A 53,803-nucleotide genomic window follows, 5' to 3' on the forward strand; every position below is an offset into this window, starting at 1 on the left:
AGCAGGGTTTGTAAAGAGGTCAGATTGAATGAGTGTCCTCGGTGAACACAAGTGAGACACAGGTACAGAGAGGCTTTGGGATGGATTAAATTAAATTTTATACAATTGAACAGTCAGGAACATTACAGCAGTGAAAAATTGGAGTGATCAAGAGAGTGGAATTAAGCAGCAAATAAATCTTCAACATTGATGCAGCTAAAGGGATGCTGGGTAAAGATACTGTAGTTAGTGCTTATTTTCATTCCAGGCACACCAGCCAGGAGCTCTTCCTTCCTGTATCTATCCTCTTGAGCTCTTGAAGATTTTTGTCATTTTGAAGTGTTTCATGTTTAGATACTCCAGAGAAGACACCTTCAAGCTCTTCAAATCTCTCCTGCCAGGGCAATGCTTGCTGTTAGAATTCAATTCACTGGGGCATGTTACTGGCTGCTTCATGGACTGGAACTGGCAATTGAGACTGTAAGGTTACTGTATAAAATACTTCAATGGTATTGCCAGTCGTGAGTGGATTTAGGAAAATGACCTTGAATTACGGGCATTGAGTGCCAGAGCACTTCCTGTTGTGGGGCATCCTGTTTAGATACAATCTATTGATAACTATTAGAACTGACTAGCACTGGCTCTGTCAAAGTGGTCAGAGCATTATGGCTGTCATCGAAGCTGGTAACAAACTTCCCATGGTGTAAAAAATCGTAAATGATAGAGTAGGCACGAGGTCTGATGACACTGTTGGAGTATTGATGTTGTTGTTAATCACATTAACTTGACAGGAGTTGACTAAATTCATATTGTCTCTTTCTGAATCTCAGGATGTCTCTCTGGGCAATGAGTCTCCACAAACAGCATGAGCAGGGGTCATTTATTTTGATTTAAATTGCTGTATATAGCACTGCTGCTTCAAGCACAGGTACAAGGTTGGAGTCCAGCCTTGGTCAACAGCCTGTGTAGAGTCTGCACATTCTCCCCAGATAGTGTGGGTCCACTCCAGGTGCTCTGGTTTCCGCCCACAGTCCAAAGATTTGTGGGTTAGGTGGATCAGTCATGGTAAATTGTCCACAGTGTCCAGGATTGTGCAGACTTGGTGGATCAGCCATGGCAAATGCAGTGTTACAGGGGTGGAGTGCTCCAGATGGGATGCTGTTTGGATAGTTGGTGGGATTTGATGGGCCAATGCTCTCCTTCCACACTGTCGGGGTTCTATTCTATGATTGTGGATAAAGTCGACACAACAGGGTGTCCTTGGAGAAGGAGCATGTAATGCATCTCAATTTTCCCAATGTCTTTAGATAGAGGTGGGTACCGCAGTGATACAGTGCTTTATCTCCATCGCTGCCCCCTCACCCCCAACTCTACTTTGATTTGGTCTCTTCCCACTTTGTCATTTGTAATGGTTTGCTTTGCCTGTAAGGGGCGTTGTTTATAAATATTCAATTGGTTACATGGGTGGTTTACTGCTGGTGATTATATGGGAACCAAAATGGTGTAATGGAGGGTGTTGATGTTGATGGTGGGAAGGTTGCCTCAGCTGTGTGAGATAACACATCTGGGTCAGAGAAATGGGGAATAAAGAACACTTCACAGCTCACATAACCAGAACTGAAAAGCAGTTAAATCAAACCAAAGGTTCAGACAGGGAGGGAGTATTTCCCTGGAGCTTGAGTAACTGGAAAGTGATGGTGTCCAGGAATAGACAGGATTTGTTTTACAGGGCGTTGAAATTTTAAAAACTGTTACATTCAGATAGTTTCATTTCTTTTCTTTTAGTTTTATTTATTGTGGAATAAATAGCTACAATATTTTAAAAGCAAATTTACAAACCTTGTGTTAAAGATAAATGTTAAATAAAATCCATCAAACCATCCCTCACTGAAAACTGTTGTGGAAGTGCAATCTCCTGGAGAATCCCTGCCCACTCCTTCCTACCCGGGCTCCATGGCTATATACATACCTGGGAGATAGCAGCAGGAGGAGACCATTCAGCCTTTCAATCCTGCTCCACCATTCAATGGGAAACAGCAGACCATCCAGCTCAGTCTCCTGTTCCTGCTGTGTTCCAATCCCCTTTCATGACTTTACCTTGAAGAACTATATCTAAGTCCTCCTTTGTTTCACTGCCTTTTGTTCCAGTGACGTTGCGGTGTTACTGTGTGGGTGTAGGCAGGGGTAATGTGATGGTGTTGCCTCCTGGAGGATGCACTCAGCATCCCTCATCATCCTGCAGTAACATCAACTGGGGTTCAGCAACTAGAGATAGAAACCATTTCCAGGATATGGGCATCACTGGCTCAGCCAGCATTTATTCCCCATCTCTAGTTACCCTTGAGAAGATGGTAGTGAGCTGCTGTCTTGAACCATTCACAGTCCATTTGGCGCAGAGAGACAGACAATGCTGGGAAGGAGAGTGTTGCTGGATTTTGGCCGAGTTATTCTCCATCTTTGGTTCTTCAAATGCTGGGTAACTTAATCACAATCTGCACATGAGTTTGAGATTTCAGTCTGTGAATCTTCACCATTGAGCACCCTGTATAAACAAATATGTACAGATTAGAAATTCAGGGCAGACAATTCTAGTTTCTCTATAATATCTTTTTTTCCCCTTTCTTCCGCAAAAGCTGTAACGCTCCAGCCCACTTACTCTCTCCCCCCATTCTGACTCTGCTGTCCCTAATGTACACCCTCCCCATTCTCATGGAGTTACTGATAAACAGATCCATGCCACCACTTCCCATCCCTGGTTAGACTCTGCACCCTTTCTGGTTCACTTCCTTTCCCTTCAGTTGCTGCAAGTCAATAATGTAACAGCAGAATGAAACAAAAGGAAACAGAAATCGTGGTAGCAGATGCTGGACAGAAGAGGGTCCTTCAGTCTGGAGAATGGGTCAGATTCTTCTGTTTCCCATTGGTCGATTCCCAGCATTATGACAAGTTGGGGATGGAACTTGGGCCCATGTGGGTGTGGTGACACTTTGAACCCCAACCTGTCAATACTACAAGCGGATTTGTTCCTCCTCCAGCCAATCACAATGTCAAATGCTTTCCGCTAATTACCCCAAAGCACACGCTCCAAAATCTTCCCATATTCTGTACATGTGCAGTTCTGGCTTCCCCTCACACGCGTAGTCCCTGCCTCAGGGATTGTGGGAGTTGTAGCCCCCATGAAGCCACTGGAGACATGTTTCTGGATAGTGAATGAAAAGTGTGGGCTGGAGGTTGGATCCCCATTCATACACACAGGACACATGGGCTGTCACTGGATTTTACTGAGACATCCGCTTCCACAACCTGATTTCTGACGTAAGGAACATAGATTGCGGGGTGGGGTGGTTAATAAGGGGTAGCAGATTTTAAGCAGATGTAGCTGAGTGGTTAGCACTGCTGCCTCACAGCGTCAGGGACCCGGTTTTATTTCAGCCAGATGCGACTGTCTGGAGTTTACACATTCTCACCATGTCTGTGTGGGTTTCCTAGGGTGCTCGAGCTTCCTCCCACAGTCCAAAGATGTGCAGGTTAGGTGGATTGCCTATGCTAAATTGCCCACTGTGTCCATGTGCGTGCCAGTTAGGCCATTAGCCATGGGAAATGCAGGGTTACAGGGACAGGGTGGGTCTGAATGGGATGCTCATCATAGGCTGGTGTGGATTTGATGGATGAATACCCTGTTTCTGCACTGTAGGGACTCTATTCTATTCTCATGAAGAAGAATGTACCTATCTCAATGTGTTGTGAATCTGTGGAATTCCCTATTCAAAATGCGGTGGATGTCAGGACAATGAGCAGATTTAATGAAGAGTTGCAGATGTTGAATTTGCAAGGAGATGAAGGGTGAGAGAGAGCAGGCGGGAAAACCCAGCTGAGACAGAGGTGAGCTCAATCATCACCGTATTAAATGGTGGGCTGGTTCGAAGGGCTGCATTGCCTCTCCTGTGCCCAGTGCTCATCTTCTTACGGTAATAACTGGAAAGCTGCATCCAAAACTCACCACCTTCACCAAAGGAGATTTTGGAAAAAGCAGGATAGTCAGGTGGATTAGCGTTCCAAACTAGATAGTGAGGAAGCGTGTAGGAGATAATGATTTTGCAATTTTAAACTGAGGGAGACAGTGATTTATGGTTTTAGACTGTGTCGTACATTCACACCGTCCAGAATACTCTGTTGTGAATATCTATCCTATACTTTACTACATATCTAAGGTCTTTGACAATGAAACGCAAAGTACCCAGGAAACTTCGCCTCACCTCGTAATCTGATAAAAGACTTCTGATAAATCTGGTTGAACTTAGAACACAGCTGGAAAGCTGGAAGATTAAATCCAATCCCAAGATCGAGTGCTTAAACAAAGGAGACTACAATAGGGTGAGACAGGAGCTGGCTAATGTAGACTGGAAGCAAAGACTTTACCATGGGAAAGTTGACGGACAGTGGGGGAATACCAAAGCAATTTTCGAAGTGCTCAGAAAAAGTATATATCAGGGACAAGGAAGGACTGTAGGAAAAGGAGTAATCTGCCATGAGTGGCTCAGGAATAAGGGAGTCTATCAAATTGAAATAGAAGGCAAACAAATTGGCAACGACCACGAAGAAACTAGGAGAAGAGAAAAAAACTTTAACAATCAACAGAAAGCTAGATGGGACTGGGGGAGAAAAGTGACGAGTAGCTATCCTCAGTGCCAGAATAGCAGTTTACACTGCTAAAGGGGAACCTATTGTGTGGGGAACATATGGCCTCTGTAATTGTAACAGTGACCATAGAGATAATCCTGATCAAGTTAAAATCACAGCACACTCCAAAAGCTTGTACTTCCAAATAAACCTGTTGGATTATAACCTGGTGATGTGTGATTTATAACTTTGTCTACCCCATCCCAACACCAGCTCCTCCATATCAGAATCCTGATAGGCAACCCCACTGAAACTGAAGTGCCTGTCAGATACTTGAGGGAGCCACAGGGGTGTGGGGGGAGGGGTGTATGTTTTAACCACAAATGCTAAACTGAACTAGACTTTCTAACTGACCGTTGCCATGGAGAAAATACTGAGAGACAGTCTCTATTCAAAGTCCCAAACCACAAAGGTATAAGAATGGGAGACGTACACCGGACAGATGGGGAGTTACCTGATGCGGCCTGGAGGTGTTTTGCATGTACACTATCCAAGTAACTGCCATGTCTCATCAATAAAGACTCAAAGAAGACCTCGCAGGGTTCTGAACCTAGTTATTGCTATCCAGCAGGGTTCAGGAATATGAGTACACAGCAGTCAGTCTTCACAGTGGAGGATACGAAGAATATGCCAGTAATTGATAAGGAGACTGAGGAAGGGGAGGACCTAGAAATAACCATTATCATGAAAGTGTTAGAGCTGGGCAAGCTAATGGAGCTAAATGTACACAAGTCTCATTACCCTGATGGAATACATCCCAGGATACCAACAGTGTTAGTGGGGAAATAGCATCCTGCAGCAGAGACAGGCCCTTTGGCCCAAACTGGCCCATGCTGACCAGAATGTCCATCCACACTAACCCCATTTCCCTGCACTTGGCTCATCTGCTTCTGACCCTTTCCTATCCATGTATTTGTCCAAATGTCTTTTACCTGTTGTGAGAGTGTACCCACCACAACCACTTCCACTGGCAGCTCATTCCATATACATACCACCCTCTGTGTAAAACAGTTGCCCCTCAGCTTCCCTTTTATTCTTTCCCCTCCAACCTTCAACTGATGCCCTCCAGTCCTTGATTCCCTGGGAAAAACACAGTGCATTCACCTTATCCATGCCCCTCATGTTCTTATACACTTCTAGAACAGTCCCCCTTCAGTTTCCTCTGCTCTAAACAAAAAAATCCTAGCTTGTCCAACCTCTCCCTATAACTCAAACCCCTGACAACATCCTTGTAAATTGTTCTGCACTTTTTTACACTTTAATAACTGAAACCTACACTGCATTCAGCACATTTCCAGTGTTTCCCCACGGCGCTGGAATCAACGTGAGAATGCCAATGGATTACAATCCTTTTCAACAATCCCGTTTTCATAGTGTTTCCCATGGTGCAGGTATCCTTGTGTCTTTCTGGTTGTATGGTTAATTAAAGACTTGTCCTTCTGCAAAGCAAAGCTGTGGCTTAATTGTTCCTGGGAAACATGCCATGTTTTTTCAGATTTTCAAAAACAAAATGAAGTCATTCTCCCCAGTCACCACGCTAACATGGACTTGGCTGTGTCTCAGTATTTTTCCAGTCACATTGAGATTTGGAATATTTGCCCACGGACAGAATACACACCTTTCCTTCCACATGAAAAGGCCAATGAATATTCAGACCGGCACGGATCAAGTAACTATCAGATCTGAACATGAAGTTCAATTTGAATTTCTCATCTGCAAATCCACCCTTTCAGTACCCTACATCTGAGAAAACAACTCACCACATTAATACAGGATGGATCTTTATAAGACAATTATAGTAATAAATTGTAGTTTCTTGTCACCAAAGTTTTAACTCTCAGTCTAACAATTTCTTTCTTCTGTGAACTGAAATCCACACCAACCTCCCCACTCCTTCCCTCCACACCCAGTTCTCTCACACTCTCTCCTCTCTTTGAATTCAGTTTCCTAGCTCTTGTCTGCGGACTAAGAACCAAATCAATGAGTCTGGATCTGAGTCCGGGGGGGTAGGCGGGGGTGTTGTTCGGGAACCCTCGGACGGCAACCATCCTGCATACCCTGCATACACCTGTTTCCTGCACACTCTGGCCAAAACCCGTCTTACTAAAATGAACCGAATTACAGCTCTAATTGCAGGCCCATCCTTGTCCCTTTCCATAAAAACCCTGAATCTTCACAAAAGAGTTCTGATAACTTTCTACAAAATGCTGCCCCACTGATAGCCTGATCACATGGCAGGGGGGCCAGGAAAGGGGCCATTCCCCTGGGTCCTGCTCCCAGAGGGAGGAAGCTGCCAATGACAGATTAATCCCATACACCCACAGCCTCCCTCCCTGGCACTGACCCGTACTGTGCATACTCCCACAATTGGCCAGCACTGTGCCCGTACACTGGCCTCCCCTCCTACAGCACGTGCTCCCGATCATACAGGAGTCCGGGAGATTGACAGCAGCTGCTGCCCAATATATCAGAATCCCTCCAGTATGGAAACTGGCCCTTCAGCCAAACAAGTCCGTACCGACCCTCCAAACAGTAATTTACACAGACCCATTCCCCTACCCTATATTTACCCCTGACTAATGTAACTAATACGAGGGGCAATTTAGAATGGCCAATTCACCTGTCCTGCCCATCTTTGGATTGGGGAGGAAACTGGAGCACCCGAGGAAACCCGCTCAGACATGGGGAGAATGCATAAACTCTGGGTTTGGCCGGAATCGAAACCGGGTACCTGGTGCTGTGAGGCAGCAGTGCTAACCACTGAGTCGTCTCCATAGATGGGAAGGGGTGGGGCTGGAGAACTGGGGTAATGAGATTGTAAACAATGAATGAATGTGGAGGACACTGGGGATGGACAGGTCAGTGAGGGACAGGATCAATGCAGCAGCAGGAGGGGATCCTGGACAAACTGTGCAATGGGAGAGTCTGACAGGAGAGAAACTACAGGAAGGTTCTGTTTGGAGGCTGAGGCAGGGACAGCTGGGAGACAGTATGGCCTGGTGGCTTGGGCAGGTTTTCTGATCATCCTCTTCAAAGATGCTGTTCCTCAACTCTGAGCTCAATCCTCCTGGTCTAGAGGTAAGGACACTGCCACCATTTCCTCGTGGGCAAAACCTGTGTTGGCGATATTAACAAGACTCAACACAGTCACTAACAAAATGCTGGTGTACTTGAACTTCATCCCGAATATTAACACCTATAACTGGGTAACGCAGACCCCGATGTACAGAGTTAAATCCTGGATATTAATAACAGTTTTGTGCATGGGAAATCATGTCTCATAAATCTGACTCAGTTTTTTTGAAGAAGTAACAAAGAAGATTGCTGAGGTCAGAGCATGGACTTCAGTAAGGCGTTTGACAAGGTTCCTCACGGGAGACTGGTCAGCAAGGTTAGATCGTATGGAGGACAGAACTGGCCCGAAGGTAGAAGGCAGAGGGTGCTTTACAGGCTGGAGGCCTATGACCAGTGGAGTGTCACAAGGATCGGTGCTGGATCCACTATGTTTTATCATTTATATCCATGATTTGGATGTGAACATAAGAGGTGTTGTAAATAAGTTTGCGGATGACACCAAAATGGGAGGTGTGGTAGACAGGGAAAAAGATTACCTCAGAGTACAAGAGGATCTGGATCAGCTGGGTGATGGGCTGAGGGGTTCAGTTTAGAAAAATGCGAGCTGCTGCATTTTGGAAAAGCAACCTTTAGCAGGACTTACAGTTAATAGTAAGTTCCTGGAGAGTGCTGCTCAACAAAGAGTGCTTGGAGCGCAGGTTCATAGTTCCTTGAAAGTAGAGTAGCAAGTAGATAGATTAGTGAAGGTGGCAGTTGGTCTGCTTGCCTTTATTGGTCAGAGCATTGAGTACAAGGGTTGGAAGGTCTTATTGCGGCTGTACAGGGCATTGATTCAGCAACTTTTGTAATATTCCTTGCAATTCTGGTCTCCTTCCGATCAGATGGATGTTCGCAAACTTGAAAGGGGTCAGAAAAGAATTATAGGATGCTGCCAGGGCTGGATAGGCTGTTTTCCCTGGAGCATCAGAGGCTGAACGGTGAGCGGAAAGAGATTTTTAAAATCAGGCCGGGCATAGATAGGGTAAATAGAGAAGATATTTTCCCTGCGGTGGGGGGAATACAGAACTAGGGGACTGGGAGGGGGTGGGTGGAGGGAGAGAGAGGGTGGGTGCATCGAGAGTGGTGGGACAGAAATGGTTGAGGATAGAAAGTGAGATTAGAGAGGAGGGGAACAGACGGGGGAACAGAGGGGGTGACTGACGGTTGGGGGGGGGCGACCGACAGAGAGGGGGAACGGACCGAGGGGGGTGCAACCGACGTGGGGGCGGGGGAAGATGGGTGTGCGACTGACGGGGGAGCGACTGACAGAGAGGGGGAAAGACTGAGGGCGCAACAGACCGACAGATAGGGGGACAGAACGATTGCGGGGGGGCGACAGGGGTGGTGGTGACCAACAAAGGGCTGACTGATAGAGAGGGGGGAACAGACAGAGTGGGAGGAGACAGGGGAACAGAGAGGGGGAAGATGAAGAGTTATTTTATAGATCTACAACTCAACCCTGTTCCTGTTTTCTCCTCCTCAGCTTAATTCCGTCTGAAGGTCACAGAACAACTGCATAGTTTCTGGAAAGTGAGTTTCAGGGAGATCAGGTGCTGAGCGTGGCATTTGGAACATGCTGATCAATAAATGGACTCTAGTTCGATTCCATTGTCTGTGTGGTGTTTGCACATTCTCCCTGTGTCTCTGCGTGGGCTTCCTCTGGGTGCTCTTAATTCCCTCCCACAAATCCAAAATCATGCAGGTTAGCTGGATTAGCTTTGGGGAATGGTAGGTCACAGAGTTAGGGTGGAATGCTGTTCCGATGGTTGGTATGGTCTCTTGGGCCAAAAGTCCTGCTTCCACACTGTAGGGATTCTGTCACTGAGTATAGGGGTTAGGAGGTCACGTTGTGGCTGAGTAGGGCATTGGTGAGGCCAGTGTTAGAATACTGCATTCAATTGTAGTCTCACTGATTTCAGAAAGATGTTACCAGAATAGGACTCAACCTCTTAATAGCAGGTTCTTACAGTGTGGGTTGATAGTTCCTTGGAAGTGTGGTTGAGGTAGACAGGTCAGTGAAGGTGGTGTTTGGTATGCTAGCTGTTATTGGGCAGTGCATTGAGTATAGGAGTTGGGAGATCAGGTTTCGGTTGCACAGTTTATTGGCTTGGCCACTTTTGAAATGCCCAGACTGCTTTCAATTCCAGTTTCCCTGCTAGAGGAAAGATGTTGGGAAATTTGCAAGAGTTCAGAAAAGTTTTACGAGGGTGTTGCCAGTATTGGAACATTTGAATCATAGGGAGAGGCTGAATAGGCTGAGGCTATTTCCCTGCAGCACTGGACACTTTAGGTGGCTTTATCGAACTTTATAAAATTATGAGGAGCAATGATAGGGTGACTAGTCATGGTTTCTTTTTTCCCCCAGAGTAGGGGAGTCCAAACGAATAATGTGATTTTTTTTCCCAAAGGTGGAAATGACAAATTCTAGAGGAGAGGGTGAAAGTTTAAAGGATATGAAAACCGAAACAACTGCAGATGCTGTAAACCAGGAAGAGAATCAGAAGTTTCTGGAAAAGCTCAGCAGGTCTAGCAGCATCTGTGAAAAGAAATTAGAGTTAATGTATGTGAGGAAGGGTGCCAGGACCAGACACTTTAACTGATTTGTCTTCCCAGATGCTGCACGACCTGCTCAGCGTTTCCAACAAATCTGTGCAAGTTTAAAGGGAGTTGTGTTAGACAAGTGTCTTGTACAGAAGTTGATAAGTGACTAGAATGTATTCTCCTGGGAGATGGGGAAGGCAGAAACAATCACAATTTAACAGGCATTCGGACAGACACATAAGCAGGCATAGGTTATCAGGGATATGGATCATGTACAGGCAGACGGAATTAGTTTAGAATGGCATCATGATCTGCACAGACACGGTGGGCTGATTATTCTGGTGCTGTAACTGTTATGTTTTCCGGGGGGTAGAATGTTTTTTGAAGTAACAAAAATGATTGATGAGAGCAGACTGGTCGACATGATCAACGTGGACTTTAGTAAGGCATTCGGCAAGCTTTCTCATGGGAGACTGGTTAGCAAGGTTAGATCTCATGGAATAAAGCAGAAACCAGCTATCTGAGTACAGAACTGGCTCAAAGGTAGAAGACAGAGTGGTGGTGGAGGGATGTTTTTCAGACTGGAGGCCTGTGGAGTGTCACAGGGATTGGTGTGTATCCACTATTTTTCATCATTTATATCAATGATTTGGATGTAAACACAGGAGGTATTAGTAATTTTGCAGATGACGCCAAAATTGGAGGTTTAGTGGACAGTGAAAAAGATGACCAAGGCTGCAATGTTTCCTGCAGGTGTCACCATTTCAGATGCTGCCCGACCTGCTGGGGATCTCCAGCACTTCTTGGGTTTGTTGCAGATTCCCACCATTTTGCTGAAGCACTTGGAGACAGAGAGCTGTACAGCTCCAGATTTTGTTGACTGATTCCTGGGATGGCAGGACTGATGGATGAAGAGGGACTCAATCCTCGTTTAATCCTCCTTTCCTTTGGTTTTCGGACCCGCTGACGACATCACTAATAATCTACCTCCCACTCCCTGTCCTGAACCTGACCCATCTAACCTGACACTTCAGCTCCCATCCCCCTGCCAGACTAGTTAATACCTCACCAATGGAACTGGCAATAGCCTCCCCAGGAGATTTGACCCAGCTCTGCCCAGGGGTAACCGGTCAGGCTGGTACAGGTCCCACCTAACCCAGAAACGGTCCCAATGCCTAAAGAACCTAAACCCTTCCCTGGTACACCATTTCTCCAGGCACACATCCAGGTGATCTACCCTCTTATTCCTGCTCTCACTAGCACATGGCACTGGGAGCAAGTCTGACATCATTACATTTCAGGAGCTGCATTATAATGTGTCCCTGCTCTCCCAATATCCAGCTTTCAAGCACTCATCCCTTTGTTTCATGCTGTCGTTGGTATCTGTGTGTTCTACAACCACGGGCTGTTTACCCTCCAGCTCCAGAATGTCCTGTAGCTGCACCATGATATCGCGGATCCTATCACCAGGGAGATAACATACCATCCTGGATTCATGGCTGTGGCCATAGAAGTGCCTGTCTGTAACCCTGACTATTGAATCCCCTGCCACTCTCTTTCTTCCCGTTCTGGGCAGCAGAGCTATCTACTGTGTCATGAACCTGGTTGTTGCTGATTTCCCCTGAGACTGACACACACACACACGAATCCCAAGCGGGATACAGTATCTGTTTGGGAAGGGAATAACCACTGGGAACTCCTGCACTCCCTTCCTGAGCCTTTTACTTGATCTGATGGTCCCCCATTCCTTTTCTGCCTGTGTAACCCTCACCTGCAGTGTGACTAACTCACTGAACATACTGTCCATAACATTCTCAGTATTGCAGATGCTCCACAGTGAGTCCACTCACAGCTCCAGGTCTGAAAAGCAGTTTCCCAGTAGCTGCTGATGGGCACATTTCCTGCACACACAGCCTGTCAGGGACACTGGAAACATCCCTAATTTTCCCACATTGTACAAGAGGAGCACACCATGGGTCTGAGGTCTACTGTCACACAGGCTCTCTAGATTCAGCTAGTTATTCTCATTTAGAGAATTTAAAAGAGCGAGCAATCTTCCTACCCTTCAAACATATCCATCATAATCAAAATCCCGTATTCTTTACTTAAGCTGATATGTTATACCTTAAAAACTGTTACAAAATCTCCACAGGTATCACTTACAAACTGGCTGTTCCCTTTGGAACCATGTGAATTTCTGAATGGGCTGAAACAAAAATGAGTTTCAGCTTCACCTTCTCCCTGTCCCACCTCGCTCTGTTTACACCCAACTCCAAAATACTCTGAGCCAAGCAGCAATCTCAGTGCAGCCCTGTCATTGTCATTGTCTGCTCACCCCTACACTGCCCTCAGCCTCCTGTACTGTTCCAATGCATCTAAATGGGAGCTCAGGGACAGCACCTCATCTTTCAATTCAATCCTTTGTAGCCCCAGAGTCAACATGGACCTCAGCAGTTTCTGGATGAATAGACAGTTGTTAGAATCTGGAACATTCCACCTAAAAAGGTACTGGAATTTGAATTCATAAGGAGTTGCAGGGAATTGAAAATAACGAGTTTACAGGTTAACATCATGAAGTGGGTGATTGGGACTAAATCTGACACTCCCTACAAAGAGACGAAGTGCAATCTGGACAAATCTGTGCTCCCTCTCAGACCAAAACAGACTCTGAACTTCCAGTTGCCTGCCATTTTAACACACGAGCCTGTTCCCGGGCCAACATCTGTCTCATTCTTAATGCAGTGTTCCAGGGAAGCTTGATGCAGAACACTCCAGAACATACCAAATGGCCCTGTATTTCAAGGACAGCAATTTCCCCTCCCATGTGGTCAACAATACCCTTCAGTGTATCTCCACCACTTCCTGCACCTCTGCTCTTGAACCCCACCCCTCCAACCGCAGCAAGGATAGAATCCGCAAGTCCTCACTGTTCAGCCAGATACAACACATCATCCTCTGTAGGTGGTGGAAATGGCAATCAGACCCCACCAACTGAGATATCTTTCCCTCCACATCCCTTTCAGCATTCCTCAGAGACCATTCCCTGTGACTTCCGCATTAGATCCATGCTCCCCACCAACCCATCCTCCACTCCCAACACCTTTGCCTGCCATTGCAAGAGGTGTAAATCCTGTGCTCACACCTTCCCCTCACCTCCATCCAAGACACCAGAGGTCCCTTCCACATCCAGCAGAGATTTTCCTGTACATTGAATAACCTCATCTATTGTGTTCATTGCTCTCTACAACGGGGAGACAGGACGCCAACTTGCAGAATGTTTCAGGGAACCTTTCTGGGAGACGTGCACCAACCAACCCCACTGTCCTGTGGCCAACCATTTCAACTCCCCCTCCCACTCTGCCAAGGACATGCATGTCCTGGGCCACCTCCACCACAAAATCCTAGCTACATGACTCCTGGAGGAAGAATACCTCATCTTCTATCTTGGGACCCTTTAACCACAGAATCAACATATTCTCATTTCCCCTCCCCCCACCTTATCCCAGATCCAGCCCTCCAACTCAGCACCACCCTCTTGAACAGTCCCACCTGTCCATCTTCCTTCCCAATTACCCACTCCACCCTCTCACCATTACCCTCCACCTGCATCTTCCTATCGCCTTCCCAACTACCTTCCTGCCAGCCCCACACACACATCCTATTATCTGTCAGCCCTCTTCCCCACCCTCACATTCCTGCTGAAGGGCTTAGGCCCAATATGTCAATTCTCCTGCTCCTTGGATACTGTCTGACCGGCTGTACTTCTCCTGCGCCAAACTTTAACGTAAGCTGGAAGAACAACACCTCATTTTGTACTTGGGGACCCTTCAGCCCTCTGGCCTTAAAACTGAATTCATTAATTTTCGGTTCTAAGTCCCACACCCCACACACACCAGGCCTTGTTATTACATAGTCTGCCATTACACATTACCTATGGTTAGTCACTAACAGTCTCCATTAACATCTATTATGATCATTATTCATTCCTTTGTCCAATTGCTCCTATATCTCTCTTTGGACTATATCACCACCTATCATTTACTCCTTAACCCCTACCTTCTGCATATAAACTGACATTTTTTCTCAGTAACATCAGTTCTGAGGAAGGGTCAGCAGATCCAAAATGTTAACTCTGATTTCTCTTCACAGATGCTGCCAGACCTGCTGAGCTTTTGCAGTACCTTCTGGCTGTTGTTTCTGATTTAAGCATCCACAGTTCTTTTGGTTTTCATTTACTGGGAGTTTCTAATTCAGGTCTAGCAGCCTACATCATGAGTTTATAAACCCTCCCAGTCCACACTAACTCCATTTCTCTCCCACTCCCTTCACACTCACTGGGTCTCTTCCCAACCCCTGCCCAGTGACACTGCACGTGCACAGCTCATGGTCACATGCTGGCCTGTTGGCAACACCCCTCATTCACTCCCATTGGCTGGAGGATTACACCTAGTCTCCTATTGTTCTGAAGCTGCCGTCAATCAGCCAGGCCCCTTTGTGACATGAGTGGTGGGATCCTCCCAGGAGTGTGGGAGGCTGAGGGGTGACCTCAGAGGGTTCTAAAATCATGGGGGGAATTTATGGGATAAATAGACAAGGTCTTTTCCCTGGGGTGGGGGAGTCCAGAACTAGAGAGCATAGGTTTAAGTTGAGAAGAGAAAGACATAAAAGTGACCGGAGAGACTACTTTTTTCATGTAGAGATGGTGCGTGTATGGAAGCTACTGTCAGGGGAAGTGGTGGCAGCTAGTACAGTTACACCATTTAAAAGGCATCTGGATGTGTATGAATAGGAAGGGTGTAGAGGGATTTGAGTCAACTGCTGCCATATCATACAAATTAGGATAGGATATCTGGTTGGCACAGAGGAGTTTGACTGAAGGTTCTGTTTCCGTGCTGTATATGTCTGTGGCTCTGCCCTGGGATGAGCTTCATCATTCACAGTGAATGGGGCAGTATCACAGAGCACAGGGGTTGGGGGCTATTCAGCCCATTGCGGCTATACTCTCTCCCTCTGGACATGCTGCCAATCTGCCCTTCCTCCCCTCCCATTTACCCGTAGCACTCCAAATTTATCCTCAAATAGTTAAATTCCAGAGATGTACAGCACAGAAACAGAACATTCGATTTAACTCGTCCAAGCCACCCATTTATCCCAAATTAATCTTGTCCCATTTGCCAGCACTTTGCCCACATCCTTCTAAATTTTCTTAATCTCGTACCCAGTCAGATGCCTTTCAAATGTTGTAATTGTACCAGCCTCCACACTTCCTCTGGCAGCTCATTCCACGTTCAGCTTGAAAACATTGCCCCTTAGATCCCTTTAAAATCTTTTCCCTCACACCTTAGGCTTGTGCCCTCTAGTTTTGTACTCACTTAACTTTGGGAAAAGACCCTGGTTGTTCACCCTATCCATGTCCTTTACGATTTTATGTACCTCAAAAGTCATCTCTCAGCGTCCGATGCTCCAGGGAAAACAGCCCCAGCCTATTCAGCTTTTCCCTATAGCTCAAATCCTCAACCCTAGCAACACCTTTGCACATCTTTTCAGAATCCTTTCAAGTTTTGTAATATCACTACTACAGCAGGGAGACCAGGACCGAAAGCAGAATTCCAGATGTGGCTGAATCAATGTCCTGTAGAGCTGCAAAACAATGTCCCAACTCCAATACTCAATGCATTGACTAATAAAGGCAAGTACACCAAACGCCTCCTTCACTACCCTGCCTATCCATGATTCCACTTTCAAAGAACTATGAACCTGCACCTCAAGGTCTCTTTGTTCAGCAACACTCCCCAGGACCTTCCCATTAAATGTGTAAGTCCAGCCCTGATTTGTTTTCCAAAATGCAGCACCTCACATTTATCTGAATTCACTCCATCTGCCACTCCCCAGCCCATTTGATTGAAGTCCCATTGTCCTCTGAGGTAACCTTCTTCCTGATCCAATTTGGTGCCTATGTAAAGTCACTAACCATAGCTCCTATTTTCACATAGAAATCATTGATATAAATGATGAAAAGCAGTGAACCCTGCACCGATCCTTACACCATATTGCTCATCACAGGCTTCCAGTCCGAAAGGCAACCCTTCACCACTACCCTCTGTCTCCAACCTTACAGCCAATTTTATATCCAAATAGCTAGTTCTTCCACCTTGAATGTCTTTCTGAAGTCCAAGTTAGTGATTTTCATAAACAAAGGAATGCTAAGTATCCCTAATCATTTTTTACCTTTCCAATTACATCTAAATCCTATCCCTGAGAAGCCCTTCCAACAACTTGCTCACCAGTGTATTGTTCCCTGACCTTTCCTCATCACCTTTCTCAAATAATGGCGCCAGTCTTCCAGCACCTCAGTGATACAAATATCTCAGCGAGGGGCCCAACTATCACTTCCCTAGCTTCCCACAAGTTCTGGGATTCACCTGATCATGTATCAGGCATCTATCAATCTTGACGCATTACACAAGTTCCAGTGCCTCCTAACTAATATGGACACTTGTCAAGTTATCCCTATTTATTTCTCCAAACTCTCTCACTTCCATATCCTCCTTCAGTAAAAGCGGACATGAAATACGCAGATAGTATCTCTCCTGCCTCCTGCAGATCCATAGACAGCTTTGTTGATCTTTGAGGGTCCCTATTCTCTGCCTAGTTACTCTTTTGTCCTTAGTGTATTTCTAGAATCTCTTTGGATTTTCCCCAAACCCATTTCACAAAGCTCTCTCGTCCCCTTTTTGCCCTCTTAGTTTCCCTCGAGTATACTCCTCCTGCACCTATACCTCCACGTATTCACACAAACCCAGCTGTCTGTACCTGCCATATCCCTCCTTCATTTTCTTGACCAGAGCCAGAATTCCTTTTGACAGGCAGCATTCCTTACACCTCCCAGCCTCGGCCTTAACAGGAACATACTGTCTATATACTCATTGTCGCAGGCCTATGGGGGCAATGGCAGATGAAGACAGAGAAACAATCAATCATTCTCAGTAAAGAGGCAGTGCTGGGAAAGATACCAGCCGAAAGGTAGATGGGTCTCCTGGCCGTGATGGAATGCATCCCCGGGGACTGTAAGAGATGGCAGTGGGTAAATAGCAAATACACTCGTGATAATTCACTAAAATTTGCTGGACTCTGGGACGGTTCTAACAGATTGGAAAGCTGCAAATTTGATGCAAATATTTTAAAATGGACGTTATAGCATAACTTCTGTAGTGGGGAAAATGTCTGATCTCTCAAGAAAGAAATAGTGAGCTATGTGGATAGAAATTGTCTCATCGAGCAGACACAGCATGGATTCATGAAAAATGGACGACACTAAGATGAGTGGTAGAGCAATGTGCGCAGAGGCCACTGTCAGTCTGCACAGGGATACAGAGAGGTTAATTGAGTGGGTAAGGGTCTGGCAGATGGAGGACAATGTTGGGATATGTGAGGTCATCCATTTTGGTCGGACTAACAGCAAACTGGATGATGAAATGGTGAAAACATGCAGCAGGCTGCTGTGCAGAGGGAGCTGGGTGTCCTTGTGCATGAATCACAGGAAGCTGGTTTGCAGGTACAGCAGGTAATTAAGGCAGTGAAGGGAATATTGTCCTTCATTGCTAGAGGGATGGTTATGCTGCAGCTGTACAGGGGGCTGGGGAGGCCACACCTGGAGTACTGTGTACAGGTTTTCGTCCCCTACTTCAGGAAGGATGTAATGGCGCTGGAGGGGGTGCAGAGCAGGGTCACTAGTTTGAGTCTGGAGTTGAAAGGGTTGCCTTCTGAGCAGAGATTGACAAAACTGGCATGATCCTCATTGGAATTTAGAATAATGGGAGATTGTATAGGAAAAATATAAAATTATGAAAGGAGTAGATAAGATAGAAGCAGGGAGGTCATTTCCACTGTGGACTGGACAAACTATGGTGCATAGCGACAAAATAAGGGGGTATCAGATTTAGGACTGAGTTCAGGAGAAACTTCTTCAGCTAAAGGGTTGTGAATCTGTGGAATTCCCAGCTGATTGAAACAGTTGAGACTTTCATCTTGAATGTCTTTAGGTCAAAATGTAGATTTACGAACAAGAAAGGAATTAAAGGTTATGGGAGAGAGCAGTAAAGTGGAGCTGAGATCAGCCCTGATCTTATTGAATGGCAGAGCAGGCTGGAGGGGCCAGATGGCCTCCTCCTGCTCCTATTCCTTATGTTACGTTCCCACTTTTCAGCCGTCCCTTTACCTGGGAATAGCAAAGAAGTATTGAAAGATTTTATCTTGTTCAATCACAATGCACCTTTATTCAATTTAGAACAGCAACTTTTAGATCTGGTCTATTCTTTTTTGGAACTATTTTAAAACTATTATAATTATCAGAGAATCCAGACAGTGGGGAAGCAGGTCATTCAGCCCATCACATCCGCACTGACCCTCAGAGACTCCCACCCTACCCATGCAATGCTGCCTTTCCCATGGATAATCCACCCAACCTGCACATCCCTGAACACTGTGGGTAATTCAGCCTGGATAATCCACCCAAACTGCACATCCCTGAACACTGTGGGTAATTCAGCCTGGATAATCCACCCAACCTGCACATCCCTGAACACTGTGGGTAATTCAGCCTGGATAATCCACCCAACCTGCACATCCCTGAACACTGTGGGTAATTCAGCCTGGATAATCCACCCAACCTGCACATCCCTGAACACTGTGGGTAATTCAGCCTGGATAATCCACCCAACCTGCACATCCCTGAACACTGTGGGTAATTCAGCCTGGATAATCCACCCAACCTGCACATCCCTGAACACTGTGGGTAATTCAGCCTGGATAATCCACCCAACCTGCACATCCCTGAACACTGTGGGTAATTCAGCCTGGATAATCCACCCAACCTGCACATCCCTGAACACTGTGGGTAATTCAGCCTGGATAATCCACCCAACCTGCACATCCCTGAACACTGTGGGTAATTCAGCCTGGATAATCCACCTAACCTGCACATCCCTGAACACTGTGTAATTCAGCCTGGATAATCCACCAACCTGCACATCCCTGAACACTGTGGGTAATTCAGCCTGGATAATCCACCTAACCTGCACATCTTTACATAGTGGGAGGAAACCAGAGCAATCAGATGAAACACACGCAGATATTAACAATAAGGTGATCAATCCTTTCTTATTTCCCAGTTCCGTCCAAATAATTTCACTGAACTTACTCCCATGAATATCGTCCCCAAGCACAACTCTAATGCTATCCCTAACCAAAAACACCACTCGTCCTCCTCTCTTGTCCCCCTTTCTATCCTTCCTATAGCATCTATACCCTGGAACATACAGCTGCCAGTCACATCCATCCCTGAGTCATATTTCTATAATACCGATGATATCCCAGTCCCATGTTCAAACCATAACCTGAGCTCATCTGCCTTCCCTGTCAGGCCTCTTGCATTGAAGTAAATGCAGTGTAACTGCTCGGTTCTACCGCGTTCTGCCTTGACTGTTTGATTTCTGAACTGTACCAGCCTCAGACTTACCTCCTTTCTCACTATCTCTTTAGGTTTACCCCCACTCCCTCACTGGTTTAATGCCTCCCGAGTAGCACTAGCAAATCTCCCTGCCTGGATATTAGTCACCTTCCAATTCAGGGACAATCCATCCTTCTTATTCAAGTCACTTCTACTCCAGAGGAGAATTCAATGACCAAAAGATGTGAATCCTTCTGCCCTACACCAGATCTTTAGCCAATCATTCATCTCCTCCATCCTGCTATTCCTACTCTCACTAGCATGTAGCATTGGGAGTAATTCAGATATTACGACCGAGTATCTACTTTTTTATATTCCAGGCTAATTTGCTATATTCTCTCATCAGGACCTATCTTTTTCTCTTCCTGTGTCATTGGTACCAATGTCCAATGACCTCCCACTGGTTATTCTACCCTTTAAAGAATATTCTGCCACCAATCTTTTCTGAACCTTTCAAGTTCCACAACATCCTTCTGATAGGTGGAGAACAGAATTGCACTCAATATTGTAAGAGTGGCCAAACCAATGTCCTGTACAGCCACAACATGACTGCCCAACTCCTGTACTCACTGCTCTGACCAATAATGTAAATCATACCAATCACCTTCACTATCCTATCCACCTGCGACTCTACTTTCAAGGAATTATGAACCTGCACTGTAAGGAAACTTTGCTCAGTAACACTCCCTCGGACCTGACCATTAAGTCTATCAGTCCTGCTAGGCTTTGCTTTTCCAAAAAGCAGCACCTCACATTTATCTAAATTAAACTCCATCTGCCACTCCTCAGCCCATTTCCCCATCTGATCAAGATCCCATTGAAACCTGAGTTACCCTTCTTCACTGCCCACTACACCAATTTTGGTGTCACCTGGAAACTTACTAACAATACCTCCTATGTTCACATCCAAATCATTTATGTAAATGATGAGAAGTAGTGGACCCAGCACCGACCCTTGTGGCACTCCAGTGGTCACAGTCCTCCAGTCCGAAAAACAACCTTCTACCACCACCCTCTGTCTTCTACCTTTGAGGCAGTTCTATATTCCAAATGGCTAGTTCTCCTGGTATGGTGAGATCTCATCTTGCTAACTAGTCTTCCATGGCGAACCTTGTCGAACGCCTTACTGAAGTCCATATAGATCCCATCTACCGCTCTGCCCTCAAAAATCCACTTTCTTACTTCTTCATAAAACAGCTCAGTCAAGTAAGTGACATGATTTCCCGCACACAAAGCCATGCTGACTATCCCTAATCAGTCCTTGCTTTTCCAAATACATGCAAATCCAGTCCCTCAGGGTTCCCTCCAACAACTTGTCTGGCACCAACATCAGGCTCACAGGTCTGTAGTTCCCGGGCTTGTCCAAACCGCCTTCATTAAACAGTATCATCATATTAACCAACCCCCAGTCTTCTGGCACCTCAGCTGTGACTATCGCTGATACAAAAATCTCAGCAAGGGGCCCAGCAATCACTTCCCTAGCTTCCTACAGAATTTTAGGACACACCTGATGAAATCCTGGGCATTTATCCACCTTTCTGCGTTCCAAGACATCCAGTACCACCTTCGCTGTAATATGGACATTTTTCAAGGTGTCACCATCGATTTCCAACATTCTATATCTTCCATATCCTTCTCCACAGTAAATGCTGATGCAAAATACTTGTTTAGTATCCCCTCCCCACCCCATCGCCTGCAGATCCACACACAGGCTGCCTTGCTGATCCTTGAGGAGCCCTATTCTGTCTCTAGTAACCCATTTGCTCTTAATGTATTTATAAAAACCCTTTGGATTGTCCTCACCCTATTCGCCAAAACTGTGTCCTGTCCCCTTTTCGCCTTACTGATTTTCCTCTTAAGTATACTTCTATTGCCTTTATACTAGAAGGATGTTCTGGATTGGAATAAATGCCAAATATTTCATCTTGATAAAAGGGCAGGACTTACACTGATTAAAAGTCGGGCCTTGCATAGTGATATAGAACAAAGAGACCTCGGGGTTCAGATCTTTGCAGTTTATGTCACATGTAGACAGGGTTGTTCAGAAGATGTATAGCACACTTGCCTTCATTGCTCACACCTTTGAGTATAGGAGTTGGGACATTACATTGAGGTTGTACAGGATGTTGGTGAGGCCTCTTCTGGAATACTGTGCTCAGTTCAGGTTGTGCTGTTATAGGACAGATGTTATTAAGTCGGAGCGGGTTCAGAAGAGATTTACCAGGATGTTGATGGGAATGGATGCTTTCGGTTATAAGGAGAGGCTAGGTAGGCTGGGACCTCTTTCACTGGAGGGTAGGAGGCTGAGGGGTGACCTTATTGGAGGTTTATAAAATCCTGAAGAGTATAGGTAATGTGAACAGCAGGTGCCCTTTCCAGGAGGGGGCGCGATTCAAGAGTGGGTGAGAAAAGGAAGACCCTAAAAAGACGTTCCGGATTTTACTTTTTGTTTTTGTACAGAGAGTGATTCACATGTGGAATAAACTAGCAGAGGACGTGGTAGCTGTGAATACAATTACAATTTAAGGGTGGCACAGTGGCTCAATGGTTAGCACTGCTGCCAGGGACACAGGTTCAATTCCTGCATTGGGTGGCTGTCCATGTGGAGTTTGGATATGCTTCCCCGTGTCAGCGTGAGTTCCTCCAGGTGCTCCCGTTTCTTCCCACAAGCCACAGATGTACAGGGTAGGTGAACTGGCAGTCCTCAATTGCCCATAGTGTTCAGGGATGATTGGGTTTAGTGAATTAGTAAGGGGTAAATGTAGAGTAAAACGGTAGGGGAATGGGATTCTAAGAGGAAAAAGCATTTGGACCTGTATATCGATAGGGAATGCTTGGATGGATTTGGACTAAGTGGAGGTAGATGCGATTAGTTCAGTTCGAATTTATGGTTGACACGGACTGGTTGGAACACAGGGTGTGTGTCAGTGCTGTATAACGTTCTGACTCTATCGCTCGTTATCTCTGTAAATTCCTCTATGCTCGGAACTCTCCGTCAATGCCACCTCATCCAGTCTTACAACTCTTCCTTATCTCGATAATTCCTCTCCAGCCTCAAAACTCAAAAAAGTCTATCAGAAATATCTCTATCTCTGTAACATCCTCAATCCTCAGAATCCTCTCCAACTTTCATCTCCTCCAGCTTCATTACTCTCCCTATCTCTAATCCCCTCCAGTCTCTCAAAGCTCTGCTATATGTGCCTTTTTTATTTCCAGCCTTCAGGATTCCCAATGTTTATTTCTCACTTGATGACGGCCCTTTCCGATTCTGTGCTGAGCTTCTGAATTCTTCCTTAAACCTCTCAATCTCCTTTTCCTCCCAAAACATCGGCCAATCATCTGTCATCTACTCTAGTATCACCCTTTCTGACCTGAAGTCCAATGGAGCCTGTCATATTCCTATAATAAACATCTTAGCGGTCTACAGAACAGAAAAAGGCTCTGGTAGTACATCGGGTCTGTGACAAAGAAAACTACCACCTAACTGTCCTCATCTATTTTCCAATAATTGTGGAAAAGTCTCATCTATCATGGCATTGCAAGTGCACACTAAATACATCTCAAATGCTACCGGGATTTCTGTGTCTCCCACCCTTACAGACAGTGAGGTTCAATGCAACTGTTGCTGTATGATGACATCACCCACAGGAACACAGAGCAGCTGGGTCTGTGCAAACCAGAGATCACCCACACATTGGGAAGGATGGCAGGGTCCCTGAGAGGGGGCACAGGAGATTTACCAGGATGGTTCAAGGAATGGGGGATTTTAGTTGCAGAGACATGGGTGCTGTTAATAAATATCAAGAATATCCATCTACAATAGATGGACTCTTGTTCTCAACCTCTCCCCTTGCCTGGGCTGTGGTAACCTTCAGGTTAAACCCACCACCAGACATTTCTCCCTAATGAGAGAGCAGCCCTATGGTCTGGTCAGACAATGCTGCCTTTCCCTTTTACACAGTGATGCCACTGTACCCTGGGGATGGGGAGAGGGAATGCTGAAGGTGGGGATGGGACACCACTCAGGCACAGTGCTTTGTCCTGGAGGATGTTCACTTTAATATTGTTGGGGGCTGCACTGATGCAGGCAAGTGGAGAATGTTCCAACACAATCCTGATGTGTGCCTTATAGGGAGCAAACAGACATTGGGGAATCAGGGGTTTGGGGAAACTGATTGTTCTCCTTGTAACAGAGGAAATTGCGGGTGTCCTGTGACAGAGGGGTTTACAGATTTAGAATAATCCACCTTACACTCATGAGTTCATCAGAAAAGGATTACAGGACACATATTGAAGACTTGGGGGAGATCTACTGAGAGTGTGGAGTGATTCAAAAGAGGACATTTATGCAGCAAATGGGAATGAGCTGGAATACAATACTCACACACAATGTGAATATCCAGCTCCTGATGAATTGAGTAATTTTGTCACAGTTTGGCGTTACAATTACTGAGATTACCATCTGAATGTCCACCTGTAATACACGTTTATAAAACTGTCACTGTCAGTTCATTTAAGAAACTCTCACCACCCCCTCCTCCTGGCCCAGGATGACTGGACACACTACCCCTTGTGGGGGTCAGCAGTTAGTTCAGGGGGAAATCTGTATGGGTTTCTGTGAGTTTCCACACTGGGTCTTCATGTGACTGAACAGGGCAGATCTTTGACACATGGGTCACAATGTTTCAAGAGTCAGTGCGATGTGGAGAGCAGGATGTGCTTCCTTTTCTTTCCTTCCGTGCTGCTGCTGTGCCTCATCAATTAGACAGGGGGGGGGGGTGAAAGGCTCATGCAGCTCGATGGGCAAGTTGTCTCCATTCTGACCCATGAGCAGCAAGCTCCTCCCAGTCATTCCAAAGAGTCTCTCTGAAAAGGTAACAACTGCTTCCCACTGCCCAGTGCTCCCAGGAAATGTTTAGAAGAATGAGCGGGGAAATCTCTGAGAAAAGGCAGAACGGTAAAGTTCCAAAAGGATTATAAACAGTTTACAGAGAGGGATTCATTGGAGAAGTGGGCAACAAGTTAGCAAATGGAGCATAATTTGGGAAATTGTGAAGTTGCTCATTTTGGAGGAGATAATAAAAGAACAGAGTGCTATGTAAATGGTGGAAACTGTCGAAAGCTGCACCACAAAGGGACCGGGGTAATTGTGTGGGAAACACAGTTATAACAGGGAATCAGGATGGGGAATAGAACGTTGTTTCTTATTACAAGGAGTTTTCAGTGTAAGTGTTTGGAGTATATACCTGAGAGTAACTTTACAAAGTGCGAGTGAGACCACATCTGGAGTAATGACAGAAGTTTTGGTCCCTTTATTTAAGGGAATACATAATTTCATCCGAGGCATTTCAGAAAAGATTAACTGGAATGATCCCTGGCTTGTAGGGATTATCTTTTAAGAAAAGGCTGAAAATGTTGGGACTCTACTCACTGGATTTGGGAAGAATGAGAGGTGATCTCATTGTAACATGCAGGATTCTTAAGGAGTTTGACAGGGTAAATACTGAGAGGATGTTTCCCATCATGAGGGATCTGGAATAGGATACTCGGATAGTCACGGAATCAAGGGTTCTGTTTTAGATTCGTCAAGTTTAAGGCAACATCAACACGGGTCAGGGGTTTCAGTAGCAATGGAGCTGGGGTGAAGGGGGGGGGGAAGCAACGTTTTAGAGATTGGAATTCCTGGTGTTTGTGATTGTGTAGATACCTGATCAGAAGGTCATCTTGGGGTTACAGATATGAGAGCAATATTGTGAAGAGTGTAGTTCTGCCTCACACAGTTCCCAGGGAGAGGGGGAGGCTCAGCAGTAAGGGAAAGGAATTTGTAATAGCAACTGAAGGCAATGGGTTTAACCATTTCAATGTTCCATTGCAGGAAATTGCAGCCAATCGCGTAGTGGGAGTGTGATGAGCAGTTTGATAACTGAGTAATGGAGAGGGATGATGGGGAGGGAGAGCTAGGCATTGTCAGTGTACATGTGAACCCTCAGACGGTGCTTTTGGACGATGTCACCTCCTGACAGTATGTGGGTGAGAAACAGGAGGGACCAAGAATCGATCCTTGAGGGACACCACATACAAGGAATTTAGAAAGGAATGGGAGAGTGGGGATGGAGTAGGTTTTTCCAACAACGGTGAGGTCAAAATATTACTTCGTAGCAGAATGGGAGAGAAGGACATAACCAGAAAAGACAGACAGACAGAACAAGGAACAATACCTGTGATTTGGTGAGGGGAGGGAGGTGGGGGTGATGTGGAGGAAGAGCCCAACTCCAAAAACACACTTTCTTCATTGGTGACATCACCCAACTCCACCCTAGTCTCAGCTCATTTACTGAATGCAGGGATGGACGAGTATTTATCTCCAGACTTAATTATCCAAACACTCTTGGCCAGCCTCCCACATTCAACTTACATGTAATCTCAAGAGTATCTTAAAGCCTCCTGCCCAAGTGCTCACTTGTACCAAAACTAGTTGATCCATCGAAAGGCTCCTATTTACAGGCAACAATTTAAAATTCTCACCCTGTGAACATCCCTGTCTCCCTGCACCACACACCCTGCAAGACCTTGACAACTCATTTGTGTTTATTCATTGCTTCACCTGTCTGGCTGTTTCTACTGTTGCCAAGGCAACACTGTCTGGAATTCCCACCTGAACCCTCTCAGACCTGCTTTCCTCTTTTAAGGTGTTCTCGAAAACCTGGTCATTTGGCAATGCTTTTGATCACTTGACCTAGTATCTCAATCTGTGGCCTTATGCCAGAATTTTTCAATAGTATTTCTGTGAAATTATAAACATGATTAAAAAAAAAAAACTGTTGCTGATTTGCACATACATTGTCAACTCTTCAATATTGCTGAGTGAATAATCTATAACAGCACTTACCCAACCACATTGTGGGAGCACCTTCACCACATGAACTGCAGCTGGACAGGGAAATCAAACATCACCCTCTCCACAGGCAATGGGGCTTTGGCACTGATCACTGGGATCTGTGGAGGGAGAAACACAGTTGCTATTTCAGGGAGTGCAAAATGCATTATAAGGAGGGAAAATGGTGCAGAATTTGGGATTTTCAAATTTGTGATTCACAATGTGCACTAAGTTCTGTAAAACCTCTCATCCCATACCATGAAAATTTCCTTCTCTTTCTGGTCTATGTCTTTCCTTTCCCCTGCCCTGCACCTTCACACATTCCCAATGCCTTGGCCACAACAACACTGTGCTGTCAGTGAAGTTTATCACGTGGTTGAGTATTGTCCCGCCCCTCATTCACTCCGATTGGTTGAAGGACCAACTGGCACATCCTGGTCCTCCAGCCTCGTTCCCCCGACTCTTATTGGTCCTGCGCTGACATCAATAATCCGAGGCCCATTGTGGGCTGGAGCATGCTCAGTGCTTCCTGCTTTGGCTGTTGTTCATCAGGTGTGAGAGAGAGAGAGGGCTCATCCCTGTTTCTCCTGATGTCAGACAATAACAACAACTACCTGCATTGTATGGAGCCTTTCACATTGACAAATCTCCTAAAATGCTTCACGGATGATGGAAACGTTGATTAAAGAGAACGATTTTTAGATACATCTTTAAGGCGGACAGAGGGGGTTAGGGAGGATATTCCAAAGGTTTGTGTCCTCAGCAGCTCCAATCGTGCAGTGATATAGGTGGGCAACAGCTTACAATGGAGACAGTTAGTGGCTAACCACAGGTTAACAACCTCATGTCGTAGCCACCTCATGTCACAGCCTGTCATTACACACTACCTATGGTTAGCCACTAATAGTCTCCATTAACAGCTAGTCACCCTCCCCCAGTCAGATCGTTATCCACTCCTTTATCCAACCGCTCTTCTCACTCTATCCCCACCTTTACTCCTTTTATCTTGCCCCCATCCCCCCACACTATCTTCTGCACATAAACGGACTTTTTTTTCCTCAGTGACATCTGTTCTGTGGAAGGGACACCGGATCTGAAACGTTAACTCTGATTTCTCGTCACAGATGCTGCCAGACCTGCTGAGCTTCTCCAGACCTCCTGGTTGTTGTTTCTGATTTACAGCATCTGCAGTTCTTTTGGTTTTAATTTACCGGGAGTTTGTAATTCAGGTCCAACAGCCTCTGTCCCAGTCCCTGCTGTCTCTCTCCACCCCCACCCAGTGACACTGCACCTGCACAGCTCATGGACAGGTGTCGTCTTGCTGGCCACACCCCTCATTCACTCCCATTGGCTGCAGGACCACACAGACTCTCCTCCTATTGGTCTGGAGCTGCCGTTAATCAAGCCGGCGCCGATTGAGAGGTGAGCTCCTCCCTCTCTCTGCTCTGGGATGAGCTTCATCATTCACAGTGAATGGGGCAGTATCACAGAGCACAGGGGCTGGGGGCTATTCAGCCCATTGGAGCTGTCCTCTCTCCCTCTGGAGATGGTGCAAATCTGTCCCAACTACCCCCAAATCTTTCCTTAAAAAGTAAAATTCCAAGTCTGTTTCAAAATACCTGCTGAATCTGTGTCGTTCAGACTGTTCCAGATGCTCAGAACTTACTGAGTAAAATAGTGTTCACATTTTCACCTTGTATTATTTGCCAATTACTTGAACGTAGTTACTAAAAATTGTGACAGGGTTAACAATTCCTCTCTCTCTTTGCAAATTCAAGACCTTGGAACAAAATCGGCACCAGGTCAAAATCACTGCTTCACCTTCTCAGCTCCAAGGATAATTATCTGTGCTTCAGCTAGCTCTGCACAAAAGAGAGGAATGCATCTTAATTTATTAAGATCAAAGAAACAGACCTCCGGTCCAATTCGTCTGTGCCAACAAGGAATCCTAAACTAATGAATTCCCATTTACCATCTATTGGCCTGTATCCATCAAAACCCTTCCTATTCATGTACCCAATTGGAAGCCTTTTAAATGTTGTGATTTTATCAGCCTCCACTACTTCATCTGGTAGCCCCTCCCATACACACACCACACTCAGCTTGAAACTGTTGCCAGTTCGATCCCTTTTAAATCTTTGCCCTCTCAACTTAAACCCATGTGCTCTAGTTTTGGACCCACCTAACCTGAGGAAAAAGGATGCCAGCTGCTCACCTTATCCACGCGCCTCGTGATTTTATAAATCTCAATGAAGTCACCTCTCAGTCTTTGACTCTCCAGAGAAAATAGCCCCAGCCTATTCAGCCCCTCCATGTAGCCCAAATCCTCCAATCCTGGTAACGTTTTTGTAAATCTTGTCCAAACCTTTTCAAATTTCACAACATCCTTCCCAGAACAGGGAAATTCAAACTGAAAACAGAATTCCAGAAGTGGCTTAATCAACGTCCTGTCCAGCCACAATATGACGTCCCAGCTTCTGTATTCAATGCATTGACCATTAACGGAGAGCGTTAATGGAGTCCCATTTGCCAGCGGTTCACCCTTATCCCTCTAAAACCTCCCTCTTCAAGTACCCAGTCAGACACCTTTTAAATGCTGCAATTGTACTAGCCTCCACCCCTTCCTCTGGCAGCTCATTCCATACTTGCAATGCCCTCAACATGAACACGATGCCCCTTAAATCCCCTTTAAATCTTTTCCCTCTCACCTTAAGCCTGTACCCTCTCGTTCTGGAGCCACCGAACTTGGGAAAAAGTCCCTGACTGCTCACCTTATCCATGCCCTTCATGACTTTATAAGATCACCTCTCAGCCTCCAAATCTCCAGGGAAAATAGTCCCAGCCTATTCAGCCTTTCCCAATAGCTCAAATCGTCCAACCCCAGGAAAGTCCTTGCAAATGTTTTCTGAACCCTTTCAAGTTTCTCAACATTATTCCAAGAACAGGGAGATTGGAACTGAAAACAGAATTCCAGAAGGGCCTTCATCAGTGCCCTGTCCAGCCACAATATGACATCACAACAGCTGCATTCAATGCATTGACCAATAACGGGGAGCGTACCAAATGCTGCATTCACTCCCCTGCCTACCTGTGACTCTACTTTCAGGGAACTATGAACCTGCACTCCAAGATCCCATTGTTCAGCAATGTTCCCCAGGACTTTACCATTAAGTGCATAAGTCCTGCCCTGATTTGCCTTTCCAAAATATAACAGCTCACATTTATCTAATTTGAACTCAGTCTGCAATTCCTTGCTCCAATGGCCCATCTGATCAAGATCCTGTTGTATTCTGAACTAACCTTCTTCACTGTCCACTACACCTCCAATTTTGGTGTCTTCTGTAAACCTACTGACCATATCTCATATATTCACATCCAAGTCATTTATTTAAGGGCCCAATATCCATCCCTGCAGCACACTGCTGCTCACAGGCCTCCAGTCCGCAAAGCAACCCTCAATCATCATCCTCTGTCTCCTACCTTCAAGGTAGTTTTGTAATGGCTTGCTCTCCCTGCATTCCATGTGATCTAACCCTGCTAACCAGTCTGCTTTGTGGAACCTTGTTGAATGTCCATATAAACAACATTCACCGCCTGGCTTAATCAATTTTCTTTGTCACTTCAAAACACTCACTCAAGTTAGTGAAACACAATTGTGTACGTACAAAGCCACAGTGACTCTCCCTGATCATTCCTTACCTTTCCAAATAGATGGATATCCTGTCCCTCAGAATCCCTTCCACCAACTTGCCTGCTACTGACTTCAGGCTCACTGTTCTCTTGTTCCATGGCCTCTCCTTACCACCTTTTTTAAAATAATGGCACCTCACCTGTCACTATCAACGATACAAATATCACAGGAGAGGCCCAACAATCACTTCCCTAGATTTCCAGAAAGTTCCAGGATACACCTGATCAGGTTCCAGGGCTTTATCCACCTTGATGCGATTTAAGACATCCAGTCCCACCTCCTCTGTAACATGGACACTTTCAAAGTTATCATTGTTTATTTCTCCAAACTCTCGAGCTTCCATATACTTCTCCAGTAAAAATGACGTGAAATATTTGCATATCTTTCACACCCTCTGTGATTCCATAGACAGCCTTGTTGACCTTTAAGCGGTCCTATTCTCTGGTCCAGTTAATCTTTTGTCTGTGATATATTTGTTTAATCTCTTTGGATTCTATTCCAGGACATCCCAGAAAGGCCTACTTCAAGGACCGTAACTTTCCTCCGACTTGATCAACAATGCCCTCCAACACATACCCTCCACTTCCCGCACCTCCACCTTTACCCCACCCCTCCAGCCACAATAAAGAATACAGCCCTGCGGTCTTCATCTTCCACCCCACTAATCTCCAGATACAGCGCATTAACCTCTTATTTCTGCTACCTAAAGTCAGACCCCACCATAGACATATTTCCCTCCCCACCGCTATCTGCGTTCCACAGAGACCATTCCCTCTGCACCTCCCTTGTTAGGTCCACACCCTCCCACCAACACATGCTCCACACCTTTGACCTTCCCTTACCGCCACGGGAAATGTAAAACGTTCAGCCACACCTCACTGAGCTCTGTCCAGGACCTCAAAACGATCTTTTCACATCAGGCAGAGATTTGCCTGCACATCCCAAAACCTCATATACTGCATCTGGACACTATGGGAAATTTAACATGGTTCATCCAACTAACCTACACATCTTTGGACTGTAGGAGTAAATTTGAATATCCGAAGGAAACCCTCACAAACACTGGGGAGAATGTGCCAACTCCAACACAGACAGTTGCCTGAGGCTGGTATCAAACTCACGTCTCTGTTGCTGAGGAAGCAGCGCTAACCACTGAGCCACAATACTGTGGGATCTTTGGTGCTGATGTGCTGCCCCACTGATAACTCAGTCACTCACCCTGCCTCATTTCCTAAGAGGCAGTGATGATGGAGTGAAATTATCACTAGACAGTTAATCCAGAGACCCAGATAACGTTCTGGGGACCTGGGTTTGAATCCCATCACGGCAGATTTTGGAAAGTGAATTCAATAAATATCTGGAAAAAATAATCTAGTGACGACAAGGAATCCATTGTCAATTGTTGAAAAAACCCATGTGGTTCACTCATGACCTTTAGGGAAGGAAAATGCCATCCTTACCTGGTCTGGTCTGCATGGGACTCCAGAACTATAGCAACGTGGTTGATTCTTAACTGCCCACTGGGTAAACGCAGCAATAAATGCTGGCCGAGCCAGTGACAGCCTCATCCTGTGAATGAATAAAGGAAACAGGTCAGGTTTTGTTCCTTCTCTAGTAGGTACATCCTACAAACTCAATCAGAAATGTTCTCGTACACACTGAACAAATACATTTCCATCCAAGCCCTTAACACTACAGCACTCCGAGGCCATGTTGGTAAAGTTAAAACCCTTATCATTGCAACTATATTTTTACAGATAACTGAGGTCTGCCGGTAAAATTGTGTCTCAATTCCCCGCTGACTATTGGGAGAGAGTCTATAATACAATCCCAGTAAGATGGTCATCCCTTTCTTATTTCTCAGTACCACCCAAATAACTTGCCTGGATGTACTCCCAGGAATATCCTCCCGAAGCCCAGCCATAATGTTATCCCTAATCAAAAACACCTCTCCCCCTGCTCTGTTGTCCCCTTGCTATAGCATCTATACCCTGGAACATTAAGCTGCTAGTCCTATCCATCCCTGAGTGCTGCCTCTAATTGCTGTAATATCCCAGTGCCAGGTTCAAAACCATACCCTGAGCCCACCTGCCTGACCTGTCAGGTCTCTTGCACTGAAATAAATGCAGTGTAACTGGTCCGTCCCACCTCATTCTGTAGCTTGCTCTTGCCTGCCTTGACAGTCTGATCTGGTGAACAGTACCAGCCTCAGACTCACCTCTTTTCTCACTATCTCTTTAGGATTACCCCGACTCCCTCACTGGTTTAATGCCTCCCGAGTGGCACTAGCAAATCTCCCTGCTCCTCAGGACCCCATGCTTTCCCCTTCCTATGTCATTGGTACCAATGTACAATGTCCTCCCACTGGTTATTTTCCCCTTTGAGAATGTTCTGCTCCCTCTGAGAGATATCCTTGACACTGGCACCAGGGCAGCACCACCCCATTCTGATCTCTCACTGTCAGCTGCAGAAACGAAGACTGTGCCCCTGACGAGAGAGTCCTCTATCACCATCGATCGTGTGGAACTGGATACACCTCACATTATGTTAGAAGCCAGTCTCAGTACCAGTAACTTGGCTGTCAGTGCTACTTTCCCCTGAAAGTCTATTACCACCTACATTTTCCAAAACAGTACACTTGTCTGAGATGGGGATAGCCACAGGAGACTCCTGCAGTACCTACCTACCCCTCCTAGCTTTTCTGGAGGTAACCCACCTACCTGACTGTATCTGCAGTATCCTGAGACTGCCGCCTATCACACTCCCCGGCTCCTGTCAATTCCTCACTGCCTTTAATCACTCCTCCACCAATCCATGTGATCCAATAGGATTTGCAATCACACTTCTTGCAGACAAATCATCAGGTTCATTGAAACTCTCCCTAATCTTCCGCACCCGACAGGAACAGTAGGCCACTCTACAACAGGCCATCTCTCCGCCTTAACAACCTACAGACCAAGACAAAGGCACAGTCTTACTGCTCGAAAAATACTGCCCGAGAATAACTTAATGCTTACGTTTTATATCTTAAACTTTCAATCAAGAGACCGTAAGACATTAAAAAGAAATCCTCACCTTACTCACTATTGTAGATTTAATAAAATAAAACTGACTAAGATTGATGTTTGAAGAGACTGAAACTCACTGAGCTGATCCCTGGCTCTGAGTACTTCCAAGGGTGAGGTCTCTCTGAGGGCAGCTGTGAAATGTCACTGTTTCTCTTCTCTGCCCACTCCATTTCCAGAGAGGTTTTTAACTTCACAGCAAGTCAGCTCAGAGAGGTCACTGCTTGGTTTTATTCACTGGGGGTTGCCTTTGCTGCCCAGACCAGTATTTATTGGCCACCTTTACTTGTCTTGGAGAAAGTGGTGGTTAACCGCCTCCCTGAAATGCTGCAGTCCATGTACACCACAGTGATGTTTGGACAACAGTCCCCCTCTGGCCCCACAACCCTCCCTGTCTCTGTAATCCCTCTCTGGCTTCATACATGTCGGGACATTAGATTTTTATTTGGATTCATTTTTGTTTGGTAAACCCCAAACAAAAGTGAAATATTTCACCCCCAAACAAATTTCTGTTGATTGACCTTTTGGAGAGGCTGACACGTGGACATTGCAGTACTTTATCTCACATTGTACACGTAGAATGATGGAACTCTCTTTTAAACATTGCTAAAAAGGGAGGCAATGGCTTAATGGTATTCCTGCAATATGAGTGACATGTGCAATGTTCCAAGAATTAGGGTTAGAATCCCAACATGGCAGCATCGGCATCCAATACAATCCCGAATGAAAAGGCGAATGATGACCATGAAACTATTGCCGATTGTTAGAAAACCCATCTGGTTCACTCATGTCCTGTAGGGAAGGAAACTGTCATCCTCACCTGGTCTGGCCTACATGTGACTCCAGACCCACAGCAATGTGGTTAGCTCTCAACTGCCCTCAGGAAAATACTTTAAAAACTGTTAACAAATACTCCGCAGGTTTCACTTAAAAACTGGCTGTTCACATTAGGACCATGTGAATTTCTGAACGGCCTGAACTAAAACTGAGTTTTAGTTTCATCTTCGCCCTGTCTCACATCAGTCTGTTTACACCCAACTCCAAAACACACTCATTGAGCCAAGCAGCCCTCACAGTGCAGCCCTGTCATTTTCACTGTCTGCTCACACCTACACTGCCCTCAGCCTCCTGTACTGTTCCAACGCATCTCAATGGGTGTTCAGGGACAGCATCTTATCTTTTGATTCAGCCCTTTGTAACCCCAGAGTCAACATGGACGTCACCAGTTTCTGAATGAACAGACAGTTGTCAGAAGCTGGAACATTCCACTTGAAAAGGTACTGGAATTTGAGTCCAAAAGGACTTTTAATGGGAAGTTTGCAGTTAATTGAAAATATGACGCTTACAGCTTAACATCATGAAGTGGGTGATTGGGTCTAAATCTGAGAGTTCTTACAAAGCGACGAGGTGTAATTTGGATAAATCTGTGCTCCCTCTCAGGCGAATATCTCCTTCCTCAGCTGGAGGGTCCAGACCAGAGCACACACCCAAAGGGTGATCCAAACACGAATTTGTACATCTTTCTGCTAAACAAAAATATTGGAGATATTTTCCCACAAACAGAACTGACAAACCTTTCTCCGTCCACAGTCAAATGCAAATGATATTCAGATCCCGATGACTCCATTGACTGTAAAAACTTGCTTTTGAGTTCCTAGCCTCAATTATTCTGATTTAATATCCTATGAAACAAATTCACAAAACAAAACTCACAGTCAGTGCAGGTAGAATATAAAGACATACTTTTCTCTTGGTATGTGCTTGATGTGTAAATGCCTCTCTTCAAATCACACACCCCCCCCCCATCCTTGGAAGAGGACATGTCCATGCCCCTCACTGTACCTTGCCCCCAATAAAGATGGAGCCCATGTCCCAGGACCTATCACCACCTGAGGGCCGCAGCCATTTTCCCATCTGCTGCAAACGCGGGAAAGAGTTTCTAATTCAGACTTACCGCACAGAGTGTAATTAAAACTTCGCAGTCTAAAGTGACTCATTATCTCCCTGTCTCCGAGGCCACTCTCCCCTTCCCTGTTTGCCTGTCCCACACTCACCAACGGCCGAGTCACGTGACACTGCACAGGCGGAGTTACTGGTGACGTGTCATCCCACTGGCCACGCCCCTCATTCACTCCCATTGTTTGGATGACCATCTTTATCACTTCATCCACCAGTCCCACCACCTTTTCCTATTGGTCCGAAGCTGCCATCAATCAGCTGGACCCCATTGTGAGGTCAGTGGTGGGATCCTCCCCCTGCCTGAATCAAACCCGGAAGGTGGATGGATGGTGTCAATCAGGAACAACAAGCAGGAGGTGCTGGGAAAGCTCAGCAGGTCTGGCAGCATCTGGGAACAGAAATCTGTCCAGTGGCCCTTCCTCAGAACTGATGGGAGCTGGGAAAATTAGAATCCTGAGTGTGGAAACAGGCTATTCGGCCCAAAAAGTCCACAGCGTCCCTCCGAATGGTATTTAAAAATATAAAAATATACCCTATTACTGTATATTTCTCCTGACTAATGCAGCTAACCTACACATCCCTGAGCGTTATGGGAAATTTAGCTTGGCCAATTCAACTAACCTGCAGATCTTTGTACTGCAGGAGATAGGGGTTAAAGAGTAAATAATAGACAGGGACAGAACCCAGAGAGAGACCGGAACATTTGGAAAGACAAAGGAGTGGAATATGACCTGGCTGGGGAGGGTGCATAGCTGTTAATGGAGGGGACGGGAACCTGTGTCTGGCAGCATCTCAGTGGAGGTGGCGGAAATGGCGACTGATGATCTACGTTCTGCTGCAAAAACACAGCCCGAGCTTCCAGCTGCCTGTCACTATAACACACGAGCCTGTGTGGAATGAACTTCCAGAGAAAGTGGTAGCTGTGAATACAATTACAATATTTAAAAGACATTCAGATACGTACATAAATAGGAAATATTTGGATGGATGTGGACTAAGCGGAGGCAGATACAATTAGTTCAGTTTGGAATTATGTTTGGCATGGACTGGTTGGATCACAGCGCCTGTTTCCTTGCTGTATAACATTATGACTAATCCTCACTAACTCTAAATTCCGATTTCACAAATCTCCCGATCACTATCACCTCATCCAGCTTCACAACTCTTCCTTATTTATATAATTCCTCACCAGCCACAGAACGCTCCCTAATTCATATCCTCCAGTTTCTCAAATCTCTGCGATAGGTGCCTTTCTTTAGTTCCAGCCTTGAGGATGCCCTCATTCACTCAGATTGGTTGGAGGACAAACTGGTATGATCTGGTCCTCCAGTACTGCCCTCTGCCCCCTATTGGGCTGTGCTGACATCAAGCATTCAGGGCCCATTGTGAGGGGAGTGGTGGGATCCTCCCTCTCTCTGCCCTCGAATGAGCTTCAACATTCACAGTCAATGGGCAGTGTCACAGAGCACAGGGGCTGGGGGCTATTCAGCCCATTTGGGCTGTACTCTCTCCCTCTGGAGATGCTGCAAATCTGTTCCAATTCCCTTCCCATTTGCCCATAGCCCCCCAAATCTTCCCTTAAAAAGTAAAATTCCAAATCTGTTTATGAATAACTGCTGAGTGTGGGTCCAGCTGCCATTCAGACTGTTCCAGATGCTCAGAACTTACTGAATAAAATAATGTTCACATATTATTTACCAATTACCTGAAAATAGTCACTAAAATTGTGACATTGTTAACAATTCCCCTCTCTCTGCAAATTAAAATATCCCTGAAACAAATCTGCACTTGGTCAAGATCACTGCTTAACCTTCTCAGATCCAAGGACAATTATCTGTGCTTCTGCTAGCTCTCCACAAAAGAGGAACAAAGTGTCATAGAGATGTACAGCACAGAAACAGATCTTTGGTCCAATTTGTCCATGCCAACTAGGAATCCTCAGCAAATGAAGCCCCATTTGCCAGCTATTGGTCCGTAGCACTGGAAACCCTTCCTATTCATGTACCCAATCGGATGCCTTTCAAATGTTGTAATTGTATCAGCCTCCACTACATCATCTGGCAGCTCAGTCCACACACACACCCCACACAGCTTGAAAACTTTGCCCCTTCGATCCGTTTTAAATCTTTGCCCTCTCAACTTAAGCCCATGCGATTTTGTTTTGAACCCACCTAACCTGGGGGGGAAAGACCCTGGCTGTTCACCTATACATGTCCCTCATGATTTTATAAATCTCCATGAAGTCACCTTTCAGTCTTTGATTCTCCAGGGAAATTAACCCTGGCCTATTCAGCCTCTCCCTGTAGCCCAAATCCTCCAACCCTAGCAAAGTCTTTGTAAATCTTGTCTGAACTCTTGCAAGATTCACAACATCCTTTCCAGAATAGGGAATTTTGAAGTTAAAACATAATTCCTGAAATGGCTTCATCAATGTCCTGTCCAGCCACTATTTGACGTCCCAGCTTCTGTCCTCAAAGCATTGACCAATAAATATAAATATACGAAACACTACCTTCACTACCCTGCCTACCTGCATCTCTACTTTCAAGGAACAATGAACCTGCATTCCATGGTCTCTCTGTTCAGCAACATTCCCAAGGACTTTACCATTAAGTGTATAAGTCCTGCTCTGATTTGCCTTTCCAAAATCTAACAGCTTACATTTGTCTAAATTGAACCCAGTCTGCCATTCCTCGCCCCAAAGGCCCATCTGGTCAAGATCCTGTTGCATTCTGAACTAATTTTCTTCATTGTCCACTACACCTCCAATATTGGTGTCTTCTGTAAACCCAATATCCATTTCTGCAGCACACTGCTGCTCACAGGCCTCCAGTCCACAAAGCAACCCTCTTTCACCACCCTCTGCCTCCTACCTTCAAGCCAGTTTTTTTATCCAAATGGCTAGTTCTCCCAACATTCCATGTTATCTAACCTTGCTAACTAGTCTGCTTTGGGGAACATCATTCAGTGTCCATATAGACAAAGTCCACAGTCTGCCTTCATCAATCATCTTTGTCACGTCTTCAAAAAAAAACTCAATCAAGTTAGACAGAAAAAACTTCCCACACACAAAGCCACGTTAACTATCCCTAATCATTCCTCGTCTTTTCAAATATATGTAAATCCTGTCCCTCAGAATCCATTCCAACAACTTGTCTGCCACAGACTTCAGGCTCACTGTTCTCTTGTTCCCTGGCCTTTCCTTACCACCTTTTTAAATAATGGCACAGGTCTTCCAGCACCTCACCTGTCACCAATGACAATATAAATATCTCAGGGAGGGGCACTGCCATCACTTTCCTAGCTTTCCACAAATGTCTGGGATACACCTTAACAGGTCCCAGAGATTTATCCACCTTGCTACGATTTAAGACATCCAGTACTACCTCCTCTGTAATATGGCCAGGAGCCAGGCAGCAGTGGACAATTCATTTACAGAAAGGTCTGTGAATGTAATAGTAAAATACTAAACAGAGCAAAAATACACTCAGAGACTGAGGAAGCTAGATAATGAACAAGTGGACATCAAGGAGCTCAGAGGCGAATCAGAGCAGTGTTCACTTTTATGATCCCACAGTCAGAGATGTCTAGCACCAAAATAGACTCTTCAGTCCAACCAGCCTATGCCAACCAGATATTCGAACCTAATTCATTACCATTTGCCAGCACTTGGCCGACATCCCTCTGAACCCTTCCTATTCAAGTGCCTTTGAAATGTTACAATTTTTGTTGCCCTTTAGGCTCCTGTTGAATTTTCCCCTCATACCGTAAACCTATATCCTCTAGTTCTGGGCTTCACCACCCCAGGGTAAACACCTTCTCTATTTACGCTATCCATGCCCCTCACGATTATATAAATCTCTTCAAAATTACACCTCAGCCTATGACACTCCAAGGAAAAATGGCCCCAGCCTATAATGTCTCTCCCTGCAACTCAAATCCTCCAACCCTGGCAACATCCTTGAAAATCAATTCTCAAACCTTTCAAGTTTCAGTGCCTCCTTCTGATAAGAGGGAGACCAGAATTGCACACAATATTCCAATAGTGGCCTAACCAATGTCCTGTCAGCTCCCTTAGTCAGCGCTCTGACTAATAAAGGGAAGCATACCCAATGCCGCCTTCACTATCCTGTGACTCTACTTTCAAGGAACTGTAAACCTGCATTCCAAAGTCTCTTTGTTCAGCAAGACTCTCCAAGACCTTACAATCCAGTGTGAGAGTCCTGCTCGGATTTGCTTTTCTAAAATGCAGCACCTCACATTTATCTAAATTAAACCCTATCTGCCACTCCGCAGCCCATTGGCCCATCTGATCAATATCCCATTGTATTCTGAGACAACCTTTATCACTGACCACAATACCAACAATCTTGGTGTCACCTGCAAACTTACTAACTGTATCGCCTCTATTCATATCCAAATCATTTAAATGAATGACGGAACAATTCCACAGAAAAACAAAAATCCATTTCCCTGGGTGTGAATGTGCTCTGTGTAAATCCTGCCCCATGACTCTCTATCAGGGAGAGCTGCACATACTCCCCTCTGAACTTTGCCCCCTACAAAGATGGCGGCTGCACGTGTCCAGTGAATCGTTGCCCCGAATAAAGATGGCGGCACTGACTCGAGTCAATCGCGAAATGAGGCATTTTCCGGTTTACTGCAAAAACGAGACTGTAAGTTTCAAATTAGTATTTTCCGATGTGCACCAAATGTTTGTAAAACCTCTCAGCCCGGACCAACACCATTTCCCTCCCGCTTCCTGCTGTTTATTTCTTTCCTTACCGACAGCTCTCCACCCGCACAGCCGCGCTGTCCGCGAGGACGATCACGTGGTATAATCAGGTCCCGCCTCTCATTCACTGATTGGTCGGAGGGCCAACAGCCCCGCAGGTCCTCCAGCCCCGCCCCTGTCCTTCCATTGGTCCGCCGCTGACATCAATTATCCTGGTACCGTTGTTGGGTGGAGCATGCGCACTGCTTCGTGGCTTTTGTTGCTGTTCATAAGGTTCAACAGTGAGGGACAACGTTAAAAACACACAACCACCTGATGAAGCAGCAGCAGCGCTAGTGCTTCCAAATAAACCTGTTGTTCTGTGAATTTTAATTTTGTCCATCCCAATCCAACACCAGCACCTCCAAGTCACGAGTGAGGGAGGAATGTATAACATAAGAACTAGGTACAGGAGAAGGCAATCCTGCCCTTTGAGTTTGCTCTGCCATTCAATACGATCATGGCTGATCATTTCGTGGACGCAGAACCATTTACCCAAGTTCTCACCGTATTCTTTAATTAATTATTTCTTTTTTGAAAAAAGCTACCTTAGCTTTAAAAACGTTTACTGAACTAGCAGCAACTACTTCCCTGGGCAATGAATTCCAGTGAGGTTAAGAAGTTCCTTCTCAATTCAGTCCTAAATTTGCTGCCTCTAATCTTGAGTCGATGCCCTCTTGTCCTAGATTCACCTGCCAGTGGAAACATCCTCCCTACTTCTATTTTATCCATTTCATTCATTATTTTATATGTTTCCATTCTTCTGCATTCCAATGAGTATAATCCCAATCTACTCAGTTTCTGTTAAACCAACCCCCTCAACTCTGAAATCAACCTTGTTAACCTCCTCTACACCCACTCTAGTACCAGTCCATCCTTCCTCAACGAAGGAGATAAAAACTACATGGAGTACTCCAGGTGTGGTCTCACCAGCACCCAATACAGCTGGAACATAACTTCTGCTTTTAAACACAATCCCTTCAGCAAAGAAGGACAAAATTGCATTTGCTTTCTGAATTGATTGTTATACCTGGTGACCAACCTTCATGCAGAAGGATACTCAGGTACCTCTGCTTAGCAAATAATGCAACTTTTTAAAATTCAAGTAATAATCTGTTTTTAATTTACTCCAACCAAACAGTATGACATTATATTTATGAACATTATATTCCATATGACCGACCATTGCCCACTCAATCAATGTATCTATGTTCCTCTGCAAAGTTTCACAGTCCTCCACACACTTTGTCCTGCTACTCATCTTAGTGTCATATGCAAACTTTGACACCCTACATGTGGTCCCCAACTCCAAATCATCTGTATCAATTCTAAAGATTCGCAGTCCCAACACTGATCCCTGAGGCACACCACTAGTCACTGATTGCCAGCCAGGATAATATGCATTTATCCCCAGACTTTGCTTCCTGTTAGTCAACCAATCTTCTATCCATGCTAATACTATACCCCTAATGCCATGCCCCCTTATATTATGCAACATTCTCTTGAACAGCACCTTGTTGAAGGTCTTTTGGAAATCCAGGTACACAGTATCCACTGGTTTCCCGTTGTCCACCTTGCTCGAAATGTCTTCATAGAATTCCAAAAGATTTGTTAAGCATGACCAATGGGATAATTTCTATCGAGTCCCTGCTATTTCTTCCTTGATAATAGATCAAAACATCTTTCCCACTACAGAGAAGAAGCTATCTAGGGTATAATTACCCATCTTTTGTCCACCTCCTATTAAAAATAGTGGTGTCACTTTTGCTGCTTTCCAATCTGCTGGGACTGCCACAAAGTCCAGTGAATTTTGGAAAATTACTGTCAGTGCATTTGCTATTTCTCCTGGGATACATTCTGTCACGGCCAAGAGAATTTTCTATTATTAGCTCAATTACCTCCAACAGTCCAAAACTAGCTGTTCTGTAATAATTATAGGTTCCAAATCCTCACCTACCTTTGTCTCTTTGTTATTTACTGGAAAGATATTATGTCTTCCACTGTGACATCCCATAACTAAATGCTCCTTCTCTTTTTCCGAAGGACCAACATTTACTTTAGCCACTCTTTTCTCATTATGTATGTTTATAGAAACATTTGCTATCTGTCTTTGTAGTCTGTGCTAGTTTATTTTTCTCATGTTCTATCTTATATTTCTTTGTAGCTCTTCTGTGGCTTTCTGTTGACCTTTAAAGTTTTCCCAGTTCTAGTTTCATGCTGGTTTTGGCCACTTTGTATGCCTTTCAATTTGATCACTTTCCTTAGATACCCATCGCAGAGAACACCTTTTCTTACAGTCCTTCTCTGGAATATACCTTTGCTGAGGACTTTGTAAAATGTCTTTGAAAATCCTCCACTGCTCATCAACTGTCCCACCATAAAATCTTTGTTTCCAGTCTACATTATCCAGGTTCTCCCTCATTCTATTGTAGTTCCCCATGTCCAAGCACAGGACCCAGGTATTAGATTTTATCTTCACACTCTCCATATGTATTAAATTCAACTATACAGTGATCACTTCTTCCGAGAGGATTCCTAACTCTGAGATCACTAATTATTCCTGTCTCATTGCAGAGGGCCAGATCTTGGATAGCTTGCTCCGTTGTAGATCCATTTCATACTCTTCAAGTAAAATATCACAGATAAATTTAATGAACTCCTCAAAGCTATCCTGACTGAGCTGGTTTGACCAATTTACATGTAGATTAAAATCACCCATGATAATAACCGTACCATTTTTACAGGCATTAGTTATTTCTTTGTTTATTGCCCATCCCAATGTGATGTTATTATTTGGTGGCCTGCACACTACACCTATCAGTGACTATCTTGGTAGAATTTTGAATGCATCATTCCTGTTTCTCCTAATGTACGGCAAAAACAACAACTACTTGCATTGTATGGAATCTTTCACAATGGCAAATCTCCTAAGGTGCTTCATGGATGATCAAAACATTGATTAAAGAGAATGATTAAAAAAAAATCTTAAAGGAGGATAGAAAAGATTAGGGAGGCTATTTGACAGATTGCTGCTCTTGACAGCTCCAATTGGAGTGATGCAGGTGGGGTGGGTTGGAAAGGGAACATGCAAAGGGGAAATGGAGGAGTGCAGGCAGTGTATAAGGTCTTAAGGACAGAGGAGGTTCCAGACTGAGTCTGTCTGTCATAGAGAGTATGGCTGCCTCATGGAGTTTGAATCACTGCAATGGGTTCATGCAAGTCATATTAGTCGAGGATAGTATAACGGTGGCTGAGAGTACTTTTGATGAGGACTCGCCTCCTGAGGTAGTGTGGGCTGAGGTTAGAATCAGGAGAGGAGAGGACACACTGCTTGGAGTTTTTTTATAGGCCTCCACAGAGTTCCAGGGAAGTGGAAGAGAGGATTAGCAAAATTATTCTGGGTAAGAGCAAAAGTACCAGGGTGGGCATTATGGGGGACTTCAGCTTCCCCAACATTGACTGGGAATGCTATAACTCGCGTACGTTGGATGATCAATTTTTGTCCAGTGTGTACAGGAGGGTTTCCTGACACAGTATGTCGAAGGGCCAACAACAGGGGAGGCCATATTGGATCTGGTGCTTGGTAATGAACCAGACCAGATGTTTGATTTAGTTTTAGGTGAGCACTTTGGAGCGAGTGACCACAATTCAGATACGTTTAGTTTAGCGATGGAAAGGGACAGGTGCATGCCACAGGCAAGAGTTATCAATGGGGCAAGGACAATTATAATGCGATTAGGCAGGAATTAGGATGCATAGAATGTGGTAGCAAAATGCAGGGGATGCAGACAATGAAAATGTGGAGCTGGTTTAAGGAACAGATATTGCATGTCCTTGACAGGTATGTCTCTGTCAGGCAGGGAGGAAGTGATAAGATAAGGGAACCGTAGTTTACTACAGAAATTGCATCTCTTGTGAAGAAGAAGAAGGAGGCTTATGTGTTGATGAGGCAAGATGATTCAGATGAGGAGATGGAGAGTTACAGATCAGCTAGGAAGGATTTAAAGAGAGAGTTATGAAGAGCAAAGAGAGGACACGAGCAGTCTTTAGCAAATAGAATAAAGTAGAACCCTAAAGCTTTCTATAGGTATGTGAGGAATAAAATGATGATTAGGGTAGGAATCGGTCCAATCAAAGACAGAAGTGGGAAGTTGAGTGTGTACCCTGTGGAGATTGGAGAGGTGCTAACGAACATTTCTCATTGGTTTTCACTCAGGAAAAGGAGACTATTGTAGAGGAGAAGAATGTGGTACGAGATTTAAGACTAGAAAGGATCGAGATTAGTTAGAAACAGGTGTTATCAATCCTAGGAGGAGTGAAAGTAGACAAGTCCCCTAGGCCGGATGGGACTTATTCGAGGATTCACTGGGAAGATAGATCAGAGAATTTGGCTTTGATATTTGAGTCGTCATTGTCTACAGATTTGGTACCAGAGGACTGGAGAATTCCAAATGTTGTGCCTTTGTTCAAGAAGGGCAGTAGAGATTACTCAGAAAATTATACACCAATGAGTCTGCCTTCTGTTGTAGGAAGGGTTTTGGAAAGGATTATAAGAGATAAGATTTATAATCATCTTGCAAACAACAATTTAGTTTCAGATAATCAACATGGTTTCATCAAGGGCAGTTCGTGTCTTGTGAACCTCAGAGTTTTTTGAGAAGGTGACCAAGCATGTAGATGAGGGTAGGGCAATTGACGTGGTATACATGGACTTCAGTAAAGTCTTTGATAAGGTTCCACATGGTAGGCTGTTGGAGAAAATGCAGAGGCATGGAATTGAGGGTGATTTAGCAGTTTGGATTAGAAACTGGCTTTCTAAAGGAAGACAGCGAGTGGTGGTTGATGGAAAATATTCAACCTGGAGTCCAGTTACTAGTGGTGTGCCATAAAGATCTGTTTTGGGACCACAGCTGTTTGTCATTTTTTAGAAATGACTTAGACGCAGGTATAGGTGGATGGATTAGTAAATTTGCTGATGACACTAAAGTCGGTGGAGTAGTGGACAGTGCAGAAGAGTGTTACAGGTTGCAGGGGGAAATGGAAAAACTGCACACTTGGGCTGAGAGGTGGCAAATGGAGTTCAATGCAGCTAAATATGAGGTGATGCACTTTGAGAAGAATAACCGGAAGGCAGAGTACTGGGTCAATGGAAATATTCTTTGTAGTGTGGATGTGCAGAGGGATGTTGGAGTCCATGTACATGGATCTCTGAAAGTTGCCACCCAGGTGGATAGTACTGTTGAGACGGCATACGGTGTGTTAAGTTTTATTCATAGAGTAATTGAGTTCCAGAGCCGCAATATCATGCTGCAAATATACAAAATGCTGGTGCGGCCATACTTGGAATATTGTGTGCAGTTCTGGTGCCCATATTTTGGGAAGGACGTGGAGGATTTGGAAAAGCTGTAGAGGAGATTAACCAGGATGTTGTCTAGTCTGGAGGGAAGGTCTTATGAGGAAAGGCTGAGAGACTTGAACCTATTCTCCTTGGCAAGAAGAAGGCTAAGAGGGGATTTGATAGAGACATACAAGATGATCAGAGGCTTAGATAGGGTAGACAGTGGAAGTCTTTTTCTAGGATGATTATGTCAGTGTGCACGAGGGGGCATAAGAGCAAATGAGGAGTGATAGATTTAAGACAGATGTCAGAGGCAGGTTCTTTACTCAGAGAGTGGTAAGGGTGTGGAATGTACTACCTGCTAATGTAGACAACTCAGCCACATCAGGAAGATTTAAACAATCCTTAGATAAGCACATGGGTGATTTTAGAATAGTATACGGGCACGAGCTGAGAACAGTTCACAGGTTGGCACAACATCAAGGACCGAAGGGCCTGTTCTGCGCTGTATTGTCCTATGACTATTGTGCTACAAGAGATTTCTGCTGTCCTAAACAGAGTGACGGATCTTGTATTGTGGGCTTACGAAATGTCACTGTTCTCTACCAAACATGTACAAGGTAGAGCTAGGGCAATAATAAGATGCTGCAACAGGAGGGGAACAGGTAACTGCATACAAAACCCTGCTCCTTCTCATCTATTTTCACCTCCAAAACTGAGGGTGTTGCAGAAAAGCACCTCCATATCCCACCACAACACTTTACCCCACGATCGTGGTATCTGGCTGTGCACTAAGGAGTGGAACAGTCTGTACTGGGACCCACTGGGGTCCTGAGACACTTGGTAAAGATTAAAATCATCTCGCATTGAGAGCCCCACGACATTGTATGCATTTTCTATTGTTTTTAATCTGTTCCTGACTTCCCTTGTTTTTCCCTATGAACCTGTTCAAAGTTGTTATTACACACACCTGCACCAGCTGCGAATTGAACTCAGGTCTCTCCGTCCAAGATTCGGGATATTTTCACCGCAACACAAGGCATCAGTTCTCACTTCCCTTGTTCTTCAGCCTGCTGAGTTCCGCCTGAATCAACTCTGCAATTGGGAGGAAGGGGCGGAACTGAAGGACCGAACAGAGGCCCGTCCGCCAACCAGAGTGAGTGAGGGGCGGGGCCAATGCATTCTCGGGGAATAATTAGTAAGAAAGCAACCTGTTTTGCACGATTGTGATCATTCTCACTCCATAGTGGGGCATTAAACCTCTCTCATAAATCAATGTGAGATTTTAAGAAGTAGTTGAAATGTAAATCTGATAACGGACATATTTCCAATCGATTCACACAACTAGAGTAAGAAACTTATTTTCACACTCCCAGAACAATTGATAATTTACAAACCTGGCCAGTATGGTTAAGTTAGACCAAACAATCTGTTTGCATGCTAGACATTTCTATGTCTCTATCTCGACAATAAATTTGTTAATGATGTCTATTTCACCCATGATTCTGTGCAGATATGAATATTCTCTATAAACACCGCTAACCTCAGACGCACGCGCAGTTTGGTTCCTATGTAGCGCATGCGCAGTGTCACATTGATCAGGACAGGAAGAGAGAGACACGGAGCTGCTTTCTCCGGCAGCGGCTGCGATCGGCTTCTGAGAGCGGCGCTCAGAGCCGGGGTGTGGGAGCCTCGCTGGGAGAAAGGAGCGGAGAGAATTCACAAGTGCGGGATACAGGTTAAAAAAAAACAAAAAAGCCCCTCCAGGCCCGGGGAAGGAGGTGGCGGTCTCTGATCGGGGAAGTGGCCCAGGGTCACGGCCGCCATTTGTTTGAGGGAAGAGGGAGCGCTCTGGGCCGCCATGTTGTGAAGGTCAAGGTGCAGGAGGGCGGGGCTATCGGGGTCTGTAGAACAATCAGAGGAAAGGGAAGCCCCATTGTTATTGATGAATTCCATGAACACAGCGTCACTGGGCGGTCCCGCAGGAATCTCCTCTCTCAGTCCCTGCTGTGATGTTTCACCCCAATCACAACCAGCAGCTCTCCTCCTCTCTCAGCTCCCCTTCTGTCCTTCCTGCAGCATCTGTCCCCTGGGGCATTGAGCTGCCTGTCCTGTCGTGTAAAAAATGAGGTCTGCAGATGCTGGAGATCACAGCTGCAAATGTGTTGCTGGTCAAAGCACAGCAGGCCAGGCAGCATCTCAGGAATAGAGAATTCGACGTTTCGAGCATAAGCCCTTCATCAGGAATAAGAGAGAGAGAGCCAAGCAGGCTAAGATAAAGGGTAGGGAGGAGGGACTAGGGGAGGGGCGATGGAGGTGGGATAGGTGGAAGGAGGTCAAGGTGAGGGTGATAGGCCGGAGTGGGGGGGGCGGAGAGGTCAGGAAGAGGATTGCAGGTTAGGAGGGCGGTGCTGAGTTGAGGGAACCGACTGAGACAAGGTGGGGGGAGGGGAAATGAGGAAACTGGAGAAATCTGAATTCATACCTTGTGGTTGGAGGGTTCCCAGGCGGAAGATGAGGCGCTCCTCCTCCAGCCGTCGTGTTGTTGTGTTCTGCCGGTGGAGGAGTCCAAGGACCTGCATGTCCTCGGTGGAGTGGGAGGGAGAGTTAAAGTGTTGAGCCACAGGGTGATTGGGTTGGTTGGTTCGGGCGGCCCGGAGGTGTTCTCTGAAGCGTTCCGCAAGTAAGCGGCCTGTTTCACCAATATAGAGGAGGCCACATCGGGTGCAGTGGATGCAATGTCCTGTCCCTCCCTCAGCTGTTGTTCTGTAATACCTGTGATATCCCAGTCCCATCCTAGATTACTTCACTAAAGACAGGGATGTATCCGATGGATTTCTCTTAACATCAGCAATTGTTTAATACTCACTTACATGTTTTTAATTATATCTTTTTTGAAGCATTTAATTCACATTCAATCATTTGCAATGGTGGGATTTGAACCTGTGTCCAGAGAACATTTGTTGAGTTTCTGGATAAATTGCCACACATAATGCCACTAGGCTCTCACTTCACCTGTTGACAGGTTGCACATCCCAGTGCAACATGAATCGAAACCCTATCTTTTTGCACAATTGTTTGATCCTGAACTCTGGTGATATCACTCAGTATCTCTCCATGTGGGATCCCTCACCGTGTGGGTCTAATTGCTGCCTCTATCAACGTCTCTTACTCTTGCAGCTACTCCAGATCGTGAGCCAACGGAATTTTCCACTCCAGAGAGATGAGGCAGTACAGACCCGGAATGGAGACTGGCATTTTGCAGATCACTGTGGGCTCAGTGCCATTCTACATGTATAACCCTCACAAGTATCAGTCTAATTTCCCATTCTGCCTATTTGTGTGTCTTCTACAGATACTCAGGGAGTTCGTGACTCAAGAGACTTGCCAACTGCTGGTTGGGAAGATGATTGGTCAGCCAGAGAGACAAAGGTCAGGGAGGTTGGGAGCCTTCAATAAATCCTGCCGCCAGGTAAGATCACTCACAGTGCACACAGCAGAGAGCAGTGAGAGGGCTCCAAACATCAGCTAACAGGACATGACATAGACATAGTGCTGGAGGGGGTGCACAGTACTGACTCACCTCAGGCTCAATCACCACCCCTACTTTACGTTTTATTGTACTGAGACAGCATCTGGAGTTCCCAGTTTTCAATCCAGGCGTGTGCTGTCTTGGTGAGCACCAGGATAACAGAGGGGAATGCAGGCCTTCAAAGAGATAGTGGTAATGCTGCCTGGGATCTTTCAGTTCCCTAATCCCTCTCCAACACTGTATCTATGTCTCGTCTTGTGGATCAGTGTCTTCAATCATTCTAACACCTATAACAGTTCCTAGCTCTGTCATGTCCTCTCCTCTCACCAATTTCTTGACATATTTGAAATGTCCAGTCCAGATCCCATCCACATCGCTGAAACTTGCGTCAGTTTCTACAACATGCCTTGTCTCGATAGTCTACTCCTCCAACAACCGAAGACATTGGGTTTGTTTCTGTGCTGCATGATTCTTTATTCGAGGTTTCCTAAACGGAATGAGTTAGCCCATTTCCCTTCAAACCTTCCCCTCTCAATGTGCCTACCCAAGTGTCTTTTACATGTTTTAATTGTACTTATTTTTACCATTTCCTCTGGCAGTCCATTCTGTCTATGCACCATCCTCTGTGGAAAATGTTGCTCCTCAGCTCCCTCTTTAAATTCTTGCTCGGTCACATCACGTTTATGCCTCTAGCTTTGGACTCACCTACCCTTGGCAATTCACGTTAGTTAGGCCCTACATTGTTTCATAAACCTTCATAAGGTCAACCTGTGGCCTTATTGATGACAGTGTTACTAATATCTCCAACTCATGTACTCAATGCTCTGACCAATGAAGGTAAGTGTTCCAAATGCTGCTTTCCCCACCCTGTCCACCGGTGATATCACTTCCAAGAAACAATGTAACTGCAGCCCTTGGTCTCTCTCTGTTCGACAACACTGTCTAGGGCCCGAACATTAACTGTGTTAGTCCTCCCTGGTTTGTCTGAACTAAATGCAACACCTGAATTAAACTCCATCTTTCATTCCTTGGCCCACTGGCCCAGTTGATTAACATCCCCTTCGATATCTATATCCCCTGCCCACTCTTCCACTAATCTTGGTATCTAGAGACTCCTATACTTTCACTCAAATTGTGTATGTAAATGGTGCACAACAGTGATTCCAGCACCAATCCTTACAGCACACTACTGGTCAGAGGCCTCCAGTCTGAACAACAACCCTCTGTCACTCACTGTCATCCCATTGTGTATCCAGTTGGCTAGCTCTCCCTGATCCCTTGTGATCTACCCGTACTAACCAAGATATTATGCTACACCCTGACCAAGGGTTTGCCGAAGCCAGAAACAACGTCTGTTGCTCTGCCGTGATCTATCTTTTTGGTCACATCTTGAACAAACTCAAGTCAAGTTTGTGAGACATGTTTTCCCACGCACAAAGCCATGCAGGCTGTTCGTAATCAGTCCATATCTTTCCAAATGCATGTAATTCCTACCTCTCAGAATGACCTCCAACAACTGACCCACCCTGATGTCTGGCTCATCAGTCTGTAGTTCCCTGGCTTCCTCTTGCAGCCTTTCTTAATTAATGACACAACATTGTAATCATAGTCAGAGAGTCATACCGCACTGTTTGGTTAATGCTAACCATACTCTAAAACTGATCTTGTCCTACCTGCCTGTTTCTTGATCATATCCCTTCAAACCTTTCCTATTCCTGTCCTAATTCTAATGTCTTTTAAACATTGTAATTTTCCGCACATTCACCCCTTCCTTGGGAAGTTCATTCCACACGCATCCCACCCTCTGTGTAACAATGTGACCCTCACGTCTTTTTTTTTTAAATGTCTCTCCTCTAAACTTAAGAATGTAGTGCCTTGTTTTGAAACTCCCCTGTCCATGGGAAAAGACAACTCCCATTAACTCTATCTATCCCCCTCATTATTTTATGAACTTCTATGAGGTCATCTGTCAACATTCAGGTTTCAATGAAAAAATACCAACCTATCCACCCTTTCTTTATAACTGAAACCTTCCATAACCAGCCACATCCCAGTAAATCTCCTCTGAACCCTCTCCAGCTTAATAGTATCCTTCCTCTGACTGGGCGACCAGAGTTGGACACAGCATTCCAGAAGTGGACTCACCAATGGTCTGTATAATCTCAATGCGACTTCCCAACTCCTAAATCCAAAGGACAGAGCAATGAAAGCAAGTGTGGCAAGCACCTTTTTAACCATCCTACCTCTCCATGTTGCAAACTTCAAAGAAATATGTACCTGTACCTCGATGTCCCTCTGTTCTACGACACTACTGAAGGTCCTCCCATTAATTGTATAAGCCCTGCCCGTGTTTGTTGCACCAAATACATTCCCTCACATTTATTCAGATTGAACTCCATCTACAGTTTTTCAGCCATTCACACATTTCATCAGGATCCCTTTTGTACTCTCAGAAAACCTTCTTCACTGTCCACAATTCCACCTTCCAGTCTACCTGCCTCTCACACATGGTACAAATATCTCTGCTATGGGCCCTACAATGTCTTCACCAGCTTCCCACAATGTCCTGAGCTACATTTGATCAGATCCTGGGGATTTATTTACCTTTGTGTTTTAAAACTTCCAGCACCTCCTCTTCGATAATGTGGACTCATTTCAGGACATTGGCTCATAGAGATGTACAGCACGGAAACAGATCCTTCGGACCAACTGCTGCATGACGTATCTAGTCACATTTGCCAGAACTTTGCCTATATCCCTCTAAACCCTTCCTACTCATACACCCATCCACATGCCTTTTAAATGTGTTTCTATCAGCCTTCACTATTTCCTCGGCAGCTTATTCCATACACTCAGCAGGAACCAATTGTCCTTTAGCTCCCTTTGAAACGTTCCACTTGCACTTTACAGCTATGCCCTGTTGGTTTAGAATCCTCCAGCCCTTGGGAAAAGACCTTGTCGATTGACCCTATCGCTGACCATCATGATTTGAAACACCTTTATCAGGTAAATCCTCAGCCTCCCATGTTCAAGTGAAAACAGTCCCAGCTTATTCAGGCTTTTCCCTGAAGCGCAAACCCTCCAACCCTGGCAACATCCTTGGTCATTTCTTCTGAACCCTTTCATGTTCCATAACGTCCTTCCTGTGGCATTGAGACCAGAATTGCACACAGTGTTCCAATAATAGTCAGGACAAACACTGTTTAGTTCCCTGAGCGCCCCAGTCTTTATCCACAATAAGTTCCAAAGTGAAATATTTGTTTTGCATCTTGTAATTCCACACATCGTTGGCTTCATTGATCATTAAGGATACCGGTTTTGTCCCTTGCTCTTCTTTTGCTCTTAATACACTTGTAGAATCTCTTTCAATTTTCCTTAACTTTCTCTGCCAAAGCTATCTCATGTTCCCTTTTTGCATTCCTGATTTCCATCCTAAGTGTATTTCTACAGCCCCGATGCTCCTGAGGGGATTCCCTTGAGTCAGCCAGTTATATCTGACATGTGCCCCCTTTTTTTCTTCTCCAGAGCCTCAATTCAGCCAGTGTTACCTGATTCTGTCAGCATCGAGCTGCACACTAATAGGAATATGCTGGCGCTGAACGCTCCTTTTATCTCAGTTTTAAGATTTTCCTACTCGCCAGACTTCCCTTTACCTGCAAATATCCTCCCCATATCTATTTTAAAAATTCCTGTCTAATACTATCTTGCTCCATTGTATAACTTGAACTTGTGGACCAGGCCTGTCCTTTTCCATCGCAATTTTCCATCGCAATGACTGGGAGTTTCTGGAACAGGCTGAACACATTCCTCCCATCCAAATGCTCAACACTGCGGCAGTCCCAGTCCAGGTCTGGAAAGGTTAAAATCTCCGACTGCTACAAACCTACTATTCGAACAGATATCTGAGATCTCCTGACATATTTGCTCCTCCATCTCCCATTGCCTATTGCTGTAGTACGACCGTAGCAAACTGATGACCAATTTCTATTTCTCAGTTCCACCAATATCACTTAACTGGGCGATCCTGCATGAATACTCCCTCTAGGTACTGCTGGGATTTTTCCCCCAATCAAAACCACCAGCTCTCCCCCTGTTTTGCCTCCTGTTCTATCCTTCCTGCAGCATCTGTCCCCTGGAACATTGAGCTGTTGGTCCTGTCGCTCCCTCAGCTGTGTTTCTGTAATACCTACAACATCCCAGTCCCATGTTCCCATCCATGCTCAGGGTTCATCTGCCTTATCTGTCCAGCCCTTTGCATTGAAATAAATGCAGTTTAATTCATCAATTTTCCCTCATTATCTGCTGTGTTCTTGCCTGCCTTGTCTATTTATATTGCTCTCTTGAACATTTGTACCAACCTCAAATTTCTTTCTGACCTTACGACTGTTTGGGGTCGCACACACCTGCCAGATGAGTTTAAATCCTCTCGAACAGCTCCAGCAACTCTCCCCACCAGGATATGGGTCCCCCTCCTGCTCTCAGTTCAGGTATCTTCCCCACCCTGTCTGCTTGTGCTGACATATTCAGACATCCAGAGATTTGTTCACCAATGTCCTGCCTTGCCCTCCCCACCACACTCTCCCCCTCCCTTCCCCTCCTCTCGCCCTCCCCTCCCTTCCCCTCTCTCGTCCTCCCCTCCCCTCCCCTCAACCTCACACCCCTCTCTCGCCCTCCCAGCCCAACCCTCACCTCCACTCTCTCGCCCACCCCCCTCTCTCGGCCTCCACTCCACATTCTTGCCATCC

The 53,803-nt window shown here is 45.3% G+C and overlaps 1 long non-coding RNA gene across 2 annotated transcripts; it reads right to left on the reverse strand.

Annotated features, from left to right (window-relative positions):
- Nucleotides 1-2,138: 2,138 nt before the first annotated feature.
- On the reverse strand, nucleotides 2,139-46,594 carry LOC132813220 (uncharacterized). Of its 2 annotated transcripts, none has more exons than XR_009644010.1 (6): nucleotides 46,497-46,594; nucleotides 40,200-40,411; nucleotides 35,030-35,137; nucleotides 31,851-31,959; nucleotides 26,712-26,818; nucleotides 2,139-2,521 (listed from the first exon to the last, which is right to left on the reverse strand). It is a non-coding gene; the product is annotated as an uncharacterized LOC132813220 (long non-coding RNA). The 2 variants fall into 2 exon arrangements; XR_009644011.1 differs by lacking the exon at nucleotides 2,139-2,521 and adding an exon at nucleotides 24,216-24,296.
- Between the last annotated feature and the right edge of the window lie 7,209 nt (nucleotides 46,595-53,803).

This window comes from Hemiscyllium ocellatum, unplaced genomic scaffold, assembly GCF_020745735.1.
Source record: "Hemiscyllium ocellatum isolate sHemOce1 unplaced genomic scaffold, sHemOce1.pat.X.cur. scaffold_346_pat_ctg1, whole genome shotgun sequence".
Classification (NCBI taxonomy): Eukaryota; Metazoa; Chordata; class Chondrichthyes; order Orectolobiformes; family Hemiscylliidae; genus Hemiscyllium; species Hemiscyllium ocellatum.